This window comes from Mirounga angustirostris, unplaced genomic scaffold, assembly GCF_029215605.1.
Source record: "Mirounga angustirostris isolate CCGP_5_RB_7025 unplaced genomic scaffold, mMirAng1.0.hap1 SCAF_5, whole genome shotgun sequence".
Classification (NCBI taxonomy): Eukaryota; Metazoa; Chordata; class Mammalia; order Carnivora; family Phocidae; genus Mirounga; species Mirounga angustirostris.
In genome coordinates this window covers 173,604,815-173,676,671 of record NW_026991713.1, presented here as the reverse complement: position 1 = coordinate 173,676,671, position 71,857 = coordinate 173,604,815, and the positions used below count along the sequence as shown (strand labels likewise).

General features: G+C 42.4%; 3 protein-coding genes across 3 annotated transcripts; all 3 read right to left on the bottom strand.

Annotated features, from left to right (window-relative positions):
- Positions 1 to 29,183: 29,183 nt before the first annotated feature.
- LOC123844835 (olfactory receptor 2AE1) lies at positions 29,184 to 30,191 on the bottom strand. The gene is given in 3 exon segments (XM_045875737.2): positions 29,184 to 29,701; positions 29,704 to 29,864; positions 29,867 to 30,191. Coding segments are annotated over 3 exon segments (624 nt in total). The 3' UTR covers positions 29,184 to 29,563.
- A 9,882-nt stretch (positions 30,192 to 40,073) lies between these two features.
- Positions 40,074 to 61,481, bottom strand: TRIM4 (tripartite motif containing 4). Its single transcript, XM_045875734.3, has 6 exons — positions 60,044 to 61,481; positions 53,598 to 53,693; positions 52,734 to 52,964; positions 48,569 to 48,591; positions 48,238 to 48,335; positions 40,074 to 44,835 (listed from the first exon to the last, which is right to left on the bottom strand). The coding sequence occupies exons 1-6, from the start codon at positions 60,434 to 60,436 to the stop codon at positions 44,252 to 44,254; spliced, it is 1,425 nt and encodes a 474-aa protein (XP_045731690.1). The 5' UTR covers positions 60,437 to 61,481; the 3' UTR covers positions 40,074 to 44,251.
- A 2,072-nt stretch (positions 61,482 to 63,553) lies between these two features.
- On the bottom strand, positions 63,554 to 71,593 carry GJC3 (gap junction protein gamma 3). Its single transcript, XM_045875735.3, has 3 exons — positions 71,525 to 71,593; positions 65,362 to 66,140; positions 63,554 to 65,075 (listed from the first exon to the last, which is right to left on the bottom strand). The coding sequence occupies exons 2-3, from the start codon at positions 66,137 to 66,139 to the stop codon at positions 65,068 to 65,070; spliced, it is 786 nt and encodes a 261-aa protein (XP_045731691.1). The 5' UTR covers position 66,140; positions 71,525 to 71,593; the 3' UTR covers positions 63,554 to 65,067.
- Between the last annotated feature and the right edge of the window lie 264 nt (positions 71,594 to 71,857).

Below are 71,857 nucleotides of genomic sequence, written 5' to 3'. Positions count from 1 at the left end.
TTTTGGTGAGAATTTTTGCATCCATGTTCATCAGGGATATTGGTCTATAATTCTCCTTTTTGATGGGGTCTTTGTCTGGTTTTGGGATCAAGGTAATGCTGGCCTCATAAAATGAGTTTGGAAGTTTTCCTTCCATTTCTATTTTTTGGAACAGTTTCAGAAGAATAGGTATTAATTCTTCTTTAAATGTTTGGTAGAATTCCCCTGGGAAGCCATCTGGCCCTGGGCTTTTGTTTTTTGGGAGATTTTTGATGACTGCTTCAATTTCCTTAGTGGTTATAGGTCTGTTCAGGTTTTCTGTTTCATCCTGGTTCAGTTTTGGTAGTTGATATATCTCTAGGAATGCATCCATTTCTTCCAGGTTATCTAATTTGCTGGCATAGAGTTGCTCATAATATGTTCTTATAATTGTTTGTATTTCTTTGGTGTTGGTTGTGATCTCTCCCCTTTCGTTCATGATTTTGTTGATTTGGGTCATTTCTCTTCTCTTTTTGATAAGTCTGGCCAGGGGTTTATCAATCTTGTTAATTCTTTCAAAGAACCAGCTCCTAGTTTCGTTGATCTGTTCTACTGTTCTTTTAGTTTCTATTTCATTGATTTCTGCTCTGATCTTTATGATTTCTCTTCTCCTGCTGGGTTTAGGCTTTATTTGCTGTTCTTTCTCCAGCTCCTTTAGGTGTAGGGTTAGGTTGTGTACTTGAGACCTTTCTTGCTTCTTGAGAAAGGCTTGTATTGCTATATACTTTCCTCTTAGGACTGCCTTTGCTGCATCCCAAAGATTTTGAATAGTTGTGTTTTCATTTTCATTGGTTTCCATGTATTTTTTTAATTCTTCTTTAATTTCCTGGTTGACCCATTCATTCTTCAGTAGGATGCTCTTTAGCCTCCATGTATTTGAGTTCTTTCTGACTTTCCTCTTGTGATTGAGTTCTAGTTTCAAAGCATTGTGGTCTGAAAATAGGCAGGGAATGATCCCAATCTTTTGGTACCGGTTGAGACCTGATTTATGACCTAGGATGTGATCTATTCTGGAGAATGTTCCATGGGCACTAGAGAAGAATGTGTATTCCATTGCTTTGGGGTGGAATGTTCTGAATATGTCTGTAAAGTCCATTTGGTCCAGTGTGTCATTTAAAGTCTTTATTTCCTTGTTGATCTTTTGCTTAGACGATCTGTCCATTTCAGTGAGGGGGGTGTTAAAGTCCCCCACTATTATTGTATTGTTGTCGATGTGTTTCTTTGCTTTTGTTATTAATTGCCTTATATAATTGGCTGCTCCCATGTTAGGGGCATAGATATTTACAATTGTTAGATCTTCTTGTTGGATAGATCCTTTAAGTATGATATAGTGTCCTTCCTCATCTCTTATTACAGTCTTTGGTTTAAAATCTAATTTGTCTGATATAAGGATTGCCACCTCAGCTTTCTTTTGGTGTCCATTAGCATGGTAAATGGTTTTCCACCCCCTCACTTTCAATCTGGGGGTGTCTTTGGTTCTAAAATGAGTCTCTTGCAGACAGCATATCGATGGGTCTTGTTTTTTAATCCAGTCTGATACCCTGTGTCTTTTGATTGGGACATTTGGCCCATTTACATTCAGGGTAACTATTGAAAGATAGGAATTTAGTGCCATTGTATTGCCTGTAAGGTGAGTGTTACCGTATATTGTCTGTGTTCCTTTCTGGTCTATGTTGCTTTTAGGCTCTCTCTTTGCTTAGAGGACCCCTTTCAAGATATCCTGTAGGGCTGGTTTTGTGTTTGCAAATTCCTTTAGTTTTTGTTTGTCCTGGAAGCTTTTTATCTCTCCTTCAATTTTCAACGACAGCCTAGCTGGATATAGTATTCTTGGCTGCATATTTTTCTCGTTTAGTGCTCTGAATATATCCTGCCAGTCCTTTCTGGCCTGCCAGGTCTCTGTGGATAGGTCTGTTGCCAATCTAATGTTTCTACCCTTGTAGGTTACATATCTCTTCTCCGGAGCTGCTTTCAGGATTTTCTCTTTTTCTATGAGACTCGTAAGTTTTACTATTAGATGTCGGGGTGTTGACCTATTTTTATTGATTTTGAGAGGGGTTCTCTGTGCTTCCTGGATTTTCATGCCTGTTTCCTTCCCCAAATTAGGGAAGTTCTCTGCTATAATTTGCTCCATTATACCTTCTGCCCCTCTCTCTCTTTCTTCTTCTTCTGGGATCCCAATTATTCTAATGTTGTTTTGTCTTATGGTATCGCTTATCTCTCGAATTCTGTAGTTGTGATCCAGTAGTTGTTTATCTCTCTTTTTCTCAGCTTCTTTATTTTCCATCATTTCATCTTCTATATTACTGATTCTCTCTTCTGCCTCATTTATCCTAGCAGTTAGCGCCCCCATTTTTGATTGCACCTCATTAATAGCCTTTTTGATTTCTACTTGGTTGGATTTTAGCTCTTTTACTTCTCCAGAAAGGGTTTCTCTAATAACTTCCATATTTTTTTCAAGCCCAGCTAGTATCTTTAAAGTGATGATTCTGAACTCTAGATCTGACATCGTACTAATGTCCGTATTGAGTAGGTCCCTGGCAGTCGGTACTACCTCTTGTTCTTTTTGTTGAGGTGATTTTTTCCATCTTGTCATTTTGTGCAGAGGAGAATAGATTAATGAGAGAACAAAATGCTAGCAGAGTAACAACGTCCCCAGAAAATATACTCTAAACAAATCAGAAAAGACCTGAAGCAGTGGGAATAGAAAGGGAAAGAGAGAAAAAAGAAAAAGAAAAAAAAGAAAAAGATAAAGATAAAGATAAAAACAAAAACAAACAAAACAAAACAACAACAACAACAACAAAAAAAAAACAGAATGTGATCAAATATGATCAGGCTGGTATATAGATCAGTGCCACACACTAGATTTGGGGTGTATTTTGGTCTTTTAGAAGAAAGTGCCTCCCAAAATTTTAAAGAAAGAAAAACTTATATATGTACAAAAATAAGGGTTGATATGATGAAGGGATGGAATTATGACTGTAAAGATGGAAATTATAAAAAATTTTATAAAAGGAATTGATAAGAAGTTGTTTGAAAAAAGAAAGAAGAGGATTTAAAAAAAGAAAAAGAGAAAAAAAAGGGAGAGGATGTGATCAGGCAGGGGAATAGAAAACACCATATACTAGAGATTTAGGGTATATTTTAATCTGTTAGAAGAAACTATCTCAAAATTTTAAAGAGAGAACAACTTATATATATAAGCCAAAAATATGGGTAACTACTATGAAGGGATAGAATATGACTCTAAAAATGAAAAATAAAAATGTTTTTTTTTTTTTTTAAAAAAAGGGATTGATAAGATGTTGGTTGAAAAGGGGAAAAAGAAAAATTCAAGGAGAGAAAAAAAGACAGTTAAAAAAATTAACTTTGAAAGACTAAAGAATCATGGTAAAAAAGCCATGAATTCTTTTTTTTTTTTTTTTTTTAAGATTTTATTTATTTATTTGAGAGAGAGAATGAGAGACAGAGAGCATGAGAGGGAGGAGGGTCAGAGGGAGAAGCAGACTCCCCGCCGAGCAGGGAGCCTGATGCGGGACTCGATCCAGGGACTCCAGGACCATGACCTGAGCCGAAGGCAGTCGCTTAACCAACTGAGCCACCCAGGCGCCCCAAAAAGCCATGAATTCTATGTGCAGTATTCCCCTAGCGCTGGAGTTCTGCCGTTCCCGTTGATCGGTAAACTTGGTCCTGGCTGGCTGTTCTCGCTGATCTTCTGGGGAGGGGCCTGTTGCCGTGGTTCCCAAATGTCTCTGCCGGAGGCGGAAGTGCCCCGCCCTTGCCGGGTCCAGGCTAAGTCACCTGCTCGGGGTTGCTCTCGGGGCTTTTGTTCCCTGCGAGCTTCCCGTACAGCTTTGGAGGCGGAGAGTGAAAATGGCGGCCTCCCAGTCTCTGCCCCGGAGGAGCCGAGAACTCGGGGTCCTGCTCCTCAGTGAGCCCCCAGAGAAAAGCCGTCAGTCACTCCCGTCTCCCCGGTCTCCGGCCACACTCCGTGCCCACCCAGCCTGTGACTGCGCGTTTCTATCTCTGGCACCCAACCCTGGGTGGAGTCTCCAAACCCAGCAGATCCCTGCGGTGCACTCCCGCGCGGCTCCTCCCGGAGGAAGAAGGTGAGTCTCCCCGGATCTGCCGCTTGTTGGGTCCCTGCCGGAGGAGCAGTGGCCCGACTGTGCCCCGGATCACGGTTTATGGCCACCCCGAGCTGAGAGCCCGCGCCTCGGCTCCGCCTCTGCAGCCGCCTTCCCTGCTCCGTTACCTGGGAGCTCTGCCACACTCAGGCACCCCTGGTCTTCCTGTGACCCCGAGGGTCCTGAGACCCCACTGTCCCGGAGGGTTCCACCCCCCGCTTAGCCACCAGGGTGACGTCCCTCAGCGGAGCAGACTCTAAAAGTTCCGATTTTGTGCTCCGTGGCTCTATCACTTGCCAGAAGCGGCGGACGGAGGCCCCTCCCCCGCCATCTATCCTCCCGAATATCGCCTTGGATTCACTTCTCCTCACGTCCTACCTTCCAGAAAGTGGTCGCTTTTCTGATGAGAGAGTTGTTGCTATTCTTTTCTTTGATCTCCTGTTGAGTTTGTAGGTGTTCAGAATGGTTTGATCCCTCTCCAGCTGAATTCCTGAGAGGAGACGGAATCCAGGTCTCCTACTCCTCCGCCATCTTGCTCCGCCCCCTGCACATATTTCATTAAATTTAATCTTTGTTATTTGAAGCTTTGGGTGCTATAATTAAAGGCACAATTCATAAAGTTTTATTTTCTATTTGTTTATTATTTCCGTTTTTTATATTGTCCTTGTAAAGTTTTATTTTTATTTTTTTTAAAGATTTTATTTATTTATTTGACAGAGAGGGAGACAGCAAGAGAGGGAACACAAGCAGGGGGAGTGGGAGAGGGAGAAGCAGGCCTCCCGCCGAGCGGGGAGCCCAATGTGGGGCTTGATCCCAGGACCCAAGGATCATGACCTGAGCCGAAGGCAGACGTTTAACAACTGAGCCACCCAGGTGCCCCATGTCCTTGGAAAGTTTTAATATCAAGATTTTGTAGGCCTGGGGCGCCTCGTTGTGTTCCCTCTCTCGCTGTGTTGTGTCTCTCTCTGTCAAATAAATAAATAAAATCTTCAAAAAAAAAAAAAGATTTTGTAGGTCTTATAAAGCAGTTGAGAAGTTTTCCCTCTTCTTTTTTTTTAAGATTTTATTTATTTGAGAGAGAGCGAGCACAAGTGAAGGTGGGGAGGGACTGAGCCACCCAGGCATCCTGAAGTTTTCCCTCTTATTTAGTTTTCTGGATATATTTATTTAAGATTCGTGTTAAATATGGGAGTTTTGATCTAGATTATAATTCTAAATTTTTGTGTCTTACTTACAGAAAATGATTTGTCATTTGTATTTTTTCCTAACCATGCCAACGAAATTATTTCAGCATTAAATCTAAGTTTTATTCCTTTCTATGTGAAAAATTGTTTCTTTGAAGTCATGACTTTCTCATATGTCATATGTGTTCTTCATTTTGGCTCAAGCAAGAGTACTATTTTCAGTGATTGTTTTTAGGAAGAATATACTGTTTTTAGAAAGTATATACTACTTCTTTCTTTTATTTTTATATTCTTTTGATTTTTTTCCACAACTCTTGCCTACCAGTTTTGTCCACAGAATTTGCTGCTATAACATAGGGAAATTTATGGGACTTCTGCTGGAGGAATCCTTTTATCTACCACTCAATGTCATTTTTTCCTTGAGTATTAGATACTGGTGGATACACCAACATTTATTATACTTCAGCTAGTCGAAGCAGTCATTAAGAAATTGATGGGTACTTTCATCTAGAAATGCTGTATCACAAGTTGGGTTTCCAGAGAAACAGATTCTGAGATGGAGTTTAGCATGTAGGATGTTTGTTAGGAGGGAGAAATAGGAAGCAGGAGTGGAAAGAGGGAGGAGTGGAAGCCAGGCTGCAATGCAGACTGAATGGCAGCCTCAGCTGACCCCTTTGATGCCTGGAAGCTAGAATGGCCCTTTAGCATCATGTTGAGTTGGGCCAAAATGGCCAGGCCTTTGTTCTCCTTCATCAGTCAGTCCTTGAATTGGGCTCCCATGGTAAAAGGTGTGATCTTGGGCAAGGCAGCCACAGACTACCTTCCTAAACTAGCAGGCATTTATGTCACCTTGTATATGGTTTGAAGCTGAATCCCAGATGTGGAATATGTTGCTGATAAAACAGAAAGAGCCTTACTTGGCACTGTACTTTCTTATTTATTGTGGGAGATGTAAGATGTAATGATTTATCTTTTACTTTGGATGTGATGTCGCAACATGATCCGAACAAGTAGACATAAATAACTTTATTGAAAATCAAACAGGCCCCTGAAACTTAGTAGGGTTTATCTGCCATCCTTTGGAGTCATGTGTTTTACCAAGGTCCCCAATGTGTATTGTTCTGTGTTCTTTTATGTTATCATTAGTCAGGTGCTACCAGAAGTGGAGATACCAGAAAGGTTCAGGAAAACAAAGTTTATTATATTCACAGGTCCTAGAGACAGGAGAGACAGCACACTGCCCAGAGACACATGACAAAGCACTGGTGGATTACAGGAGGCAGAAGGGTCATGAACAAAGGGAGAGACTAAGCCATGGCCTTTATTGGAGTTTCCTAGGAAAAGGCAAGGCAGGGCAGGGTAAAAAATTTATGATTGGCTAGTTTGAATAATTTTAGGGGGCTCTAAATGATAAGGGTGGTCCCCAGCTGCCTGGTACCTGGCCCTGGGATGCTTAAAAGAGAGGAATGTTGCTTCCTGGGGTGTACCAGCAGATAGAGGAGGTATGGCTCTGGATGGGGTATGCTCCTCGCTGAACTCTTTGCTATCTCCTGGTTGTCTGCAGGAGATTAGAGTATCACTGTATACTACCTTGTAGACGACCTTTTCCTTTCATACTTATTTTACAATTGCCAACTAACCACTCTCACCTTTTCATTATTTTTTTTCCACACCATCAATCTAGTTACCAATTCCATTGTACTCATAGTTACTATTTCTCATATGTTTCTCAAATGCCTAATACTTCCCATAAGCATGAGAATCCCCTTCCATCATTTTACCATCATACTTCATCACTGTTTGAAGGTTTAACAGTTGGATCTCCATCTTGTGCCAGAGATTATCTGTGTTCACCACTAATGATGGGGTCTTCTTTGCCATCTGACCAGAAAGTAGAGAATGATTCCATTTTGAAACCCCGTATTAATGGCTGTTTTCATTTTTTGGTTTGTTTTTGTTCGGGGGTTTTGTTTCGTTTTTGGATTACCCCCTAATGCCAAACATTACATATTGAGTTTCGTGGAAAGCAAACTCCAAGACAGGGTTTATCATGCAGGATGTTTACTTAAAGAAGTACATGTAGAAGTGAAGAGGAAAAACCAAGAGTGGACAGAGGAATAAGTTGAGCTGTAATGCACAACTAATGACAGTTTGGACCAACACCACAGGGAGCTCTGGAGCTGGGATGTCCCTTCAGAAATGTCATGTTGGGCTGATGTGGCCAAGCTTTTATATTCTTACTTCAGTCTTTTAATGAACATGGACTACCCCAGGAAGGGGCACAACCTTGAATAAGGAGGGCACATGATGTAATGAGCACTGGGTATTATGTAAGACTGATGAGTCACTCACCTCTACCTCTGAAACCAATAATACATTATATGTTAATTAATTGAATTTAAGTTTTAAAAAGGAAGAATGTTAAAGCTTAAAGCATGCCCAAGGAGAACTTACCACAAAGCCCTCTGACCTCTGTGTTCATTGGAATATAAACTCCTGACCACACTTAGTAACAGATCATCAGAGTGTGGTTAGCCCACCCACCAGAACACCTCACTGTGGGTTTGTTCTGATAGATTTTAATTGTCTTTTCTGACCTGCTAATTAGCTGTCCTCGCTCATTGGGATGTGGCAGCTCCTCATTTTTAATTAGAATTAGCAGAGTTGGGTTGGCTTTACATGGCTCACTTGCTCCTAAGACTCTTCAAAAACATCCTCTCCAGAAACTCCAGAGTGGAGATGTTCAAACCTAAGAATTTGACTTAAAAATCTGGATTAAAGAAGTTCCACTAGAATAAAAATAAAATAAAATAAAATAATAAAACTTGCTGATTTTCCTTGAAGTGCTCTGGTTACACAGGACTAGATCATATTTGCAGATTTTAACAAGACTTCCCTCTGATTTCTTCAGCCTACTCACTCTGTGTACAGTAAGCGAGAGGTGTTGCCATGGATCCAGGCAAATTCCACAATGGGAAAAGGCTGCCTACTGCTTTGACTGGGAAGGAGATTTCCAATGACATAGATATAGACCTGGAAGGATTTCTCCTTCTCGTCGTTTCATTTATATCCCCACTTGTCCCCCCAAATTCGAAGGATCTAGAATAGGACTGGAATCTCAAAGTTGGTCTTTTTCATTTATTCAGTAATTCACTCTTGAAGTTAGTAATCCTTCCTATGAAAAGATACTTTTCTATTTGACCTGATTTATTCCTACTCATCTTTTTGACCGTTAGCCTTACCTACTCAAGGAGATATTTTTATGGGCCATCCCAGAATCTTCTGTTAGTTTCTTCCATGGAACTTGATACATGGTATTGTGGGTATCTTGGTTTAATCATATGTGTTTCTTTCAACCAAACCCTGACCATATTGAAGTTTGCATAAGCTTGATTTCCCAAGTGCCTAGCACCATTGATGACACAAAGTAAGTGTTCAGAAATAAGTTTCATGATTAAAAGTATCCTCTAATACTGCTCTGAGCCAGCCACTGTGCACTGTGCATGTTCTACCATGTCTGTGCTCCAGTTCAGAGGCAGGGAGAGGAGATGAGCGTGATGAGTCATCATAAGGAGCATGTGCAGTAAGGACAAAGACGTGGGGAGTAGGGGGTAATCTAACCTTACTTTGGAACGTCAGGGAATTTTCCACAAAGGATGCAGTTTTGTTTTGTTTTGTTTTGTTTTGTTTTGTTTGAGTTCTAAAAGATGAATAGGATTATATTGGCTGAATAAAGGGAGAAAAAAATTTCTTGTCAGAGATAATTAAAATGGCACATTTCCATTCCCCCCTCCCCCCACTATTCAGGGACCGGCAAAAAAAAAAAAAAAGTCTAGAAAAAGTGTCTAGAAAACAGCAAGTCTAGGATGGGATGGTGAGACCCCATGATGAGAAGTGACAATAGACTGGCTGGTAAGACTTTTCACACCATAGCTAACATTTGGGATTGCCAACAGACAACGGAAAACTGGAAACACCCTCCAGCAATTAAATTTGTAGACAAGACAAAATGTCCACTTTCATTCCTATTATTTAACGTTGCTCTGAAGTTTTGAGCAGTACAGCAATTCATGAAACAAACAGGGTCATATTAATGGAAAAGGAAGACACAAGAGATTAAAATATATCATTTTATACCAAAAATGCTCCAAAAAATCAACTGAAACAGTATAAATTGTGAAGTAAAACATAGGGGAAGGGAAGAAAAAATAAGATAAAAACAGAGAGGGAGACAAACCATAAGAGACTCTTAACTCTAGCAAACAAACTGAGGTTTGCTGGAGGGAAGGAGGGTGGGAGGTTGGGGTAACTGGGTGATGGGCATTGAGGAGGGCACATGATGGAATGAGCACAGGGTGTTATATGCAACTGATGAATATCCCCCTGAAACGAATAATCCACCATATGTTAACTAAATTAAATTTAAATAATTTTTTTTTTTTAAATAAAGTAAGGGTCACCTGGGTGGCTCAGTCGTTAAGCGTCTGCCTTCGACTCAGGTCATGATCCCAGGGTCCTGCATCGGGCTCCCCGCTCGGCAGGAAGCCTGCTTCTCCCTCTCCCACTTCCTCTGCTTGTGTTCCCTCTCTTGCTGTCTCTCTCTGTCAAATAAATAAATAAAATCTTTAAAAAATAAAATAAAAGCAGCAGGTGGCCTAGCTTCCTCCATTCTGGCAGATTTATGCAGAATTCCTCATTGTCCCAGTCCATGCACCTTGGAGTTAGTTTGCAGGCCATGATGACAGTATAAAATAGAGAATGCCCATGGGTGTGATTTATTATTAGGGTAGCTGACTGTTACAGGGTCTCTCAGGAGCATACAAGGCTTTTAAGTTCATCCTCTAGGTAAACTCAAATTTTTCCTTCCCTTATCCCTGTCACCATAAAACCATTGCAAAGCTGGCTGCTGAATAGCTCATTTTGAATTAGTGTTGGCTTTAGGTGCATGTTTTTTCTCATTGGGATCTCCTTGTCATCAGTTGGGGTCTCATTGCCAGGCAGCTTGCAGTATATCATGTGCCCTGAGAGTGAACCTTTATTTTTCTTGATCGTCTGTTTTTGCTGTTCTTGGCCTCCCATCTTTGGCATCAAAGGTGCACAGACCTCTGCAAAGTTCCACCAGGTTTCTCTCTGTATGCACGAATCTGACTCTGAAGTATAATATCTCCTGAATTCACTAATTAAGTCCTCTTATTTCTATCTGCTATATTCGATGAACTTCCTTTTTCCTATATAATAGATTCCTCCAATTGTCCATATGATATATGCTTATTTTACAGAATAAGAATTGGGGATATTGTAAACATCTTAATCTACTCAGAATTAATTGGTAGTCTTAAAGAAATTATAAATAACAATGCCAGAACCCGTATTTTGAAACCAGGCAAAATTATCCTAAATTTCAATCTATAAGAAAAGTCAATTCAAAGAAAATAATTATATAGGAAAGTAATTACGGAGAAAACCCCATTTAAGATATTAACGATTATCAAAAAGGTAAACTTTTTTCAGTGTGGTTCTAGCACTCTTATTTAAAAACAAGAACAAGACAAAAATGACCATTTTTGCCATAATTTGGTAAGAAGGTCAGTCTCCAAATACGTACACAATACAGTAGCTTTTCTATGCACAGGTAATAACCATATTAAATATATAGCATAAAAATATTCCAATAATGTAACAACACGTTTAAAATATTTATGAATAAACCACAAGAAGTGTGCAAATCTAATATAAAGAAAAATTCAAAAATTTGATTATGAATATAAAGCAGTTTTTGAATAAACAAAGGGCTCACATTATCAATAGGAAAACTCAATTGGAAAGATATCAAAACTAAATTAATTTGCAAGTTGAATACATTTCATATTGAAATTTCATTGAAAATGCAGACCTTTGCATAATATATTATAATGTTGAAATAGACAATAATTTGGAAAAAATATTGGAAGAGAATTTTGACAGATGGGAGACTTTTATTGCCAGATATTAAAACGTGTTTTAAAACTCTAACAATAAAGGGGTGCCTGGGTGGCTCAGTCAGTTAAGTGTCTGCCTTTGGCTCAGGTCATGATCCCAGGGTCCTGGGATCTAGTCCTGTGTCGGGCTCCCTGCTCAGCAGGGAGTCTGCTTCTCTCTCCCCCTCTGCCTTCTACCGCTCCCCACCACCACCGCTGATGCTCTGTCTCTCGCTTTCTCTCTCAAATAAATAAATAAATAATGAAACTCTAATAATAGAGAAATGAGATACCACACAAAAATACACATTTAATATGGAATGGGCCATATAGTTGAGAATTATGTCTAATAATAAATCTATAGGCAAGTGACTAATAATATCAAACATTTTTATCATAATTATTAGGTGGTAGGCATAGTTCCAAATGCTTTTCATATATTAAATCACTTAACAACAATCTTATAAAGTAGGTACTGGTAACATCCCCATTTATTTTTTCTTTCATTATGTTCAGTTAGCCAACATACAGAAAAGTAAGTTTTTGTTGTAGTGTTCAACGATTCATTAGTTGCATATAACACCCAGTGCTCATCCCAATAACATCCCCATTTACTTATTTATTTATTTTAAGATTTTATTTATTTGACAGAGAAAGACAGCCAGAGTGGGAACACAAGCAGGGGGAGTGGGAGAGGGAGAAGCAGGCTTCCCGCTGAGCAGGGAGCCCGACGCGGGGCTCGATCCCAGGGCCCTGGGACCATGACCTGAGCCGAAGGCAGATGCTTAACGACTGAGCCACCCAGGCGCCCCAGAACATCCCCATTTAAAGATGAGAATACACTGGCATAGAAACTCACCCAAAGTCACACTGCTAGTAACTGTGAAACCAAAGTGTAAACCTGATCATCTGGCTCCACCATCCATGCATTTAGCCAATGCAGTATGCTGTCTCCTTGACTAATTAAATCTTATGAGACCAAACTTCAACAACACTATCAACTACATTTTTCTGTTTTTTTCTTCCATAGCCCAATTTTCATTTTTTTCTGGGGCACCTGGGTGGCTCAGTTGGTTAAGCATCCAACTCTTGGTCTCGGATCAGGTCATGATCTCAGGGTTGTTAGATCAAGCCCCGCATGGGTGTGGAGTCTGCTTGGGATTCTCTTTCTTCCCCTCCCTTCCTGCTCTCTCTCTCTCTCTCTCTCAAAAAGAAAAAAAATATATCTCAAGGAACAGGATTACATAAGAGGTTAGTGGAAACAAAAAATGAAACACAATAGATTTTCCTGAGCTTTCTCATGCTCAGAATGAGCATAACCCTTAGTGCTTCCTTAGCAGACTTCCACCTCTGGGAAGATGGAATAAACATACTTTTCCCTATATCTCCCCTAAGTACAACTAAACAGCAGGGCATATGTATACAACCAACCTAAGACGACTCAGAAAGGTGGGGAGAAGAAAGCAGACTTGTAGAACAACATAATGGGGTGGGTTTCCTGGGTTTTCTTTTGCTTCGTATGTCCTAGACTTGAACCTGAAGGAACCAACAACCAGAGAGGCCGGTGGGCATTTACAGCATTAAAAAGCCCCAACAAAAGCCTGCTCTGTCTAGCCAAAGGACCAGGAAAAGGACACCCTGGCAAGACAGAAATCTTTAAGACAGTAACTACTCTACTCTAGCGACACATCACAGAAAAAATACTATGGCCCATCCCCACCAGGAAGGGCCAAGTGAGGAGTCTACATTTGCACCCTCTTTGGGTTACAAGGCACCCCACCCTCCACCCCCCATCTCTAGCCAGAGTGGTATCAGAGAAGGTCAAGTGGGGAGGCAGGATATTCAACATCACTGAGCAGTAACCAGGCCCCCTCCTGCAAAGTACAGTGCCCAGACTTCCATCCCCACTTGGCCGTGATGAGGTGCCCCTCCTGTTCCCTACTAGTCTTAAAGGAGGCCAGGTGGTGAATCGGGGCTTTCATCATGGCCCATGGTTACAGGACGCCACCCCTTCCCCCACAGTATGCTGGGGGCCTCATGGGAAGAAGTAAGGAGGCACTCCTACTCCTTCCAATGAAGAGGATTCAGTGGAGGCCTTGTGGGGAGTCAGAACACCTACCCCCACCCAGCAGTGAGGAGATCTCCCCTCATCATATGTCAGCGGAGGCTAAGTGTAAAACTTGGACTTCTGCCCACCCTGGCAGTAAAAAGACCATCTCCCCCAGCCTTTCCCAGCCACAGTAATGTCAGAGGAAGCCAGATAAAACAGAAGGTTGAAATAAAATCCAGAGCCTCATATCACAATACCCGAAATGTTCTGGTTTCCATCAAAAATTATTCATCATAACAAGCACCAGGAAGATCCCAAACTGAATGAATAAAGAACACCAACAGAGAGTTAATTTGTGAAATCACAGAGATGTCAGAACTATCATAAAAATGCTCCAGTGAGCAATTATGAACACGCTTGAGACAAACAAAAAAATAGAAAGCCTTAGCAAAGAAATAGAAAGCTTCAGCAATGAATGAATATTAATATCAATATTCTGGTTGTGATATTGTACTATGGTTTTGTGCAATGTTACCATTGGAGGAAGCTAGCTAAAGGGCATCCAAAATCTCCCTGTATTATTTCTCACAACTGCATGTGAATCTACAGTTCTCTCAAAATTTAAAAATTAAAAAACTACACAGCTCAGATTTAGGAAGGCTGATGGAAATAGCGTTTTTAGTGTCAATTAACACCTAGAAATTTGTGCTTATTGAAGATGGATGCACTGCTGTTTTGTCTCATGTCATTGTTGATAATCCAGTCATCCACTCAACAAATAACTGTATTTGTATTCAACAATACATGGATTCAACAAATATATATTGAGTGCCTATTAGGTGTGATAGACCTATACAATATACATATATAATATAAAGTATACCTATATAAGAGGAAGTAGTGTTAACTACAAATACCATTTATTGAAAGACTGTTACAGGTACATACAGACATACTCTTTTTTTTTTTTTTTTTTCATAAAAACCTATGGGGGTTGGTGTTATCATCATTACCATTTTACTACGAGTGAGTTTACTGTGAGTATAAGTTTTTAAAAGTTAAGCCCATGACTTTCAAAAATAGAGAGTAAACATGTATCAAAGATTTTATTCAGCTGTTAAGTAATATGGAGATCAATAAGAGAAAACTGCTTCCAAGGGCTTTTGTAAAACAAAGGTTTATAAGAGTTCATCAGTAAAGGCATTTTGACAACACATCAACAAAGAATGTGAGAATAAGATTTCTAGGTCAGATAGAAAAATGGATAATGTCCTACAGGGCAATAAAACCATAATCTTCGGGTTTGTCTTTCTCCCAGACAGAAATCAGGCTAACAGGTGATTGCACAATGGCTCTAGTCAAATAGTAAATCACAAAGTCAAACAGGTACTTTCTACTAGATAAATAAATAAGCCATGGGTTGGCTTGTTAAGAAATGCTGCAGTATGCCATTAAAAAAGTGTATTCAGCCATCCTCTTAGGTTATTTCCAAGTTTTGAATAGTTTTTTATTAACAAAATTGATTAGTAAGATCAGACCCCTAGTAAATAGACAAGCCCAAATTTGAATACTGTTTTAACTACTAAACTGTTTCTCTTCCACATAAGCCACACTGCCATTGAACATCTCCAGTTTAGTGATATAAGCAAGGAAGAAATGAAAAAGTGCAATAGAGTGTAAAAAGTAATTCTAGAAATATAAATAGGAAGGGCTGTCTGACTGGCTCAGCTGGAGGAGCATGCGGCGCTTGATCTCATGAGTTCAAGCCCCACGATGGGTATAGAGATTATTGAAATAAATAAATAAACTTTTTTAAAAAAAGAAAATGCCATAAATAAGATGTGTTTGGGGGAAATAAGGAGTTAATAATCCTTAAATGGGCAAGGCATGCTTCCCAGGTGAAATAATTCAAGCTCAGTTAGAGACAGGTGTTTATAGTTAGTTAGTCTGGTACACAAGGGAAGAAATGGTGTCCCAGGAAGAAGAGAAAGCATGGTTATATGCACAGATAAGAGGATACTGGAGCATTTTGAGATTTATTTTTTTTAATTTAAGTAATTTTTTGAAAATTTTATTTATTTATTTGACAAAGAGAGAGAGCACGAGCAGGGGGAGGGGCAGAGGGAGAAGCAGGCTCCCTGCCGAGCAGGGAGCCAGATGCAGGACTCGATCCCAGGACCCTGGGATCATGACCTGAGCCAAAGGCAGATGCTTAACTGACCGAGCCACCCAGGCGTCCCAGAGCGTTTTGAGATTTAAAGATAGATTTCTTCTAAGATTTTGATATAGCACTGAAAGACACAGACTCTTAACTATAGAGAACAAACTGATGGTTCCCAGAGGGGAGGAGATGGGGAGATGGGGGAAATAGGTGATGAGGATTAAGGAGTGCACTTGTTGTGATGAGCACTGGGTGATGAATGGAAGTGTTGAATCACTACATTGTACACCTGAAACTAATATAACACTGCATGTTAACTATACTAAAACTTAAGAAAGATATTGAGGGGCTACCCACCCCAAAATGCGCTAGGTCCAGACATGTTCACATGGGAATTCCATCAAACCTCCAGGAAACGTAATTTTCACTCAATTTGAATGATATTCCAAAATTGAAAGAAAGCTTCAGGAATTTTATTGTTTTTGTTTATTATAATTCAATATAAAACTGATGCTGGGGCGCCTGGCTGGCTCAGTAGAGCATGTGATTCTTGATCTTGGGGTCGTGAGTTCGAGCCCCACCTTGTGTGTAGCGATTACTAAAAAGAATAATAAAAAAAACCCTGTTTTAAAAATAAAAAATAAAATTGATGCCAATATTTGAACTACTTTGAACTCCTGCCTGGCTCTGAGTTAAATGTTCTTTCAAGTTCTGGCATTTAAAAACATTTAAAAAGCCCCAGTTGGCTGTGGTGGGCTATTTCTTTAATGTACTTGATGAGATTTTTCTAATATTTAAAATTAATTTATAGCATTTTATAAATGAGATTGGCCTGCAGTTTTCCTTTTAATGATAAATCTATGAAATTAAATCTTGAGAAATTCCTCTTGAGAAAAAAAAATGCAGAGACTTCTCTAAGCCCTCTAAGAAAATCACAGCTTTTTAAGAGAAAGCATTGTGAATATTAAAGTTAACAAAAGGTGTGCAATGGAAAAATGGCAGCCTTTGGAGTCAGATAGTCCTGAATAGGGCCAGGACTAGGGTAAGGTGAGGTGCCTGGGATACAAAATTTAAGGAGGCACTCACTCTCTGGGTCCCACAAGGCCACAGGTAGCGCCTGAAAGTGAGTGCTTCCTTAAATTTTGCCCCCTTGTGTCTCATTTGCTTCACCCTAGTCTAGCCCCCTGGTCTTGAGTCTGCCTGGATCTTAGCCCTGACTTCACTACCTCCAAGATCTTAGGTGAGTTACTTGAGCTCTTCAAGCCTCAATTATTTCTGCAAAATGGATTGATACAGTCTACCTGCCTCACAAGATTGTAGAAGTGAGATATAAGACATATCAAGCAGAGTGTCTGGAATATCGCAGGTGTACATTCAATTTAGTTTCTTTGTCCTCTCTACCTTACCACCTCAAAAAACGCGCTGCAGGGGAAGTAGGCAGAACCTGGATAATAATGAACCTTGTGTGCATTGCTAGCAGTTGAGACTCTGTCTAGAACAGTGGCTCTCAAACTTGTACCAACAGCATCAGCATTACTTGGGAATTTATTAGAAATGTAAATTTCGGGGCGCCTGGGTGGCTCAGTCAGTTTAGCGTCTGCCTTCGGCTCAGGTCATGATCCCAGGGTCCTGGGATCCAGCCCCACATCAGGCTCCCTGCTCAGCGGGGAGCCTGCTTCTCTCTTTCCCTCTGCCCTCCCCCTGCTCATGCTCTCTCTTTCTCTCTCTCTCGCTTTCTCTCTCTCAGATAAATAAAATCTTTACTAGGAAAAAGAAATGTGAATTTCAAGTTTCTGAATCAGGAACTCTGGTGGTAAGTTCTAGCAAACTGCTTTAACGAGTCCTCCAGATGATTCTAATGCTCACTTAATGTTTGAGAATCGCTGCTCTAGCCGAGCAGGAATGATTGTGGGATTTTAAGCAAAAAAAGTAATATGAAAGACATATTAATAGGTGTGATTGAATGGGTGAGAGATGAGACATATACAAGACAGAAGACAGGGAGATTCATTAGGGACTTATTTTGTTAAAATAGAAGTTATTCAAATCTGAACAAATTAGTGGAAATGATGAATAGGAGATAGGTTTGCAATTACTTGGATAGCAGAAATAATATAAATTTGAAGCTTCTTAAGTGAGAGTTTTTGTCTTGTCATCTCTATCTGCAGAACTTAGGATATTATCTGTCACTGCAGGTTATCAATAAATGCTTGCTTTTAAGTGACTGAATCCAGGATATGTCCTACTCTACGTATATTTAAGTGATATGGTTGGGTGTAATTTTTGCTTATAGGAAAAAAAACTTATTTCCTTGCCTATGGAGGTTGAACAAAAGAGGTGATTATGGCTGCTTGGCCCTTGATATGCCAAGAAAAAATAGACATCATTAACTTGAATTTTTTCTCTCTGTAACATTCCTTTATTTGGTGTCTAATTATAGCAATTTGGCCAAATGTGAGTATTTGGGGAGTTCATGAGATTCACTGAATCCAAGATAATGGCCCTTTGTTTTTATTGCCAGATACAAAGCCCAATGTATGAAGTGTCCAGACAATCAATACGCAAATAGTGATTAAGATCATTGCCTCTTAAAGGTTGTGACTTTCTTGGGCTATGAAGATCTTTGGGGATGGTGCTTGCCTTTGCAGCCCTTGGTCTGTCTGTCCTTACAGCTGTGGTTCTTGAGATTTTTGTGAAATATAGGGAAACTCCCATGTCAAAGCTAATAACTGAGCTCTCAGCTACATCCTGTTCATCTCCCCTATCCTGTGCTTCCTTTGCTCCTTACTCTTCATTGGCCATCCCAACACTGCCACCTGCATCCTCCAACAAATGACATTTGGAGTCATATTCACTGTGGCTGTTTCCACCATTTTGGCAAAAAACTATCACTGTAGTTCTGGCTTTCAAAATCACAACACCAGGGAGAAAGGTGAGGCAGTGGTTACTACTAGGGGCACCTAATTCTGTCATCCCCATCTGCTCACTGATTCAGGTGACTTTCTGTGTAGTCTGGTTGGGATCTTCTCCTCCTTTAGTCGACCTAGATGCACATTCAAGCGTGTCTTCCTTATCACTGTGTGCAGTAAGAGCTCTGTCATTACGTTCTATCTTTCCTTAGGATATTTGGGTTCCTTGGCTTTTGCAAGCTTCACCTTGGCTTTCTTGGCCTGCCTGACACTTTGACTGAAGCCAAGCTCCTGACATTCAGCATGTTGGTGTTCTCTAGTGCCTGGATCACATTCCTCCCTGTGTATAATAGCACCTAAGGGAAGGTCATGGCAGCTGTAGAGATCTTTTCCATCTTGGCTTCCAGTGCTGGGTTACTAGGATCCATCTTTGCCTCAAAGTGCTGGAATAGTCTCCCAAAGCCAGATAAGAATACCTTGCCAGGATTAAGTGGTAAAACAAACTCTAGGGTAGGGGCACCTGGGTGGTTCAGTCAGTTAATCAGCTGACTCTTGATTTTGGCTGAAGTAGGGGCTCTGTGCTCAGCATGAAGTCTACTTGAGATTCTTCCTCTCCTGCCCCTCCCCCAACTTGCACTCACGCTCTAAAATAAGTAAATAAAATCTTTTTTAAAAAAACTCTAGAGGAATGTAAATATGCTAAGGCTGTACTTAAGGGTTTCGTAAAATATTTAGAAAGGCTGAAAATTAAGCAATACTTGGGCATTCTCTCCCCACACGTTGCCAATGGATACATAAATGTTCTAACATTATTTTCCCCAAATTGAAATGTCATGGTTATTATAAACTGAATTCCTATATATAAATTTGCGTTCTGGATTCACTGTTCTTTCATTGATTCTTTCCCTGAATGAAAACTGCACTACGTTAATTTCCTGGATTACATAGCATGTTCCGACAGCTGATAGCACCTGCTCTTCGTTGTTGCTCCTTTTTCAGTTATTTTGTGCTTATTCTTACAGATTTTCTCTTTGATTTGACTTTTTGAATTGTCTTGGCAAATTCCATAATACATACTAAGAGATTTGGATTACAATCATTTTAAATTTAAAGATTAAGTTGTGGAAGAACTGACCCCTTTGCAATGAAGTTTCCCACTTGGGAATACACTTTATCTCCATTTTCATTTTCATTTTACTTATTAATGTTTTGTTATATTTTCTGATCAGTTATTTGGGTTGTTAAGTAATGTATTGTTTCTTGTACATTTCTTGAGCTTACTCGTTGGTTCCAATTAATTGTAAGTTGATTCTCTCGGACATGTAAGGTACAAAAATTAATATAATAAAATGTTTCTGCTTAAGTTTTATCCTTCAAATTGTATTGACAAGATTATATAATGCTTAATAGTAGTAGTATAGTAGTAGTAATTGTGGGCTTTGTATTGTTCTTGGCTTTAGGAGGAATGTTTCTGGTATTTTTTTCCATTAAAATTTATGTTTTGGTAGGTTTGGGGAGCATACCTTTTTTAAATCCAAACGAATAGTTCACTAATGATGAAAGTGCTCTGTATTCAACCCAACCTAATTTTTTTACATAATTTTTTAAAATTATGAAATACACATAACAAAATTTACTATCTTAACTATTTTTAAGTGTTCAGTAGTGTTAAAGATCTTCACCCTGTGGGCAACCAATCTCTATAATGAATAGACATAATGATCTCCAGGTCCATCTGTGTTGCTGCAAATGGCAGGATTTCCTTCTTTTTATGGCTGAATGATACTCCTGTGTGTGTGTGTGTGTGTGTGTACATTTTCTTTATCCATTAATCCATCCATAGATGAACATTTAGGTCGTTTCCATGTCTTGACAATTATAAATAATGCTGCAATGAACGTGGGGTGTAGATATCTTTTTGTGATATGATTTCACTTCCTTTGGATATATACCCAGAACTGGAATTGCTGGATCATATTGTAGTTCTATTTTTAATTTTTTGAGAAACCTCCATACTGTTTTCAGTAGTAGCTGTACCACTTTACACTCCCACCAACAGTGCACAAGGGTTCCCTTTGCTCCTTTTCTCCACATCCTTGCCAGCATTTATCTCTTGTCTTTTTGGTAACAGCCATTCAAACAGATGTGAGGGAGTATCTCATTGTGGTTTTGATTTGCATTTCCCTGATGCTTAAGGATGTTGAGCACCTTTTCATATACCTGTTGGCCATTTGCATGTCTTCTTTGGAAACTGTTTAGTTCCTCTGCCCATTTTTAAATCAGATTGGTTTTTTGCTAATGAGTTAGATGAGTTCCTTATACATTTTGGATATTAACCCCTTATCAGATATATGATTTCCAAGTAATTTCTCCCATTCTGTAGGTTGCCTTTTCATTTGGTTGATAATTTTCTTTGTGCAGAAGCTTTATGATTTGATATAGTCCCACTTGTTTGTCTTTGCTTTTACTGCCTTGGCTTTTAGTATCCAAATCCAAAAACTCATTGCCAAGACTGATGTCAAGGAGAACACCCTACGGTTTCTTCTAGTAGTTTTATGGTTTCAGGTCTTACTTTCAGGTCTTTAATCCAATGTTGATTTTTTCCTAATCATATCCCTAATGATTAGTGATCATGAGCATCTTTTCATGTGCTTGTTGGCCATTTGTATAACTTGTTTGGAGAAATGTCTATTCGAGCCCTTTGCTTATTTTTAAATCTGGTTATTTTATTGTTATTATTGTGTTGTAGTCATTCTTTATATGCCCTGGATATTAACCCCTTATCAGATAGGGTTGATAAATACTTTCTCTCATTCCATAGGTTGCCTTTTCACTGTGTTGATTGTGTCCTTTGATGAATAGACGTTTTAAATTTTGGGACACCTTGGTGGCTCAGTCAGTTAAGCGTCTGCCTTCGGCTCAGGTCATGATCCCAGGATCCTAGGTTAGAGCCCTGCATCAGGCTCCCTGCTCAGTGGGGAGTCTGCCTCCCCCTCGGCCCCTCCCCACCGCTTGTACTCTCTCTCTCCCTCTCTCAAATAAATATATTTTTGAAGTCTTAAAAAAGGAAGTTTTAAATTTTGATGTAGCCCACTTACATATGTTTACTTTTGTTGACTGTGCTTTTTGTGTCATATCCAAAATATCATTGGCAAATCCAATGCCATGAAGCTTTCTTCCTATGTTTATTCTAAGAGTTTTATAGTTTTAACTCTCATGTTAGGTTTTTGATACATTTTTAGCTAACTTTTGCATATGGTGTAACTTAAGGCTCCAACTTCATTCTGTTTACAATAGTAATCAAAAAGAATACCTAGGAATTAAACAAGAAAATGAAAGATTTATATACTGAAAACTACAAAACACTGCTGAAAGACATTAAAGAGACATAAATAAATGAAAAGATAGCTTGTGTTCATGGATTGGAAGGCAATATTTGAAGACATCCATATGACCCAAAGTGATCTACAGAGTCAATGCAATCCCTATCAAAATTCCAATGGCATTTTTTTTCAGAAATAGAAAAACTTATCCTAAAATTCATATGAAATCAAGAGACTCCAAATAGCCAAAACAATCTTGAAAAGGAATAAAACTGGAGGAATCAGACTTCCTGATTTCAAAAGTTTATTATAAAGTTACAGTAATCAAAATAGTGTGGTACTGGCATAAAGACAGACATATAGGCCAATGGGACAGAATACAGAGCCCAGAAAGAAACCCTCACATATATGGTCAAATGATTTTCAATAAGGGTACCAAGATCATTTAATGGGGAAAGGATAGTCTTCAATAAGTGATGCTGGGAAAACTGGATATCCACCTGCAAAAGAATGAAGTTGGACCCTTACCTTACCCCATATACAAAATTTAACTGAAAATGTATCAAAAACCTTATGTAAGAATTAAAACTATAAACATAAGGGGAAATCCTCATGATGTTGGATTTGCCAATTATTTCTCGGATATGATGCAAAAAGCACACGCAACAAAAGTAAAAATAGGTAAGTTGGGCTACATCAAAATTTAAAACTTCTATTCATCAAGGGGCACCTGGGTGGCTCAGTCCATTGAGTGACTGACCCTTGATTTCAGCTCAGGTCATTGGCTTGGGCTCCATGCTCAGCAAGGGAGTCTGCTTCAGGATTCTCTCTCCTTCTGCCCCACCCCCCTCAAATAAATAAATAAATCTTAAAAAATACTTGTATTCATCAAAGGACACAATCAACAAAGTGAAAAGGCAACATATGGAATGAGAGAAAATATTTATAAACCATATATCTGATAAGGGATTAATATCTAGAATATATAAAGAATGATTATAATTAGTGTTATATCTCTTTTCAGGGGGAGCTCATATAACACTATATTATTTTTTTTTTTTGGCAGATGCTAGCATTATATGAATAACCATCCATAAATTTGGCTTAGACTGTTTCATTCTCAAATAATCTTAAAGCATTCCTGACAAGGCCATAGTTGTATGTATAGAAAGAGGGTTAGCAGAAGAACCATCTCTATCTATTTTGGACTGTGAGCTCGCTGTTTGTGCAAAGCCCTTGCGCCTTTGGAAACAACCCAGGCACAGTTTCTATAAAAATCAATTCTACTTGATATTGGAGTGTTACATGGTAAATCTACCTTAGGGCTACATGGGTAAGATGGCACCCAACTGGTGGCTCATCTTATAGAACGCCAAAAAGCTATTTCTCAAAAGGGAAATACTTTCTTGTGAAAAGGGGCATAACTTGGCTCTCAAACTAATAGTCCTATTCTTCTGAAGATGGTCCCAGGGCTTCATGATTTTTTTTTTAACTAATAGGGAAGCAAGATACAGAAATTTGTCCTCACTTTGGAATCCCTCAGACCATTAGACCCCAGAAAAGTTCACTGAGATGTTGGGCCTCTCTGCATTTGCATGGGATTAACATCTGGCTGTCTTGAGACCAAGGATGTCTGCCAAGGCATTTACTATATTATTCATTTTTCTAATCTCTTCCCCTTTCTGAGTTAAATATCATTAATGTCATGTGGCATTGTTAAAACAATCTAGGTTCCTTTCATTTATTGATCTATGCAACAAATAGCTGCTGAGTACTTATTTCATGTCAGGCTCTTGGCTCTCATGAGATAATAGTAAACAAAGTAAAGTCTTTGCCCTCGGTAGCTCACATTCTAGTGAGACAGACATAATATAACATAATATAATATAATATAATATAATATAATATGCAACATCATGCAAAGTAGTATTATAAAACAGAAGCAGGGGACAGAAGATGCAGAGTGCAGTTTTATTTTTTATTTTATTTTATTATGTTAGTCACCATACAATACATCATTAGTTTTTTATGTAGTGATCCACGATTCATTGTTTTCATATAACACCCAGTGCTCCATGCAGTACATGCCCTCCTTAATATCCATCACCGGGCTAACCCATCCCCCCATCCCCCTCCCCTCTAAAACCCTCAGTTTGTTTCTTGGAGTCAATAGTCTCTCATGGTTCGTCTCTCCCTCCGATTCCCCCCCCCTTCCTTTTTCCCTTCCTTCTCCTAATGTCCTCCATGCTATTCCATATGTTCCACATATAAGTGAAACCATGTGATAAGTGACTTTCTCTGCTTGACTTATTTCACTTAGCATAATCTCCTCAGTCCCATCCATGTTGATGGAAAAGTTGGGTATTCATCCTTTCTGATGGCTGAGTAATATTCCATTGTATATATGGACCACATCTTCTTTATCCATTCATCTGTTGAAGGGCATCTCGGCTCTTTCCACAGTTTGGCTATTGCAGACATTGCTGCTATGAACATTGGGGTGCATATGGCCCTTCTTTTCACTACATCTGTGTCTTTGGGGTAAATACCCAGTAGTGCAATTGCTGGGTCATAGGGTAGCTCTATTTTTAATTTTTTGAGGAACCTCCACACTGTTTTCCAAAGTGGCTGTACCAACTTCCATTCCCACCAACAGTGTAAGAGGGTTCCCCTTTCTCCACAAACTCTCCAACATTTGTTGTTTCTTGCCTTGTCAATTTTTGCCATTCTCTCTGGTGTAAGGTGGTATCTCAACGTGGTTTTGATTTGAATTTCCCTGATGGCTAATGATGATGAACATTTTTTCATGTGTCTGTTAGCCATTTGTATGTCTTCTTTGGAGAAGTGTCTGTTCATGTCTTCTGCCCATTTTTTGACTTATTTGTTTTTTGGGTGTTGAGTTTGAGAAGTTCTTTATAGATCTTGGATACCAGCCCTTTATCTGTAGTGTCATTTGCAAATATCTTCTCCCATTCTGTGGGTTGCCTCTTCATTTTGTTGACTGTTTCCTTTGCTGTGCAGAAGCTTTTTATCTTGATCAAGTCCCAAAAGTTCATTTTTGCTTTTGTTTCACTAGCCTTTGGAGATGAATCTTGAAAGAAGTTGCTGTGGCCGATGCCAAAGAGGTTACTGTCTATGTTCTTCTCTAGGATTTTGATGGATTCCTGTCTCACATTGAGGTCTTTCATCCATTTTGAGTTTATCTTTGTGTATACTGTTAAAGAATGGTCGAGTTTCATTTTTCTGTATATAGCTGTCCAATTTTCCCAGCACCATTTATTGAAGAGACTGTCTCTTTTCCATTGCATATTTTTTCCTGCTTTGTTGAAGATTATTTGACCATAGAGTTGAGGGTCCATATCTGGGCTCTCTAGTCTGTTCCATTGGTTTATATGTCTGTTTTTGTGCCAGTACCATGCTGTCTTGGTGATCACAGCTTTGTAGTATAGCTTGAAATCAGGCAGCGTGATGCCCCCAGCTTTGTTTTTCTTTTTCAACATTTCCTTGGTGATTCGGGGTCTTTTCTGATTCCATACAAATTTTAGGATTGTTTGTTCCAGCTCTTTGAAAAATGCCATTGGTATTTTGATCGGGATGGTGTTGAAGGTATAGATTGCTCTGGGTAACATAGACATTTTAACAATGTTTAATCTTCCGATCCGTGAGCATGGGATGTTTTTCCATCTTTTTGTGTCTTCTTCAATTTCTTTCATGAGTGTTCTGTAGTTCCTAGAGTATAGATCCTTTACCTCTTTGGTTAGGTTTATTCCGAGGTATCTTAATAGACAAGAAGGAAAAAGAGGAGGCCAAGGAAAAACAACTCAAAATACATGAAAATAGAACCAGAGAAATAAGTGACACCATGAAACGTTCCAATGTCAGAATTATTGGGATCTCTGAGGGGGTGGAGAGAGAGAGAAGACGAAGATATATTTGAGCAAATCGTAGCTGAGAACTGCCCTAATCTGGGGAATGAAACAAACATTCATGTCCTAGAGGCAGAAAGGACCCCTCCCAAGATCAAGGAAAACAGGCCAACGCCCCGGCATGTAATAGTAAAACTCGCAATTCTTAGAACCAAGAAAACCATCTTAAGGGCAGTTAGAGGGAAGAGATTCCTTATGTACAGAGGGAGGAACAACAGAATAACGTCAGACCTATCCACAGAGACCTGGCAAGCCAGAAAGGGCTGGCAAGACATATTCAGAGTACTAAACAAGAAGAACATGCAGCCAAGAATACTTTATCTGGCAAGGCTTTCATCTAGAATGGATGGAGAGATGTAGAGTTTCCAAGACCAGCAGAAACTGAAAGAATATGTGACCACTAAGCCAGCCCTGCAAGAAATATTAAGGGGGCTTCTATAAAAAGAGAAAGACCCCAAGAGTGATATAGAACAGAAATTTACAGGGACAATCTATAAAAACAAGGTCTTCACAGGCAGCATGATGACAATAAATTCATATCTTTCAATAATCACTCTCAATGTGAACGGCCTAAATGCTCCCATAAAACAGCAAGGGTTGCAGATTGGATAAAAAGACAGGACCCTTCCATATGCTGTCTACAAGAGACTAATTTTGAGCCTAAAGATACATCCAGACTGAAAGTGAAGGGAGGGAGATCCATCTTCCATGCCAACGGACCTCAAAAGAAAGCTGGGGTAGCAATTCTTATATCAGACAAATTAGATTTTAAACTAAAGACTGTAGTTAGAAACGCAGAAGGACACTATATCATTCTTAAAGGGTCTCTCCAACAAGAAGATCTAACAATTGTAAATATCGATGCCCCCAACATGGGAGCAGCCATCTACATAAGCCAACTGTTAACCAAAATAGTCATATTGATAACAATACATTAATTGTAGGAGACCTCAATACTCTACTCTCAGCAATAGACAGATCATCTAAGCGGAAAATCAACAAAGAAAACAGAGCTTTGAATGACACACTGGACCAGATGGGCCTCATAGATATATACAGAACATTCCACCCTAAAACAACAGAATTCTCATTCTTCTCAAGTTTACATGGAACTTTCTCCAGAATAGACCACATACTGGGTCACAAATGAGGTCTCAACTGATACCAAAAGATTGAGATTATTCCCTGCATATTCTCAGACCATAATGCTTTAAAACTGGAACTCAATCACAAGAAAAAATTTGGAAGAAATTCAAACACTTGGAAGCTAAAGACCACTCTGCTCAAGAATGTTTGGGTCAGGGTGCCTGGGTGGCTCAGTCGTTAAGCATCTGCCTTTGGCTCAGGTCATGATCCCAGGGTCCTGGGATCGAGCCCTGCATCAGGCTCCCTGCTCCGTGGGAAGCCTGCTTCTCCCTCTCCCACTCCCCCTGCTTGTGTTCCCTCTCTCGCTGTGTCTCTCTCTGCCAAATAAATAAAATCTTTAAAAAAAAAAAAAAAAGAATGTTTGGGTCAACCAGGAAATCAAAGAAGAACTTAAACAATTCATGGAAACCAATGAGAATGAAAACATATCGGTTCAAAACCTATAGGATACTGCAAAGGTGGTCCTAAGGGGGAAATACATAGCCATCCAAGCCTCACTCAAAAAAGTAGAAAAAGGGCGCCTGGGTGGCTCAGTTGGTTAAGCGACTGCCTTCGGCTCAGGTCATGATCCTGGAGTCCCTGGATCGAGTCCCACATCAGGCTCCCTGCTAGGCAGGGAGTCTGCTTTGCCCTCTGACCCTATCCCCTCTCATGTGTTCTCTCTCATTCTCTCTCTCTCAAATAAATAAATAAATAAATCTTTAAAAAAAAAAGGGTAGAAAAATCCTGAATTCACCAACTAACTACACCTTAAAGAACTAGAGAAAAAGCAACAAATGATACCTAAGTCACACATTAGAAGAGAAATAATTAAGATTAGAGCAGAGATCAATGAATTAGAAACCAGAAACAGAGTAGATCAGAGCAACGAAACTAGAAGCTGGTTCTTTGAAAGAATTAATAAGATCAATAAACCAAAATTTTAAAAAAAAGATCAATAAACCACTGGCCAGACTTATCCAAAAGAAAAGAGAAAGGACCCAAATTAATAAAATTATGAATGAAAAGAGAGAGATCACGACTAACACCAAGGAAATAGAAACAATTATTAGAAATTATTATCAACAACTATATGCCAATAAATTGAGCAACCTGGATGAAATGGATGCCTTCCTGGAAACCTATAAACTACCAAGACTGAAACGGGAAGAAATTGACAACCTGAATAGGCCAATAACCAGTAATGAGATTGAAGCAGTGATCAAAAGCCTCCCAAAAAACAAGAGTCCAGGGCCTAACGGATTCCCTGGGGAATTCTACCAAACATTCAAGAAGAAATAATACCTATTCTTCTGAAGCTGTTTCAAAAAATATAAACAGGAGGAAAGCTTCCAGACTCATTCTATGAGGCCAGCATTACCTTAATCTCCAAACCAGGCAAAGTCCCCATCAAAAAGGAGAATTTCAGATCGATATCCCTGATAAATATGGTTTCCAAAATTCTCAACGAAATCCTAGCTAATAGGATCCAACTGTACATTAAAAGGCTCATCCATCACCACCAAGTGGGATTTATCCCCAGGATGCAAGGGTGGTTCAACATTTGCAAATCAATCAATGTGATAGAACACATAAGAGGAGAGAGAAGAACCATATGGTCCTCTCAACTGATGCGGAAAAAGCATTTGACAAAATACAGCATCCTTTCCTGATTAAAACTCTTTAGAGTATAGGGATAGAGGGAACATTCCTCAAGTTCATAAAATCCATCTATGAAAAACCCACAGCAAATATCATTCTCAATGGAGAAAAGCTGAGAGCTTTTCCCTTAAGATCAGGAACACGACAAGGATGCCCACTCTCGCCACTATTGTTCAACATAGTACTAGAAGTCCTAGCAACAGCAATCAGACAACAAAAAGAAATAAAAGGTATTCAAATTGGCAAAGAAGAAGTCACACTCTCTCTCTATACAGATGACATGATACTTTATGTGAAAATCCAAAAGACTCCACCCCCAAATTACTAGAACTCATATAGCAATTCAGTAATGTGGCAGGATACAAAATCAATGCACAGAAATCAGTTACTTTCTTATACACTAACAATGCAACTGTAGAAAGAGAAATTAGAGAAATGATTCCATTTTTTTTTCTTTTTTCAAATTTTTATTTAAATTCTAGTTAGTATACAGTGCAATATTAGTTTCAGGAGTAGAATTCAGTGATTCATCACTTACATACAACACCTGGTGCTCATTACAACAAGTGCCTCCTTAATGCTCATCACCCATCTAGCCCATCCCCACCCACTACCCTCCATCAACCCTGAGTTTGTTCTCTATCGTTAAGTCTCTTATGATTTGCTTCCTTCTATTTATTTCCCCCCTCCCATATGTTCATCTGTTTTGTTTCTTAAATTCCACATATGAGTGAAATCATATGGTATTTGTCTTTCTCTACCTGACTTATTTCACTTAGGGAAGCATGTTTTGGCAGGGTTACATTTTTAAAGAAATCAAAAGGAAATGAGAGAGTGTCTAGCAATTTCAAGGATTGGTCTTGGACTTTTCAGCCTCCAGAACTGTGAGAAAATAAAATGTTTGTTGTTTAAGCCACCTAGTCCATGGTATTTTTGTTATAGCAGCCCAAATGGACTAAGATAATATTCTACAGTACTCAGGTGCCTGAGAGCAAGTTAGAATACTGGCATTGTGTGTTAACTACTTCATTTTTGCAGTAGTCATCAGGGATCTGGACCCTTGAAAAGTCAGAGGTTTATGCTGATCAACTTAAGGAGCTTATCCCATTCCACTCTTATATTCAGGGCAACAGCAATTGCTGAGTGAGAAGATCTCTCCCCAGCACTCTTCTCAGAGCCTTAACTACATCCTTATTCCGTAGAGTATAAATCAAAGGATTCAGCGTGGGTGTAATGATGCTATAGAACACAGAACCAACAAGTGCATCAAGATCATTGTGTGAATTAGAGAGTTTGTGGATGCTCCCAACCACATGACGGCCATCATCAGTCCCACCTTTCTGTTCATGAGAACAGTATAACGAAGTGGATGACAAATGGCAACATAGCAGTCGTAGGACATGAGAGCTAAGAGAAGACAGCACCACCCAGAGACAAATAGAGGAAGTGCTGGGTGGCACAGCCCACAAAGGAGATGGTCTTCTTGCCAGATAGGTAGTTAGTAGCCATCTTCGGGATGGTTGTGGAGACATGCATCAGATCCATGAGGGAGAGCTGGCTGAGCAGGAAGTACATGGGTGTATGAAGCTAGGCATCAGCACAGATGAGGAGAATAGTGAGCATGTTGCCACTCACTGCAATAAGGAAGACCACTCTGGTTAAGGAGAAAAGGAAAAGGTGGATGAGAGAGTCATCAAAGAGGCCTTCAAGGATGAAGTCTGCCAGAGAAGTCTGATTCCTCTGCCACATCTCCCCTTTCTCAGTGTCTGGGGAAAGAGGAAGTAGAGATGAAGTGTGATTTCAGAAAAAACGGAGTTTGGCACACCTGACAGTAAGTACCTTTTGATCTACCAAAGAATTTGTGAAGAGAGTTTTTTTCTATTTCTGATTCTTCAACAGTGCTAATTATTGAAATAACTTAAAAAAAAAAGATCTTCAAATCTCTCTGCACAAACATAACTCTGAAATTCCAGATTATCTAGATTCTATTAAGTGCCAAACTTCAAAACAAGAAACAAGAGTCTCTCTCATTAAGGAAGAAATATATATATAAATACACTAAATTTTATATATATTAGATATATACTACTGTATAAGTATATATGTGTATAATTTTATAAGTACAAATGTATATACCATATACACTTAATGGATTGTTCAGAAATTTGGCCTTACACAATTGTGAAGGCTGGTTAAGCAGTCTATATAAGGCTCTCACCTTTGTGTCTGATAGTGGAACTTGAAGTCCATAGGGCAAGTGGTAAGGAAGGGAAAATGGATATAAAGTGCGTTAGGTCATGGGCAGGCTGGAACCCACAAGCATGAGCTATAATAACCCCACAAAGGCAGACTGAAACCCATGTTAGTTCTTGTTGACTCTGGAATTGGTGGTATGGTTATTTTGCAGAAACTGGGGTCCTTCCTAGTGAAGCTAACCACGCACACCTGACCCAGAAGTCAGAGAAGCTAAAGGAGGATCCAGGGGGGAGGTAGAGCAACCACAGGCCCAGTTGCTACTTCACACCAATGAGATAAGTCAGCAGATCAGCAACAACATATGTAAACTACAGAATGGCTGCTTCCCTTCTGCCCTCTTAATCTCCCTTGGAATCTCTCCTATGGCCTACTTTCTCCAAAAATGCACAAAAATGGAAATTCTGAGAAATGTAGTTCACTCTAGCCAAGCTGACACATTACAAGACCACCAGAGCCCATCCCCTGTTGGTTTGACATTCATACACATCTCCTTAAGCCAACAAACACAAAAGTGTCATCCTTCTGCCTAACATAACTATCCTGCATACAACCAAAAATGTGCGAAATATTCATATAATATTCATATAAAATATAATCGTATACATATTTGTATAAAATATAATATTCATATAAAACAATACCCATTACACAAAGTAAGTCATCCTATCTAAGTGCCAACCCATCCTGTGGACATCAGTTAGCACTCTTTCAGTCACTCCTGTTCATGCCAATGGACTCACAAGCAAAGTGGCCAGAGCAGCAGGGATGGAGGCTACACATGAGCTCAGCAACATGGACCTCCACTCAACAAGACCAGTCTAGCTACAGCCACTACTGGGTGCTCAAGTCAGCCAACAACAGAGACCAACACAGAGTCCCTGATATGGCAGCATTCACCAGGGGAATCAGCCAACTACTTGGTGGCAGACTGGTTTTGATGGACTGCTTCCATTGTGGGAGAGACATTACTTTGTTCTTACTGGAATAGACACTTACTCTGGATATGGTTTTGCTTTCCTTTCCTGCAGTGCCACTGCCACAGCTTACAGGATGCTTTATTCGGCATAATGGTATTCCAAGAAGCATTGCTTCTGACTAGAACTTACTTCACAATACATGAAGTGTGGGATTGGGCCCATGCTCATGGAATCTAATAGTCTGACCACATTCTCCATCATCCTGAAACAACTGGCTTGATAGAATGGTAGAACAGCCTTTTGAAGACTCAGTTACAGCAACAGCTGGTTGACAATACCTCCCATTGCTGGAGCAATGTCTTCCAGAATGTGCTATATGCTCTAAATCTGTAGCTATGGTGCTGTTTCTCCCATCACAAGGGTTCACAGGACCAGGAATCAAGAGGTGGAAATGGGAGTGAGTCCTCTCACTATAATGTCTATAACTATGATCCACCAGCAAAATTTTTGCTTCCTGTCCCTGCACTTTTAGCCTTTGCTGGTTTAGAGGTCTTAGGCCCAAAGGGAGTTCTTCCACCAGGTAACACGACAATGATTCCATTTACTGAGAGTTGCGACTGCCACCCTGCCACTTTGGGCTCCTCATATCACTGAATCAACAAGAAAAGGAGGTCGTTCTACTGGTTTGGTGTGATTGATCCTGACTGGTAAGGAGAAACTGAGTTTCTACTATACCATGGGGATAAGGATGAGCATGTCAGGAATGCAGGATATTTTCTAGGGTACCTCTCTGGACTCAAATGTCCTGTGATAAAAGTCAGCAGAAAGCTACAACAACCCAATTCAGACAGGACTGCTAATGGCCCAGATTCTTCAGGAATGAAGGTTTGGGTCACTCCACAGTCAAGGAACCAGGACCAACTGTGGACAAAGGGAATATGGGATGAAAAGTAAAAGAAGACAGTTATAAACACCTGCCACGACCATGAGAGCAGCTGCAGAAACAAAAAGTGTAATAGTTATAGGCATTTCTTCCTTATTTTGATATGAACATTTTGTATATGTTATATTACCCATATGTTTTGGTTTTCTTCCCCTTGGTCATCCCTTTTTCTAACATCAGATATATTAATAGAGTTAACTTCAATCTCAGTATTTAAATTATAGGATATAAAAGGAGTAGTATAAATGAGATAGAATGAATTTCATATAAAGGTAAAAATGGAATTTTGTGTCCTCTTATGGGGAAATGCTTGGTGTGTTTTATATCCTCTTCTTAGGAAAAAGTTAATATGTTTTTGGTTGTACATGGGTTAGGTGTATCATGTTAGGTGGAAGAGTAACTTGGTATTGCCTTTATTTGGAGATTAAATATGATTTAAAGAGTTGTGTAAACGTGCCAAGTGGACACGTAACAAAGCCACCATATTTATATACCTGAACACAAATAAGAGATACTTCCTGCGTAGACTTGAGAGCCTTCAAATCAGAATGATAAAACTAGGATTATAACATTTAATCCGCCAGATTTTCCAGTCAGCCCTTTATCTAATTCTTATGTGAATACTGATCATAATGATAGCTTGGTCTCCATGGTGAAGCCCAACTCAATAATAGTCCAAATTGATCCCTAGAATATCCACACTATCCCTCTTTGTGTTTTTCCTCCTGAACATTTCCCTAGATTTTCATGCATTCCAGATTATCTACTTAAATTTTAAAGCAGATAACTCAGAACTCAGTGTGTTCTTCAGAGTATAATTTGACCAGTAAGAAAGAGGTCCCATTTATTATTCTCTCTCTCCATATTAATGCAGCCTAGGATTATCTTTTTGGCCACCACCTCCTATTGCTATTGCAAACTTAGCCTCTTGTGGACTAAGAGCCCAACTTTCTCCATGCTCCCTCCAATCATTCCAACCCAGTCAAAACACCCATATTTTGCTTTTACTTAGGTGTCCATACTCTCCCCTATCCATCTCCTTCCTCCTCAGTTTCCAGCTTTCTCTGTAAGGCTCCATAGTGTAAGCTTTTCCATCACCTGATTCATGTCTCTCTTCCTCTCTTAGGCAAATTTCCTGATAATTTCCCATTCTGATTTGTAGCCCTCTCGTGACTTTTTCTTCTGCCTTCTCTGGCAACTTTCTTCATGGACTGACTGAATATCACCCCGTGACTAAAGAGATGAGGAAATAAGCTGACAATGCCAGAGGATGCCCTAGTTTCTAATAAAGGTTTCCTAGACACCTCAAGCCCCAGTATTAGCTTACCTGGCGTTCCCTCTGCAGAGACTTGTGGGCAGAACAAGTATAGAAGTGGAATGGAGAGGGCTGAATAGGTCCACACTGACTCACACACAGGCCACTGATCATTCAGACAGGTCTTTCCTGAGGTGCTCATCAGACTTCCTTCTCTGATTCTGAAAATCTCCATTTACTGGTGGAATGGCATAGAAGATACTTTCTTACACAGTCACCATTGTTGACACTAATTATCCTAGTGACTGAGTATCACCAGGAGCAATAGTAACTGTAATTCTGTAATGCTTTTGCAATCTGTGCTCAGATTTTGAACTCCAGTAGTACACATCAGGACAGATTAAGTAATTAAACTTCTTTAACCTCTACCAGTGGGCCTTTGAATCATGCATATGCTTCCTCTGCCTCTAAACATATATCTGAGCCACTGCTCATCCCAAAATGGCAATGCAAGCTTGGGCAATAAGAATTTGCATTAATGTGACCTGATTAAGAAGCTACATTAAGGGCTCCTGGGTGGCTCAGTTGTTAAGCGGCTCCCTTCGGCTCAGGTCATGATCCCAGAGTCCTGGGATCGAGTCCCACATTGGGCTCCCTGCTCAGTGGGAAGCTTGCTTCTCCCTCTCCCACTCCCCCTGCTTGTGTTCCTGCTCTCGCTGTCTCTGTCAAATAAATAAATAAAATCTTTAAAAAAAAAAAAAAAAGCTACATTAAATACTAGTTTAATCATCAATGAGTCCAGAGTTGAAATAAAATCTGCTTTGGATTTTCTCCTATTTTTAATCACTTAAGGCACGCTCTTCTTAGCTTTATACCTTCTTTCCTGATTAATAAAATAAGAACTTTTTCTAGCACTGGCATTTTTAGAATAAGCCCCTTCTTAACTGCATGAATGATTCTTCAGCAGGAATCATAGGGGTTAGAATAAGGATAAACTTGACCTGGGGCGCCTGGGTGGCTCAGTTGGTTAAGCGACTGCCTTCGGCTCAGGTCATGATCCCGGAGTCCCTGGATCGAGTCCCACATCGGGCTCCCTGCTCAGCAGGGAGTCTGCTTCTCCCTCTGACCCTCCTCCCTCTCATGCTCTCTGTCTCTCATTCTCTCTGTCTCAAATAAATAAATAAAATCTTTAAAAAAAAAAAAAAAAAGGATAAACTTGACCTGACATGGACCAATCTTGAGGACAGAGGAGCACCATCTGTGAGAAATAGAACATCCCCCTAACCCAGGGGACCTATGATGTCAGCTGAGGCAAACTGAGGACACTAAATATATGGCATCAGGGATCCCAACCCAGAAGACACATCGTGAATCTCTTCTGGAAACCATTACTCAAGATGCCAATTAGACTTGTTATATGCATCGAGATTAGCATTCCCAAAGGGCTTTGCTTGAAGTTTGCGTGAAGGGGTCAGGGAAATGAGCTCTTTTGAGGAGTGTTAGTCTGAAGATAACATGGGAATATCTTCTCCAAGGGCCAATTAACCATGGAGTCAAATAATCCTTAGAGTCCTGGCTTGTTTTTCATCTTAGAACCCGGATCTCTCTAGCCCCTTTCCATCCAACCCTTTTGAGAGCAGAGTCTGGGAAAGGTCCAGTCCCTATTTGCCCACAACACACTTTAGAAGGTTTCCCCATGTGCCGTATCATAGAAAAGAAGTCAAGGAATGGAGGCAGGCAGTTACCGCTAGTCTTGTCCACCCTGACTATCGGCCAAACTCCAATTTTACAGACTACATTAATATGTGAAGAGATTTCAGATGCAGAAGTTAAAAAAGAAAGTGACATATCTGTACATCTTCTTTTTCATTTACTACCATCTCACTCTCATACCCTGCTCTTCCTCTCCATTACAGGGATATGTTGAGCTATTCTTTGTTTCTCTATCTCAACTCAGACACTAACATGTCTTACTTCACTGAGCTTAGCTTGTTGTTTATTCTTTGAGTAGATTCAGTATATCATTACTTTCTTCAAAACATACTGTCGGGGAACCTGGCTGGCTCAGTCACTAGAACATGTGACTCTTGACCTCAGGGTTGTAAGTTTGAGCCCGACATTGGGTGTAGAGATTACTTAAAAATAATTAAAAAAACAAAAACAAAAAAACGGGGCGCCTGGGTGGCTCAGTTGGTTAAGCGACTGCCTTCGGCTCAGGTCATGATCCTGGAGTCCCTGGATCGAGTCCCGCATCGGGCTCCCTACTCAGCAGGGAACCTGCTTCTCCCTCTGACCCTCCCCCCTCTCATGTGCTCTCTCTCTCTCGTTCTGTCTCAAATAAATAAATAAAATCTTTTTAAAAAAAAAAAACAACCTACTGTCCAATACTTTTACCTGGTACTCTCACTCACCAGAACGTAATCTCTCTCTAAGTAAAGCAGCTATACCATTTATATACTTCATAATTTATTTGAAGAATATTTGATGAGCATCTGCTCTGTCCCAAGCACTGTACTGGGAAGCATGTGTACAGTGATTAACATGCAAGCATAGTCCCTTTCCCCATGGGACTTACAGATAAAGCAAATAAATAAATATATCATGTTGGACTAAGAGTTTGCACTAATCAATACTCTTGTGACAATACTCAAGTGACATAAAACAAAACTTATACTATCTTAAGGGAAGGGTATGGAATCATAGCAATGAATGGGATAGAACTGATCTCAGAATCAGCTAGATTCAGGAACATGAATACTGTGAGTGTCTTCTTTCCCCATCTTTCATCTTGGCTTGGCTCTCCGTGTTGATATTCTCTCAGGCATTTGTATATAGAGGGTATACATACAGCTGGAAGCCCTGATGCCATCCTTACAGCTTCACATCCAATGCCCCACTACCTCCAAGTCAGAAAACTCCAGGGAAAAATCTGTTCAACGGTTTAGCCTGGTGGCCACCCCTGGGAGCAATCACTGTGTGCCAGAGCCTGAAGTAAAATAATGGACTTGCCTGGGACAGGTGCCCACCTCTTGCAGGGGTTGGAGAAGTAGGGCGGTAATGAAACCACCAGAATCACATGGATCTGGCGCAAAGTGGTATCACAAAGAAACTGTGGTTGTGAAGGTGTGACTTTAACAGAAGTAGGGAAAGAGGCCATAAAGGACAAAACAGTGCATGCCCCCTACTGAAGTGTGATAAAGAAGAATTCACTATGCTAGAGTAAAGCAGGGAGGCCACTATATCAGACTGGGTCATAAGGGAAAGCCTCTTTAAAGAAGTGGCATCAGGGCAGCTTGGGTGGCTCAGTCAGTTAAGCATCCAACTTGTGATTTCGACTCTGGTTGTGATCTCATGGCTCATAAGATCCAGCCCCATGTGGGGCTCCGCACTCAGCGGGGAGTCTGCTTGAGATTCTCTCTCTCCCTCTGCCCCTCCCCCCACGCATGCACACTCACTCTGTGTCTCTTTCTCAAATACATAAATCTTTAAAAAAAAAAAAAAAAAGTGGCCCCTAAGCTAAGATCTCTGAATCAGGGTAAGGGTTACCCAGGTAATCAAAAGCAAAAAGAGGTCCAGATAAAGGCAAAGACATGCAAAATCCATGAGTTGAGACAATTCATGGTGTACCTGAAGAGCTGAAAGGAAGCCAAAGTGACAGGAGCTACAGTGAGGAGAGAGGTAGGAAATGACATCAGGGAAGTAAACATGAGTCCAAAAAGAGAAAAAGCAAGACCTAGAAGATTTTATTCAGAGTTTTCAGAAAGCTTCTTAACAAGATAAAACTTACCTGTTTTAAAGGTGGACATATACCAGTGGATAAAGACAGAGGCAGGGTGGCCATTTATGAGGCTCTTGCTCTATTCCAAGGAGAAGCAATAGTGCTTTGGACTAAGATTTTAGCAGGGAATAATTTCAAGATATTTTAGGAGGATGCCATTAACATAAGCTGATGATTTGTTTAATGTGGGAGTTGAGCATAAGGGACTCCCATGACGGAAGACTAATAAAACTGCTTTTTAAAACAGGTTTAAGGATATCATGTGAAATTATTAATGAGAGAAACTATTAGGACAAAAATATACAACTTTTGGGGCGCCTGGGTGGCTCAGTTGTTAAGCGTCTGCCTTCGGCTCAGGTCATGATCCCAGGGTCCTGGGATCGAGCCCCGCATCGGGCTCCCTGCTCCGCGGGAAGCCTGCTTCTCCCTCTCCCACTCCCCCTACTTGTGTTCCCTCTCTCACTGTGTCTCTCTCTGTCAAATAAATAAAATCTTTAAAATATATATATACATATATACACAACTTTCTTAAATTTCAGATTTAAAAAGTAGATAGATGTATAAAGATTTAAAAAATAAGAGCAGAAAACATATGAATACAATGTGACAGAATTCAGAACAAAGATAGCTGGGCTATTAATAAATGTAAACAGACTTCCCCAGTTATTCACAGAAGAGGATTTTTCAAATTAGGTCATAAAGCAAAATTGAACTCTATGCAATATATTTATTTTTTACTGTAACTCTAAAAAAAGCAGTTCATAAAGCTAAAAATAAAAGGAGGGCAGAGCTAAATGAAAATTTTAAAAACTAAGGATTCTGATCTTACCATCTGAAAAACTGGAATTCAATTCCAAAGGCATGAAAAGACAAAACACTGTAATGTTAAAGGGTATTCTCTGAAGTGTATATAACATCAAAATTTTAATCTGTAAGAGACTGTAAAAGTGGGTGCAATCTATAATGAAAATATGAGCAGTTATGAAATGTAAGCAACAACACTTAATAAAGCAAATTATAGGAACTAGAATGAGATAGAGAGTCACTGGAGGAAGAAAACTTTAATCCACCTCTCAGTCTAAGATTAGGGGGACAAAGACATAAGTCAAGACTAGAGAAAAGAAAGATACTTAACCAACATAAGAAGATAGCTCGAACCTGGGTGGTGCAGTGATTAAGCAGAGGATTATAGGGTCATGGACCCTGAGTTCAAATCCCAATTCTACTACTTACTGGCTGTGTGGTCTCAGGCAAGTTACTTCAACAACTGTGCTTATTTCCTCTTGAAAAATGATGGTAAAAATAATACATACTTCACAGAATTTTATGAGAATTCCATAAGTTAGTATGTCTAAAACATACAGAATGGTGTCATGGTGCCTGTTACATAATAAGTGCTATGTGATTGTGAGCTATTATATCCACGAGAATAATGAATGTAAGCTCTATGAGGACAGTGATTTGTCTGTTTCCTTCATTGATGTATTCTCAGTACCTAAAACAGAATTTGAGTTTTATGACCACACATAATTTTATATAACCACATTACCAAGAGTGGTTAGGAAAAAAGCCAAAATTTAACTATCTGTTTGAATTTCTCTGCTCATACAACCACGTTACTTTATGATAATGTATATTACACATTTAAGTTACACAATTTAGAATATGACAAGTTTTAAGGTACTCAAGAATTCCAATTAAGTAAAATCTGTTGTCTAGTGAAAATAGAATCAGAACAAGAGGGAAAGAGGGTTCAAGCATGAGAAAAATCCTTTTCTAATTGCTTAAAACATACTTGTAGGGACATCTGCTTCTGAAGATGGAGTAACATGCGTGAGATTTTCCCTTCTGCCTGAAGTAACAAAAAAACCCCACAAAATGTATGAAACCACAATTTAAGACATTGGACATCAGATTTTTTAAAAAAGGACAGTGATCCCTGCCTTAAGAGTTTCAGGCTTCAGTGCTGGAAGAAACCAGGTGGAACCAAACCAACTCCCTGATTTGAGGAGATGAGTAGATAGTCTGAAAATTCCAAGCTTACTGGAATTTGTAGAGCAGAGTATGCTAGAGAGGAAAACTGCATAGAGCGTGAAACCCAGAGATGTGCAGGAGCTTTCCCTTGGGTATTTAGCAGAGTATTGACCAGCATATGTGCTTGATGCAACTACCCAAGACTTGGAACAGTACTTGGACCTGGACCAGGCCAGGAGTAGTGCCTGTTCCCACCACCAAACCAGAAAACCATTTTCAGAGTATGGGTGTAATATGCAGAAGGGTCTTGAGGAACAATTAGACGTAGACTACACCCTGCTAAGGTTCTGCCCAACAAATCCTAAAAAAAGATCCAAAAGGATTCAGTTCCCAATACCCTAATTGCGTTCCAGAACAAAGCTTGAGGGTAGATTCAGATTTTTCAAAAATGTACACTGTAAACCCTATAGCAATGACTAAAAATGTTTTTAAAAGAAGTATAAATAAGTAGAGGAAATAAAATGAATTTTATTTTTTAAATACATAATAAAACTAGAGGCAGAAAAAGGAAGAAACTAATAACTAACAGAACGATATTTTTTATCCAACTATATCAAACAGTAACTTTTTTTTGCAGTTTTATACCTTTATTTGACAATCAGCGGTTAGTTCTCATACACATTATCTGTAGATTTTTGAAAGTGGTGACAAGTACATAGGTAAACAACATAGAGCTTGTTGGTGAATCTTCATCCTGTTTTTTTTGGACAACCACACATGGACATGGTATGGAACATTCCTTATTCCTTTGGTCCAGACAGCTTTGTTGAGCCTGGTGTCAATGGGCACATCTTGAGTTCCCATCTCCTTCATGGAAAATTCCCAGATTTGCGTGCCCAAGGGGCTCGCTTCTCGAAACCCACGCCGTGGATGCTTGTGAATGTTGATGACAGAACAGCCCTTCTTCTCACCACCCTTCTTTGAGAGAGTCATTCTGCCGGGCCCAGGTTGGAAAGAAACAGTAACTTTCTTCTTTTTTCTCATCACAGCAAATGCGCTTTAATACCCATCACCCATCTAGCCCATCCCCCACCCACCCCCTCCATCAACCCTGGATATGTTCTCTATCATTAAGAGTTATTTATGGCTTGTTTCCCTCTCTCCTCTTTTTCCTTACCCCCTTCCCAAATGTTCATCTGTTTTCTTTCTTAAATTCCTCATATGAGTGAGATCAAATGGTGTCTGTCTTTCTCTGACTTATTTCTCTTAGCATTATACTCTCTAGTTCCATCCATATTGTTGCAACTGGCATGATCTCATTCTTTTTGATGGCTGAATATTCGTAATACAGATATATAGATACATACACACACACAACACCACATCTTTATCCATTCATCAGATGATGGACATTTGGGCTCTCTCCATAGTTTGCCTATTGTTGATAATGCTACTATAAAGATCAGGGTGCATGTACCCCAAAAACGGTAACTTTAAAGGTGAATAGTTCAACAGTTAAGAACGGAAAGACTAGATGATTTAAAGGGAAAAAAAAAAAAAAAGCAAGTGGGTCTCCAGAAAAATAGAACCAATAGGATGGATCAGTGGCCATTGGCTCACGTGACCATGGAGGCCAAAAAGTTCCATGGTGCTGTCTGCAAGCTGGAGATCCAGGGAAGCTGGTGTGTATGTAATTCAGTCTGAGTCCAAAGACCTGAAAACTAGAGGAACTAATGGTGTAAGTTCCAGTTCGGGTCCAAAGGCTCAAAAATCGGGTGGCAATGGTCTAAGTCCCAGTCCAAGTCTGAAGGTCCAAGAACCAGGGGTACCAATGTCCCAGGGCAGAAGATGGATGTCCCAGCTCAAGCAGAGGAGAAACTCCCCCTTCTGCTGCCTCTTTTTCTATTTAGGCTCACAGTTGTTTGGATGATGTCTACCCACTTTGGTGAAAATGATCTTTTTTACTCAGTCTATCAGTTCAAATGCTAATCTCTCCTGGAAACACTTTCACAGACATACCCAGAAATGTTTTACCGGCTGTCTAGGCACCCCTTAGTGAAGTGGACACAACCATTACAGAGGTCTACAAGAAGCCTATTCTGATAGACTTGCAGCTTCAGCTCCTACATGTAAAGATTTTGGAAGTCATAACTCATATCCTTACAAGAAAAAGATGAGAAAACTGAAAACCAATGGCTTTTCTTGGACCTGTGGGAGAACTAAGGTTGCATGACAAATTGCCACCCCAAGATCTGGATAGACAGGCAAATCCAGAGAGTCAAAGCTGAGATCTCCTTCCCTGAAGCAAAATCCACCGGAGCCATAAACTTGTAGGAATACTTAAATAGTAATTTTGATGAATTACTGGAGGTTGACTGTGGGCTAGCTTAAGGGTGAGAAACTTCTGGGAGCTGCAGTGTTGGAGGGGTGGAGAGCATATATTCGTAACAAGAGCCTAGTCTCCAGGGGAGATTTTAGCAGAGCCTTATCCATGGTCACACAGTGTACCCACCAACTTTATATAGTGCAAGTATAGGCTGAAATCAGAGATAGTCAAGATCATCTGGAGAAAGTGTAGGATAAACAGTCGTTGCCAAACTGTCTTCTGGGAAGTCTTAGTTGCTGCTTCCTGAGCTAGTTTCTGTGGTGAAATAAGCTTGAGAAGTCCTGTGTAATAAATACCTCTCCAAGTAAGTCATAATGTATTAACATAGTAAAGACTCAGAGAAATCCCTAAGGAACATTGAAAACTATTACAAGTTCATTTTCAATTCTGTTTGTATATCAGAGGCATCATAAGAGTTTATTTCATTTTTAGTAAATATACCTGTGTCCCATCCCCTACTTGAGAGGGGCCAATATCAAGACTTAAAAGAGGCAAAAAAAATGTTAATAGAGCAAGAGAATAATATTTTTCTCAGTAAAAGATGCAAGTTCTTTAATAATGATGAAGGAAACCACAATGTGTGAGCCCAAAATAGGTCTCTTTGGCACAAAAATCATTTTGAGCTGAAGGCAATTAAGAGCAGCAAACCCAGAAAAAGCTCCCCTTTCCTGCCAAATGGAAGGATATAAATTCCCCTTTTACTGGAGACCGCACCAACAAGGAATCTGCAAAAAACGTTTACTCCATTAGTTTCCTCACATGCATTTACCTTCCCACGGTCTGCCACTCTTTGCAGGTTGACTGTTTTTCCTGCCATTTCTCCACAAATGTATTGTTCTTTTAAAGATACTATGTAAGCCACAATTCTAAGCCTCCACTTTGAGTTACTCTTCATTTTAGGTTTTTCCTGCTTGGTGCATGCTGCATGTGTTAATAAACTGTTTTTCTCTTATTAATCCGACCTCTTGCTAGATCCCAGCTGAAAACCTAAGACTGGTAGAGGTAAAGTTTGCCTTCCCCACAGTATGCAGGTGGGCTCATGAAGCCTTGAGAAAGGAGGAAATGGTTTGGAATCACTGCCACCAGAGATGTAAAAGGAAGTCAAGGGATGAAAAAATGAAGTTGTTCACCAAGCAGCTCAAAGAACCCACCTGAAGTCAGAGAGCAAGACTCTGTAATAGAACCAGTCAACCTGGCTCAACAGCCCCAGAGGAGGATGGAGGAAAGACAGTGATGAGTTTCCCAAGGACTGGAAATGAATAAGGCAGATACTGGAGGAAGTCCTGATGGGCAAGTGTACTGGTTTCCTAAGACTCCATAACAAACCACAAACTGGGTGGCTTGACATAACAGAAGTTTATTGTCTCACAGTTTATTGTCTTCCTTGTAGAAAGAGGATTTTGATTTCCCTCTCCCACACCAACCTTCTGCAGGAGTCAAAGAGCGTTACCAAAAGGCCAGCAGCACAGTCTGAATACTTAGCAAGTGTGTCCCAACGTTTTAGGTGTGATGTTAACAGCCTGCATAAACAACGTAAGAATCGGACAGATGGGTAACAAAATGCACACTGGAGGGCACAGACCTGGTCAGGTGAAGAAGAGTCACAGTGCAGAGTAAGGGAAGATTTCCTTAACTTTCTGATCCAGAAAAGTGAGAGGTCTCAGTACTTCCTGGAGAGAAGAGGAATTACATGACTGCACAGAAACAGTCTACAAAGCGGTCCAATTTCAGGGAAAGTGAGGCAATCCTATACCCAAAGGCAACCTGAACTGCCTTATACAATAAGGGAGCGGTCATCTCCTATAATAAGGAATGTCAGATTAAGGAAATTCCAAGAGCCCAGCGATGCCAGTGAAGACCATGTTTCTTCTTCCTGTGCCCTGTCACTGTGCTCCCCTCAGCTGCTGACATCAGAAGAGGGGCTGTGTCTCCTCAAACACCTCTTTCTTAAAGCTACAGAATCTTTCCCCAGAAGCGCCTTAGAAAATGTCTCCTCCCAGCTCACTGGCCAGCACTGCCTCACGTGGGGCTGCTTCTCCTGAAGCCCAAGGATGGTGCTCCCCCGACAGTTCCGTCAGAAGAACCAGAAGAGGAGGAGGGAAATGCAGCAAGTGGCTGCCGGAAAGGCAACCAATGGGTCCGCCATCCCTGTGTGCGCACGGCACACGCAGGGAGCTGAGCGAATGGACGGTACAGACGTGCCGCCTGGACCAGTATGTATGAAGAGAGAAGAGGGCCGAGGGATGCACGTCCCTGCGCCGGGGTACAGGGAGAGGTTCTCGGGCAGGGGAGGAACAGCCTCATTTCCCACCAGTCACTGCCGGGATGACTAAAGATGCTAATGGACTCAACCAAAAAAATGGGCGGAGGTGGGAGACAGGACAAGAGAAGGTGTGTAGATGCGTGCCATCCACAGCGCTATAGAAGGAGATGTTCCCAGCCCCAGAATCGAGGAAAACTCCCACCCGGTTAAGAGCAGGCTCTTGCTTGGTAGGACTTACAGAAGAGCTTTTCAGGGGCCGATAGCCAGCGGAACCCCAACAGATAGCCCAGATGCCCACACGGGGGCCCATTTCTGAAGCATTAGCAAGCCCCATGACGTCCTCCCGACACACCCCGACAGCAATCTCCAGGTTATCCCGGGTCTCAACTTCCCAGTAATGTTTCCCTGAAGTGAAAACATTTTTTCCCAAAACACAGGGTAAGTGCTGAAATCTTCCCACAAACTGTGCGATCTTCCGAGGGTTCCTCCATCCGCTGATGTAGCTCCATGCTGAAGAAAACAACGGCCAAGAACTGGCCGATGCTCCATTTTTCACGTATCTCCCATCCTGGGAGAAGACAAGCTTGGGATGAGCCGTGTCTTCAGCTACACTTACAGCCACTGCAGAGAAAATGAGAGTGGCGATTTATAATGTGACAGCTTACCACCAACCCTCCTCCAGAAACGCCCCTCTTTTCCAGCTTTAGTTCCGTGTGTCTCCTAATAAGAACTGTCAGGGATGAGACTCCCCACTGCCTCTCGACTGACCCTCGGCTGGGCCTGGCAGGCCATACTGCGGCCTCAAGCACAGTGCAATCTTCATTTCCCTTCTGCTCTAAACGACTAAGACCTAAAAACAGGGAGCTCATTGTTTCATGGCCCCAAGTCTTCACAATCAGCATCAAATTGGAAGAAACATTACCAGATTCTGACTTGTTCAATCAGGACCAGACCAGGACGGCGGACAGGATGGTGCTTTGCACTGGGACACGGAGGTAACACTGTTAACAAGTTTTCTCTTCACTGGTTCCAGTTGTTCACTGGGCATCTCCACAGGCCCCTGACAGATCACTCAAAATTCAACTCACTATCCTAAGTCCCCTTGCATCCTCTTGGGACTCCTACCCCTTCCCATGCAGACGTCTTCTTGTCTTCTGCGTTCTCTGATCTGTAAGAGCATTAACTCCACCTGAACATGCACACCTTGACATCTTAAGGTTACCTGACTCCTCTTTCCCTCTGACCCTGGATGGGTTATTTGTCACCAAGTCCTGTCAATCCCACCTCTGAAATACCACTCAGGTTCTCTGCCTCTTCTCCGTCCCACTGCCACCATCTTCACTCAGACCTCTGGCATCCCCCACTTTAACTGTCTGACTTCCTCCGCGGCCTCCCTGCCTCCCAATCCTCTTCCTCCCAGACTCTCCATGTCTCTCTAGTTTGTTGAGCCCTATTTTTTTAATTGGGAATGGATGTTAGGTGCCGACGAATGCTTTTTCTGCATCTACTGAAGTGATCATATAGTTTTCCTTTTTTTAGTTTGCTAATGTGAATTACACTGATTTTTCAAATGTTAAACCAACCCTGCTTTTCTAGAATAAAACCCATTTGGCTGTGACGCATTATCTATAAATATGTTTGGTTCAATTTGCTAAAATTATCTTCAGAATTCTTCTGTGTCCATGAAGGACATGGTCTATAGCCCTTTTCTCTTGTAATGTCTTTGTCTGATTTGGGTATCATGATAATGCAGGCTGCGTTAGACTGAATTGGGCATTGTTCCCTCTTTAGTTTTTTGTTAAGAGTTCATGTAGAATGGAGATTTATTTCTGAAAAGTTTGGTAAATTCAGAGAAACGGGACATCATCTTTTTTTTCCATCTTAAGTAATATGTCCTTTGTCTCTTCTTGCATCAAAAATGTCCTCTTTACACTGGTGTTTGGTGTAGTTCCTCTCATATTTCTTGTGCTTAGGGCTTGTCAAGCTTATTGGATCTGTGGACTAATGGTCTTCACCAAATGTGGAAAATTTGGGGACATTCTTTTTTTTATTTTTTTTAAGATTTTATTTATTTGAAAGAGAGAGAAAAAAAAATGAGCGGGGGAGGGAAAAGCAGACTTCCTGCTGAGGAGGGAGCCCAACACAGGGCTTGAACCCAGGACCGGCCCTGAGATGAAGACCTGAGCCGAAGGCAGACGCTTAACCCAATGAGCCACCCTTGCGCCCTGGGGCCATTATTCCTTCAGATGTTTTTCCTGTCTCATCCGCACCCTACTCATCTCCTCAGGGATCCCACATACCACACATAAGACTGCATGAGATTGTCCCCCAGCTCACCAAGGCTCTTTTCATGGTTTAAGGTTTTTTCCTGTGTGTTTCATTTTTGTAGTTTCCGCTGCTGCATCTTCAAATTCGATAATCTTTTTTCCTGCAACATCTAATCATCTATTAATCCCAACCAGTGTATTCCTCTCAATCACTGTAGTTTTATCTCCAGAGGTTTGACCTGGGACTTTTTTTAGATCTTCCATGTCTCCAAATACTTCTTTATAGGATAGTTGTATTAAAGTCCTTCTGTGCTTATTCTAACATCTGGTCAATCCTGGGTCAGTACCAATCAATTATTCTCATTATGGGTCATGCTTTCCTACCTCTTTGCATGCCTAGTTATCTTTGACTGGTGCCAGACATTGTGAATTTACATGGTTAGGTACTCATTTTTTAAAATCTTAAGCTTTGCCCTGGGATGCAGTTACTTGGAAATAATTTGATCCTTTTGGATCTGGTGTTCATGATTTATAAGGTGGGTCCAAAGCAGTGCTCAGTGTAGGGTTAATTATTCCCCACTAATGAGGCAAGATTTTCCCAGGAATTGAGAGTTTTCTAGTCTGGCTGCTAGGAACAGGCATTGTTTGGGCCCTGTGGGAGCACCAGGAACTGTTCTTTCTAATCATTTTGGAAACGCCCTTCCTCAGTCTAAGGTAGTTTTTCACAAGCATTTGCTGGTCAGTACTCTGCTAAATACTCAGGGGGCACCTCTGTAGATCATTGCCCTCTGGATGGCTCTCTCCTCGCCAGTACTCTGCAAGCTCTCACTGCTTAGTCCTCCCTGGACTCCGCTCCATTCCTCAACCTGGCTCCACCTCCACTACCCTCCCCACCCCCCACGATGGCCTGGAAGCTCTTTTCAGGCTGGAGGCTGGAGCCATCATAGAGCTCACCTCATTGTTTCACATTTCCTTGTCCTGTACTGCCTGATATCCAGGGTTGGGAAAACAGTTATTTCATGTACCGTGTCCGTTTTATTTTAGTTTTTTTAGTTAGCTAAGTTTCAGGCTGAAGAGTAAATCCAGTCCCCAATACTTCATCCACCACATGGTTCTTCATCAGGTGTGTGCACGAGAGAATTGCCTGTGTAGCATTTACAACACCTACATGCCTTGGCAATTCCCTGGAGATCCAGTAAATTTATCTTCAGACCTTCCTATATTCACCATCTCAACCTCAGCTCCTGTCTTTCCCACAAAGTACCTTATGGTTTAGTTACATTGGATACCTACTCCTCCATTTTCTCCACAGCTTAGCTCATGCTGCTCCTTCTGCTTACACGAGTACACCTCCATTTTCCACTTGGCAAACTCCTATTCATCCATCAAATCCCAGAACAATGTCACCTCTGTGTGGAAACTTCCCCACTTCACCCCCAACAGAGCTCTTTCTCTGACATTCCATAATATTTTACTCATACATTGATAAACAGTAGATCCCACTATGTTACAGTAAGTGATCGGAGTCTGTCTCTCCAGTTTACTTGAATTCTTAGAAATAGGTCTTTTTCTTTCTGTATAACTAGCACCTTATACACACAGTGTGTGTTAAGTAAATGCTTCTTGAATAAAGCATATATCCATGTATTCTAGTTATCACCATTTTTCCTGACCCTCCCACTAGCTGCATGTTCTGTTTCCTCTTTCCTTTCTAAAGTTTTCTCAGTGCTTATTCTCTTAAAGATTTCTTGCTTACCTTGGAATCGCTTCAGCATTTCCTTCATCATTGGTATCTGGCACACAGTCTTCACCGGTAGAACTTCAAGGGAATAGCTCACATCCTGGTTCTCACTCCTAAGGAAAGTACAGAAGGCTGCTCTTAGGAGACAACTCAGGCAGCCAAGGCCCCCAACTCCCACTGAAGGTTCCAAGCCCAAAGCCCAGACCACCGCTTGCCCATTCCCCCTTGCGAAAGTGAGCGGTGGAATTCCTTCCCCACTGACTCTCAGGTGTGCCCAGACTGTTCTCTGGAGCCCAGGCCTGTTTCCCCTCCACTCAGGCCCCCATGAAAAAGCAGCAGCTCATACCTGGTCAACACATCTTTTGGATTCTGTGAAGAGAAGAAAAACATAAGCGAGTTACGTCCCCTCCTCCCGAGATCTGGTACTCAACTTTGTGAGCAGGTATTTCTCTGTCGATCGCTTTTGTTAATGTCACGTATGATCTCATGCTGCCAAAGCCAATGGATTGAACACACGGTGTCTTTTTCTCCACATGACCCCTCTGCACTGTTTGACAATGGTAACCAATCCCTTTCTTGAAACCCTACTCTTTCTCCTTTGGCACTCTGACATAACTCTCTCCTGGCTTTTTGCCTACTTCTCCATCTGTTGTCTTTCACCCACAGACAATAACAAGTGTTGGTGAGGATGTGGTGGGAATACAAAATGGTTCGGCCACTTTGGAAAACAGTTTGGCAGTTTCTAAAAAAACTAAATACAAATATACGATAAAGCCCAGCAATTCTGCTCCTACTATCTACCCGAGAGAAATGAAAGTGTATGTCCAGACAAAGAATGGCAGGCGAATGTTCGCATCAGCATCATCATTCATAAGAGCCAAAAGGTGGAGATAACCCAAATGTCCATCAGTTGGTGAACTGATAAACAAAATGTGACATATTCTATAATAAAATACTCTTTAGGAATAAAAAAAGGAATATAAATACAATACTAATGAATGCTACAACATGAATGAGCCTCAGAAACATCATAAATGAAAGATTCCATGCACAAAAGATCACGTACTCTATGACTCTGTTTATAGATATATTTAGAAAAGGAAATCTATGGAGTCAGAAAGTAGGTTGTCTGGGGCTGGAAGCAGCAACAGAGATTAACTATATAAACAAGCACCAAGTGATCTTACTGGGGTGATGGAAATACTCTAAAACTGGACTTTGGTAAGGTTTCCGCAACTTGGTAAAATCGCTTATTTAGTTATAAAAAAAGTACCCTTAAAATGGGTGAATTATAAGATATGTGCATTATACCTCAAGAAAGCTTAAAAAAAAAAATATCAAAATGGTTCATTGCCACATGAAACAGTACTCAACCTCATTAGTCATTAGGGAAAGAATCCACCTTTTGGGAGGAGGGCAGGGGTGCCGACTGAGGGCCTGAGAGAACATTCCATACCATCCGGGACGGCTGCAGCCACAGAACTGACCATGAGTATGACTGAGCATACAGAGCGACTGGATCTCTCACACACTGCAAGTAACAGCGGCAACTGATGCAACCACTTTGGAAAATAGTTTGGAATCTTCTACTAAAGCTGACCCAACGTACACCCTGTGACTAGGAAATGCTTTTGCAGATACACAACTGACAGAAAGGTGGACATAAGTGCACCAAAAAAGACATGTTCATAACTGCTTTTTTTGTAACAGTAAAAAGTAGAAACAACCCACATTTTGCTACCAGTAGAGTAAATAGTATGTTTTGGTAATAGTAATACAGTGGAATACTCTACATTGGGGTTTTTCAACCTCGGCTATATTAACATTTCGGGCTGGATAGGTCTTTGCTGGGAGCTGGAGGTGAGGTGTGTCTGCGCATTATAGGATGTTTAGCAGCGTCCACGGCCTCCACCCACTAGATGCTGGTAGAAGCCACCCCCAAGTTGTGACAACCAAAAAGGTCTCCAACACTGCCCCCTGGGGGAGCAAAATCGCTCCAGGTTGGGACGTGCTACTCAGTGATTGGAACAAACTGCCATCTACGACATGGGCTAATCTCACAACATAATGTTGAGCAAAAGCAGCACATACTGCAAGACTCTTACTCAAAAACAGGCAAGATGGAACTGTGTGAAAAGTCTGGAGGGAGAGCAGCCTCGCAGAAAAGGGAAGGGGTGTTGACTGGGCCACGCGGAGGGTGTCTGGCAGGCTACACATGTTCTATTACTTGACTTGGCCGGTGGTTTCATGGATGGGTCCCTTGGGGATAATCTGTCAGGTTTATGATTTATACATTTTTCTCTATGGACGTTACACTTAAAATGTTTTTAAACATGTTTATTGTATTATGACAATAAAAGTGATGCTGTCTGAATCCGTGGACACAAATAATATTTAAAGGAGAAAGTATAGCTTAAAAACATTTACCAGCAAAAAAAAAGGGTCAATGTAGACGAGCTAAGCATGCCAGCTCCAGAGGCCGAGAAAGAGCGAGAGCTACAGAGCAAACCCACGAGCTAATAAAAAAATAACAGTAATAAAAACAAGAAGAGCAAATATCAATGATGTCACTGCAGCACTACTTCTAGTGGTAATGGTATTAGGGCAACCTGGATTTCCATCACTGGAAGAAGGAACTGGCAAAACGTTGTGGATGGACACATGGGTCCAACATATATGGCAACAGGAATGGATCTTAAAAACACAGTGAGTGCCTAAGGAAAAAGGCGAGAGACGGAATGCAACATGATGAAATCACTACATAAATTAAAAATACATAAACCAAAGCAATACTTTGTATTGTGCAAGAACACATTCAAATAAAAAGATAAAAATTAGGAATAACAGTATTTTTTTTATGTTCCTTTTTTTTTTTTTTGGATGTGTCTATAGTTCCAAGAATGGAAGTGACTTACAGACTAAAAATGAAGGCATAAAGGAAAAAATAGATGAACAGGGGAACAGATCAGTAAAATAAGTTCTCTTAGACCCTGAGACTCTATGATCCAGTTCTATCTTCTTTAAACATTTACCTACCTTTGCCCTTATATTGGCTGATAGACTTTTTTGTAAGCATTCTGCTAGTTCATGTGTCTCCTTGAAGTTTGAAATTCTAAGCAGATATTAAACCTATATTGAACAAAACTGTTTAAATGTGTTATTTCAAAGATTCTGCAAGAGTTTACATTTGGATATGTAACTGGAACTTCATGGCTCAAGCAAGTTGTGAAAGTTCTAGACAATTCTTGGAAATCATTACACTTCAATGGCATGTAACACCCTGCTAGAAATTTCCTGCTGAAAATAACTGGTGAGTGGGTTCCTGTGTCTCTCTTCCTTAAAGGTAGAAGAGAATATTGTCTCCTGATAAGGAAAAAAAAAAAAAAAATCATAGATTGAAGGGCCCCTTCAATGGTTCTTTCCTCTCCAGTCAAATCATATGGAAGAAAGAGAGGTTCTGAGGAATCTAAGACCAAAGGGATTATCTCAGCAGAAAAAAAAGAAGATGGTCACAAATGTTGGATTCTATCCAAAAACTGAAATAGCTATAAAGACACTTACCTGCTGAGCATATAAAGGTAAAGATTAACTCCAAGGAAGGATAATAAATTGGCTTAAAAGCCCCAAATCTAAGTGCTAATGAATTACTTTTTTTTTTTTTTTTTTTTTTTAGTAGGCTCCACGCCCAATGTGAGGCTTGAACTCTCAACCCTAAGATCAAGAGTCACATGCTCTACTGAATGAGTCAGCCAGACACTCCTAAGTGCTAATGAATTAGAATTACAACCTTTTAAAGGCTGCTGGATATTAGAAATTATTTAAATGAATATACCAATCAAAATCTGGGGCTAAGAGCAAAGTTATTATCAAGGTATGATTGCAATGATTAAAAATTAGTAAGAGGGCGCCTGGGTGGCTCAGTCAGTTAAGCGTCTGCCTTCAGCTCAGATCATGATCCCGGAGTCCTGGGATCGAGTCCCATGTCGGGCTCCCTGCTCACCATGAGTCTGCTTCTCCCTCTGCCTCTGTACCTCTCCCTGCTCATCTTCTCTCTGTCTCTCTCTCTCAAATAAATCAAATCTTTAATAAAATAAAGTAAAATCTTTAAAAAATAATAAATAAATTAGTAAGACAGATAAATTTATCTTAAAAACTACTGATACACTTATCTACTTTGTGATTTTAGGTTGCTTTGTGTTACTATTTTAACAAATTATAAATGTACAAATAAGATGAACGGAAAAGTCTCAGATGTGCTTCGGATCCTACGCAAACGACTAGCCCAAGTGAACCGAGGTATCTCCTAATACCTGAGCTCAGCATACCTAACTTTCCCATTAATTTCCTTTGAAAGGTGGATCTTTGATTCTTTAATGACAGTAGTGTCATAATTATCAACAGAGAGAAAACATTTCTTCTCTGAAACCCCCTCACCAGGAAGGACGTGCAGCTCTAAGGGCACGCGGAGTTTAGTGAGCGGTGCTAAGCCACCCCTCCCCAGCTTGTCTCACCTGAAGCAGCTCCAGGGTGGAGCTCTCGCTCTTCTCCTTGACCTCTACGATGAGCCGCTTCAAGGACGTGACTTTCTGATGGAGCTTTAACGTGTTCTCATTCTGTTTCTTCTTCGTCTCTTCTTCCTCTTTGCTCAGTCTCTGAAGAAACAGCTGCTCTTCTTCCGCCAAGAAGTGGTGCAGCTTTGCAAACTCTGCGCTGATCGTCATTCGCTGATTCTTCATCTTCTCCTAGAGCCACAGGAGATTTGCTCAGCCTTCGTTCTGCCTTGTTCTTGCTCCTCAGTGCTGTGCACGAGACTCCCCAGCAACCCATGGGGCTTCCACCCTAATCCCCTCCCCCAGAAAGGTCCTGCCTACCCTCCCCAGATTTCTGCTCATCTCTTTGTATCAGCCTGTATAGTATTAGTTCATTCTTTGTAACGTTTCAGTCTCTACTACTGACGGCAATGCCTCGTTTGTATGTTTTTTAAACTAAAATACACTTTCACATTTATTATTTAGTTTAGCCTCCAGAACACCTACAGTTTAGTTTCGTTAAACCTTTAGATGTGCACGCGTGCGCATCGTGCCTCCCAACTAAACTCGTCTCTCTGAAAGCAAAGCCCATTTACTTTCCACAATGCCGTGGACCCAAACCAACAACAATGTAGGGAGTATATTTAGGAAAAAGTAAGAAGGAGATGGGCACTACCTTACAGACATGGGGATAAAGTATGTGAAACTCCCATCCCCCAAAACCACAGGTCTCTTAAAAGAGACACTTCCTGTTCTATCACCTTATCTGCAAGGAGCCTGACAACTATTCCCAACAACACCAAAGGGTCCCAGGGGCAAGAAATGCCCAACGGCTTCTGCTGTTACCTTCCACTTGGTAGCATTCTTCATTTCCATGTCCTGAAAATATATGGCTTTCTTCATCTTGTCCTTCAGACTAGACTGAGCCTTAAGAAGCTTTTCCTGCCGGGAGAAATACATATCAGAGAAACCCTCTTCCCCAGCATCCTACTTGTTCAAGAGCTAAGTCACCTAATCCAAACAGGGAACAAGATTGAGAAAATGTTGAAAACAGTTACAGACCTAGGCATAAAAAGTATTCTGGTCTGAAATTTCATAACACTATATAGAGTCTGCCTATTAAGTTGGCAAAAAATGAAAACTGTTAAAGGAGTAATAAATACCTAATATTGGCAAGGGAGGCCTCTGACGCAACAGTAAGAGATTTTTGTAAAGAGGTGCCATCTTCAGTTAGGCAACATATAGTACATTAGTAATAAAAAAAATAATAAATTAAATAAATAAATTCTCATACAAGAAAAAGACAAGAAACAAAAGAAAGGTGCCATCTTTCTGAAGGGCAACTGAAAGGATTTAGAACCATTTAAAATGTACATAATCCTACTTCCAATAATCTGTGCAAAGAAACACTGGCAAAAATAATATGTATAGTAATGGTCACTGCAGCATGATTCACTATCCATCAATGGGGAATTATGAAATAAATTATGGTGTATTGCCACTCTATACCAATCTCAGGTAGCTCTCAATATACTGACATGTTATATTAAGTAAAAAAACTAAGCTGTTAGACAATAATATTGCATAATTCTGTTTTGAAAAGAATAAATACATACGTACTTGTGTGTGTTTGTATTTTTTTTAAGGTTTATTTATTTTAGAGAGAAAGAGAGAGAGAGAGTGGGCACACGTGAGCAGGGAGAGGAGCAGAGGGAAAGAAGAGCGAGCAGACACCCCGCTGAGCGCACAGCCCTCCACCAGGCTCAATCCCTCCACCCCAAGACCATGACTTGAAATGAAATCAAGAGCCGGACGCTCAACCAACTGAGCCACCCAGGTGCCCCTGGGTATGTGTTTGTATTTAAATCGAAAAATCTGGAAGAATATATACCTAAATAGTATTAACACTGGTTATTTCTGGGGAATAGAAATGTCTTAGAAGTTGGGGCAGGAGGGACTAAAAATTTTATAAATTTCTGTTTTGTTTGATTTTCTACAAGAGGCATATATACCATTGTGTAATTTAAAAACCTGAATGGGTGGCGCCTGGGTGACTCAGTCGTTAAGCATCTGCCTTCGGCTCAGGTCATGATCCCAGGGTCCTGGGATCGAGCCCCGCATCAGGCTCCCTGCTCCGCCGGAAGCCTGCTTCTCCCTCTCCCACTCCCCCTGCTTGTGTTCCCCTCTCGCTGTGTCTCTGTCAAATAAATAAACAAAATCTTTAAAAAATAAAATTAAAAAAATAAAATAAAAACCTGAATGATGGGGCGCCTGGGTGGCTCAGTCAGGTAAGCATCTGCCTTCGGCTCAGGTCATGATCCCAGGTTCCTGGGATCGAGCCCCACATCGGGCTCCCTGCTCACTGGGGAGCCTGCTTCGCCCTCTCCCACTCCCCCTGCTTGTGCTCTCTCTCGCTCTCTCTGACAAATAAATAAAATCTTTATAAATATATACATACATACCTGAATGAGCTATTAAATAATAAAAGGAGTCAATCAGCGTTAACAACGTGGGCTGTGGAGGGGCAGCACCTGGTAGCAGAAGGTCAGACGTGACCTCAGACGTATCAGGCAGGTTAGAGGCACACACACAAGAGGAAAACCAGCAGGTGGGGCGCCTGGGTGGCTCAGTGGGTTTGGCGTCTGCCTTCAGCTCAGGTCATGATCCCGGAGTCCCGGGATGGAGCCCTGCGCATTGGGCTCCCTGCTCAGTGGGGAGTCTGCTTCTCCCTCTGCTGCCCAACCCCCACCCTGATCATGCTCTCACTCTCTCTCTCAAATAAATAAATAAAATCTTAAAAAAAAAAAAAAAAAAAGGAAAACGAGCAGGAACTGGTAACCAAATGGCTGCAGGAGGAAGGAGTCCAGATTTAGCCCCTGGGTTCTGGCTTGACAACTAGAAGGACTGTGGGCTATTTACCAAGTTAGGAAATACAGGGAAATGAGCGGTATGGAAATGGAAGGTGGGAAATTATATTCGACTTGAATAAATTAAGTTTGAGCTGTGTTGGGGACATCCCAATGGGTACAGTTAGCAGTTAAGGGTCAAGAAAGAGATCTAAGGGGCGCCTGGGTGGCTCAGTTGGTGAAGCGTCTGCCTTTGGCTCAGGTCATGATCTCAAGGTCCTGAGACTGAGCCCACGTCAGGCTCCCTGCTCAGCGGGGGAGTCTGCTTCTCCCTCTCCCTCTGCCTCTCCCCCCACCCTCATGTGCGCTCTCTCTCTCTCTCAAATAAAATCTTAAAAAAAAAAAAGAAAGAAAGAAAGAAAGAAAGAGATCTGAGCTGCAGAAGCAGACTGGAGGGTTAGAGCACCGGCAGCAAGTGAAGCCAGGGTAGGAGTAAAATCCCCCAGTAAGAGTCTATCAAGAAGGGGATCCAGGCTGGAACTGGGAACAACTGCATTTAAGGGGGGTGCAGAGGATGAACATCCTGCCAAGAAGCTAAGATGAGTAGTGGCTGGTGAAAAACCGAGAAAGGATGGTTTCTTCTACACCAAAGCAAGAGAAAATTTAAATAAAAACTGGGGAAGGGCGCCTGGGTGGCTCAGTTGGTTAAGCGACTGCCTTCGGCTCAGGTCATGATCCTGGAGTCCCTGGATCGAGTCCCTGCTCGGCGGGGAGTCTGCTTCTCCCTCTGACCCTCCCCCCTCTCATGTGCTCTCTCTCAAATAAATAAATAAAAAATCTTTAAAAAAAAAAAAAAAAACTGGTGAAGACTGTCAAATGCTGCAGAGTGGCCGAGGGCAGCTTTCTGAAGTATGAATGTATGTCAAAATAAAAAGCTGAAAGACAGACAGAAATGAACAGAACTAAGAAATAAGCATGACTTTTTTTTTTAATTCTTCCCTAGGAGAATAATGAACACTAGTAGGTATCATTTTTCTTCTGATCGTTTACAAATGACAGTGGCTAAAACAAAGCGAGATCACCGAAAAGAGTGAAAGCTCCAAAGCTGGCGAGGGTGTGCAGCAGTAGGGCTCGAATACGATGCCGGTGGCTGTGTGAGGGGCAACCACCACTCTGGGTAAAGGTCTGGCATCAAACTAAACCTACGTCAATCCCAGCCCCAGTGGTTCTACGCCCAGATGTGCATCCACAAAAAGACCTGTATGAGAAGACATCAGTTTTGTTCCTAAGAGCCAAAAACTGGACACAGCCCAGGTACACAGTGATGGAAAGAGGGATAAACTGTGGTACAGTCATAGAATGGAATATGACACAGCAGCGAAAAGCAACAGACTACTGATACGCATCAAAAAATGGGTCAATCTCAAAATATGCTGAGCAAAAGGAACCTGTATAGACGAGTACAGACTAAATGATTCCATTTATATGAAGTTCCAGAACAGGCAAAACTAATCTTCAGTGGAAAAAAATTAGAACAGTGGTCGGGTGCGGGGAGGGAGCAGAGATTAACTGAGAAAAAGAGGGTGGAGGAACTTTCTGGGGTGATGATAATTTTTTTTTTTTTTTTTTTTTTAAGATTTTAAGTAATCTCCACACCCAATGTGGGGCTTGAACTTGCAACTCCGAGATCAAGAGTCACGTGCTCCACCGACTGAGCCAGTCAGGCACCCAGGTAATGTTGTTTATCTTGAGAAGGACTTAGGGCGCCCAGGTGTATGCATTTGCTAAAGCTCAGCAAATGTACACTAAAGATGTGTATATTTAATTGTATTAAATGTTACTTCAGAAAATATCACAAATGTTAAGTGTGATTGATGGTGTGCATGCTAAAGTATAGGAGGAAGTCTGCAATTAACTTTCAATGCCTCAAAAGGAAGTAAGAATTGATGAGAAAAGGCACATAGGTAGGTGATAAATAGAGTAAAATGCAAATGGCAGAATCTAGATGAGGGTCTACTGGTGTTAATAAAATTCTTCCAATTTTCATGTTTGCTTGGAAGCTGCATATTAAAATGTTGGGCGGGGGGATGAAATTAGGTTGTACATCACAAAACCCCCGTGCTATTTTCTTTCTAATACAATGTTGTCTAACATTATGTAATCTACTTATTACCCCTAATTGTTAACTTAAATAGGTATATAATCCTGCTACTTGGGAAGCTATTTCAAGTAATTTTATTCCTTTATCACTGATATAACTGCTACTTTGTGATCACTGTCAAATTTGACGTATATGGGAGGCCTGTAATCAGATAGCTGTTTTGAACGTGACCAAGATTTCTTTTAAAGTTTTCACTTTTACTTAATAATGAAAAGATAACCGGAGCACCTGGGTGGCTCAGTCCGTTAAGCGGCTGCCTTCGGCTCAGGTCATGATCCTGGGGTCTTGGGATTGAGCCCCACATCCAGCTCCCTGCTCAGCGGAGAGCCTGCTTCTCCCTCTCCATCTGCCTGCCACTCTGCCTACTTGTGCTCTCTCTCTCTGTCAAATAAATAAATAAAATCTTTAAAAATAATAATAATAATGAAAAGATAATAATCTTTTAAATAGAATTTTTCAATTTTTTAAAAGCCCTTAACTGGGGCGCCTGGGTGGCTCAGTCGTTGGGCATCTATCTGCCTTCGGCTCAGGTCATGGTCCCAGGGTCCTGGGATCGAGCCCCGCATCGGGCTCCCTGCTCCGCGGGAAGCCTGATTCTCTCTCTCCCGCTCCCCCTTCTTGTGTTCCCTCTCTCACTGTGTCTCTCTCTGTCAGATAAATAAATGAAATCTTCAAAAAAAAAAAAAAGCCCTTAACAATTCCAGTATGGAAAAAAAAAATTCCAGTATGCATGAAATATCCTGTATTGACTCTACCTAAGACTTCTAGAATCCTGCCACAATTGGAATCTGAATAGGACCCCGAATAAAAATGGGAATTCTGGGGACATTAGAAAACTCATTCCCTGCAATAACAGAAACTGCCACGAGATGGCAGGAGGGCAACACCAAGCAGTTCTTCAACCCTAATTCCCATGCTCTTCCTCCCTCTACACTCCGGAAGTATTGAGCAACTTCCAGTCCTCTAACATTTATCACATGTCATTCCAAGCCACCACACTGCAGAATGTGCTGTTCCCTTGACCCGAATATCCTCTCCCTACCTATTGCACTCACCCTTCAAGAGTGAGTTCACATTCAACTCTGTGAAACCATTTCTCACTCCTCACAGATCAACCTCAGACCTGCTATGTACTCCATACAAACTTGGATAATTCACTCACACACTGAAATTTTTGGCCTACATGCTTATGTCTCCTACAAGATAAGACCTATGTCTTTCTTATCCGTTTACGTCCAGACCCTAGAACAATGCCTGGCAGACAGTAGTGAGTTACTGAGGGGATGTATACTTTGTAGTGCCACTTTGCATATCTCCTGTTTGTGATCAATTGATAAAACTGTACAGCATTTTATAGTTTACAAAACACTTTAACTTGTATCATTAAACTCGTATATTCAACCAGTACTTACTAGAAACCAATTCTGTCGGAAGCCACTGGAGTTACACCATAGAAGGGGGTAGGACTACTCTGGAAAGGATGATCAAGGAAGGTCTTCAAGCTAAAAGCCAAAAAGATGTAAAGGATGGAAGGTGGGGATAGAGAAAGAAAACAGGCTTGAAACAAAAGCAAGAAAGCAGTGTGCCTGGAGCAGAGTAAGATAAACTGATTTATTCAACTGAAACTCCTTAACCCATAAAATAGGCAGGACAGATAATCTCCAAATTCAAACATTAAGTGGTTTTTCCCAACTGCTGAAGGAAGCTGGTAACAAACCCCAGCCTCGTCACTCCAAGCCCGGCTTTTCCCAAATCCTCAGTTGTCTGTTACACCTGTAGGTATGTACCTGCGCTGTCCAATACAGCACCATTAGCCAGGTGAGCACCTAAAATGTGGATGGTCCCACCTGACACGTGCTGTAAACGTAAACACAGATTTCAAAGGCCCATTATGAAAAACAAGAGGAAAATATCTCACTGATAACTTTTCATGGGGATTTACTGTTGAATGATCACAGTTTGGATAACTGGGTTCAGTAAAATACAGTATTAAAGGTAGCATCACCCGTTTCTTTTTACCACTAGGAAAGTTTTATTATATACGTGGTTCGCATCCTGTTTCTAGTGGACAGCACTGGGACAGACGCTCTCGGTTTGACGGTCTTAAACTAGGAGCTCCCAGGGCCAGTACCATGAAAATTCTATGCAGACCCTCCCCATCCCAGTTTTAAGCCCAGCCCTGAGATGTGCGTGACGCTTAACTTCTTTGCTGGGTACTTCCATGAGAATGAGGTAAACAGTACACGTTCCCGGGAACAGCGGCAGCCCCGCTACGGCCCGCTCACCCGGTAGCTGCAGAAGGCCTCGTCGATGGGCGCCATCGTGTGCGCCTGGTGCTCCCGGGACTCCCTGCACACCAAGCACACGGGCCGCTGGTCCTCCTCGCAGAAGAGCCGCAGCGCTTCCCGGTGGCGGCCGCACTGGCCGGGGGGCACGGGGCCCTGGGGCCGGCGCCGCGTCCTCTCCGTCAGCCGGGCCAGGGCCCAGTTGGGCCGCAGCGCGGCGGGCAGCGAAGGCTGCCGGCACTCGGGGCAGGGGAACGAGCCGCCGCCCGGCCCCCAGCTGCGCTGCAGGCAGCCGCGGCAGAAGTTGTGGCCGCACTCGATGGACACCGGGTCCTCGAAATAGTCCAGGCAGATGGAGCAGGTCAGGTCCTCCTGCAGGTCCTCGGCTTCCATGCCGCTTCTCTGCCCCGGGTTCGGGTCCGACGCGGGCGCTGGCGCGGCCGGCGGCCGGGAGGGGAAAGTGCGGCCCCTCCCTCGGGGGCTCGGGACCCCGTCTGGGCGCGCGCCGGCGGAGCAGCGACCCCCGCTCGTGCGCGCGCTGCGGGGCCTGAGCGCGAGCCCGGCGGCCGCAGGACTTCCGCGACGCGAGGGCGACGCGGGGGCGGGGCGAGGCGGCCCGGGCCTGGCCGCGGGGCACGATGGGACGTGGGCTGCCCCTCGGGCCGACAATAGAGATGCGGAAGCTGCTCCGGAACGCCTAGAGAGGACGCGAGGAGCCCTCGCGTGCGGCCGCTGGAGGAGCAAAGCGGGGAGGCGCTAACGAGTCTGGCCTGTCCTTCCCGCGGAGGAGGTGAGGTCCGCGTTCGCTCGCAGCAGCTCGGGGCGACTTCTGTTCTGGCGTCCTCGGCGAGCTGCCCCCCGGGCGGGCGTTCTGGGCGTGCTGCAGCCCCAGGGCCTGGAGGGCCACGAAGACCAGAGGGATCTGTGCAGCAGGGCCAAAGTGGGTGCCAAAGAAGGCGCTGGGCCCGTTAAGCTCGCTCTCCCTGAAGTCCGTTCTTTTCATTCAGCCTTCGTTCTCGGTCTCCAACCCCAAGGGCTAGTTGAGTTCTTGGAAAGGCTGGATTTTCTCCTGCCCCCGCGAAGCCCACCTATTCTCCTTGTGTTGGAGGAGTCGGGTGAACTGAAGAGCCAGTGTTCAGAGAGGCGAGCAGGAAAAGGGAGTGGTTAGCCCGCACGAGCTAGAGGGGGATGGCTGTTCACCCTGCCACCTTGATTTCCCGCTCTTTCTTTCCAAGCACAGGAGACAAACCCCAGGTAAGAGAAGCTCATTCTTAGAGCATGGGACACACTCACCCAGCGCAGATAGGGCTTTCTAGCAATTAAGTCAGGGTAAAGAGTCTAGGGTTAGATGATCTTACCGGGATAGGAGACTTCCCACCCGTGTCTTAGGTGGTTCAGCTCGCGGGAGGTCTGTGGGTATGGGATGCTCCAAGCCAGCTTGGGGTGATCTAAGATGCTAGAAAGGAGCAGATCCTGTAGCTGCAGCCGCAGCTGCTGGAGCAGTTCCCGACCCTCCTACCTGAAGCGGTCCAGACCAGAGTGCCAGAACAAAGCCTGGAAGTGGAGCTGTAACTGTCAGAAGGAGCACATTATGAATAATCTGATGGGACCAGAGAGTGGGTGGAAAGGAAATCAATTTTTTTAAGTGGGAGTGGTTAAGATTCGGAAGTGTGGATACATCCTTTTTCGGTACCCAACTTGAACAGCAACCATTTTGCTATCTCAAGAAACATCCATTGAGACTTTCAACAAACAGTATGCTTGCCTATTTCAGGGAATTGTCTGTTTCCCTTCATTGGGTTTTTTATTTTATTCTTCTCACTCTGTTCCTTTGCTTACGAATGAAAATTTTAAATTCTTCTTGTGCCCCAATATCAGATACTGCCTTTCCTATAATATGCTCAGTACGTAGTTACTGAATGTCCGATTAAATGACTTGAAAGGGGGGGTTCCTGTGAACTCTGTGTTGGGGTTTTTGACAGAAGTCCGACAGAATATCTACTTTTTTAGATGTTTATACAACTAACAAATGCACTTTCTTTGAAACTTGGAATGCTGTATTGAGAAGGAATCTGAGTCTTAATATGGACCAAGCAGGAAGAAGTGCTCTCCTCAGTTACTGATTTTTGCCATGAATGTGATGTAAGCGTGTATGTGTCTATATGTCTGCCTATGTATTGAGTGGCAAACATAAGGTCCCATGACACCTTAAGGTCCTTATGGCTTCTATCCTGCCATACTCCTGAGATGAACTTCCTTCTTTACTGAAAATATCGAGGACTGCTAAGTCACAATTTTACTCATATGGAGTTTCAAGAGACCCCAAATAGCTGAACAACCTTGAGAAAGAAGAACAAAGTCAAAGGATTCACACTTCTCAATTTCAAACCTTAGTACAAAGCTACAGCAATCAAAACATGTGGTACCGGGATAGGGATAAACATATAGATCAATGGAATAGAATTGAGAGTCCAGAAATAGTGCTATACATTGACAAGCAATGGATCTGCAACAAGGATGCCGAAAATCATTATATGGAAGAAAAATGGGCTTTTCAGCAAATGGTGTTGGGACTAGATATCCACATGCAAAAGAATGAAGTTGAACCCTTATACCATATATAAAAATTAATTCAAAATCAATCAGACCTAAATGTAAAGCTGAAACTGTAAAACTCCTGGAAGGAAACTTAGGTGTCAGTCTTCACTGCCATGGATTAGGCATCCATTTCTTAAATATAACACCAAACTCACAAGCAGCAAAAGAAAAATTGATTAATTGAATTTCCTCAAAATTAAAAACTTGCACATCAAAGGACATGATCAGTGAAGTGAAAGACAACCCACTGAATGGGTGAAAATATTTGGAAATCTTATATTGGATAAGGACCTAGTATCCAGAATATATAAAGAACTCAACAACAGAGGTACAAACAACCCAATTAAAAAATGGGCAAAGGATCTGAGTAGACATTTCTCCAAAGAAAATATACTAATAGTCAATAAGCACACGAAAAGATACTCAACATCATTAGGGAAATGTGAATCATTCCATGAGATACCACTTCACACCCCTAGGATGGCTACAATTTAAAAAAAAAAAAAAAGGAAGAGAAGAAAGAAGGAAGGGAGGAAGGAAAGAAAAGAGAAAAGAAGGAAGGTAGGAAGGAGATAACCAAGTGTTGGCGAGGATGTGGATACATTTGGAACCCATTTATACATTGCTGCTGGGCATGTAAATAGTACAGCTGCTGTGGAAAACAGTTAAAAAAGAGTTAGCATATGCCCCAGCAATTCCACTCCTAGGTATTTACCCAAGAGAGTTGAAGACATACATCCACACAAAAACTAGTACATGAGTGTTCATAGCACCATTATTCATAATAGCCAACAAGTAGAAACAGTTCAAATGTCCATCAACTGAAAAATGGACCAAAATGTGTAGTAAGCCATACAATGAAATCATTAAACCATAAACAGGAATGAAGTACTGATACGTGCTATAACATAGATAGACTTCAAAAACACGCTAAGTGAAAGAAGTCAGTCGCAAAGACCACATATTGTATGATTGATTCCATTTGTATGAAAGGTCCAGAATAGAAAAATCTATAAGAGAGAAATACATATATGTAGAGAGAGAGAGAGAAAGTATATCAGTGGCTGCTTATGTTTGGAGAGGGGCATGGAGGTTTGGGGGTAAAAACTAAGTGTTGGGTTTCTTTTTGAGTTGATGAAAATGTCCTAAAATTGTATTAATAAATGCACAACTCTGTGATTATACTAAAAGCCATTGAATTGTATGCTTTCAGTGGGTGAATTATGTGATATGTGAACTCTAGCTCAATAAAGCTGTTTAAAAAGGATTATCAAGAGGGAATTCCGAATGATGACATTTCCTTTTTTTTCCATTCTTGGTCACTTGGCTGGACTCTGGTTACAGTAGATGAGAGATTCTTTATAAAAACACTTGCATAGCAGAAAGAAAAATTATTAATTTTCTAGTTGTTGGTCCCTTGGGGGACCAAATGTCTTCCCTTAGGAGTGAGCTTTCCTGACTTACCCTGGTATAATTTGGGATTCAGAAGGAGAAAACAAAACCAGGTAGTTGCTCTTTGTTGAGAATTTGAGGGCAAGGAAGAACTGAGGGGGGAAGATGTTTCTGCAGGAAGGTGGGGGGCTGGAATACCCTCAGGCAGATGGGATGGAGAGACTCAGAAAAGAGAAGCTTGATATTTAGCTTTAAATTACCTGCCGAATCATACTGTGATGTAATCATACTCCCTTCCTGTTACCCCTGAATGAGCAGCAAAACTCTCCTGTCTTTTCTGGGTGGAAACGAGGGGTATGGGTTTAAAAAGGAGGAATTTGGCCCTTCGTGTGAGTTGCTGCTGGGCTGGAGACGAGGGGACAGCTGCTGTGCACCAAGTGGAAAACAAGAATGAGCAGAAGTTGGAGCTGGCAGTGGCCCCAGGTCCGTAAGCCTCCGAGCTGCCAGTAATCGGCCCTACAGGATGTGGCTGGGTGTTTGACTAAACCAAATCTGAATGTTGAAGGACACTGGGTTATAGATGCATGGAGGGCCAGTCTGAATATGACCGACACCGCGGGGCTGGGGACATCCAGAGGTTACGGGACTTTGAAGCTGGGGGGAGCAGAGACCGTGGAACCACAGAGGAGAGGTAAGTAGAGTCACCGTGGCAGGAAGATTGCATTCAGCAACAGGAATGCCAACAGCAGCAGCATTTATTGCGCAGGACAGGGGAGAAGCACAGTTTTATGGAGGCTTCTGCCGGCTGACTCTGGAACCAAGCCCGTGAAAATGGTGCCTCTGATACCAGGCGATTCTGGAGGGAAGGCTCGAGCAGGAGTTCTCCCGGGAAATGCCTCGGGCAGCGTGGCCCGCCATGGCCCTGGGAGATGCTTCAACAGCCTCTAATCTGTCACGGAAGTAAATCCCCACTCACTGGATGCGCGGAAGAAGATCCAGTCATAGGGTTCCCTTCAGAGGTGAGGCAGGTGGCTTCATAACTCTGCAAAGTAGAGAATCAAGCGGGAGCTGAGACTTTTTCTAAGTAGGAAGAGGCCTAAGTGGAAAGGCAGGAGGTACTGACTGAGCGCCCTGGTCCTGGTTCACTGGAAGGAATCGTCAAAGTCATGGGGATGGGGTTGGGGGGGTGGCTGGGAGCAGGGGTCAGAAGACATCTGCCTAGAACCTGGTTTTCTGTTTTGTAACACATGGGAGGGACCTGCCGTGGGAGAGCATGAGGACAGAGACATCAGAAGCATGAAGAAGGAGGGACATCAGTGCCTTCTCACCTGCTTCTCGGAACTGCTCTTTGGCTTCCACCGCTGGGAAGCTATCAGTCGGTTCCTTGTGTTTTTTGGTGCTCTCTGCAGCTGGGGAGTAGTTAGGAGGAGGAGATTTGTGCTTCCAGGTCCTCCACCATCTCACCAGGCCCAGGAGTACAAGCTCCAAAAGAGTAAACAGGAGACAGAGCCCACTGACCCCAAACATGGTCTTCAGGAAGATGGTCTTCTCAGAAGGGCGGGACAGGTAACAGGTTATACTACCGAGGCAAGGCTCCCGACGACATGCAAAGGAGCTAGGCATCTTGAAGCCGTACAGATGGTACTGCACCCCCAAGGCGGCCCCCTCAAGGACCAGCCGCACCCCCAGCTGTGCCACATAGGCCCAGAGCAGCCTGGGGCTCCCCGGCCCTGAGCCATCTCTGCTGTTCTCCCCTTGGTGGAGCAGAGTCTCCTCCGTCACCTTTCCTGATTCTTCCCGGTGCCAGATCAGATGATACAGAGTAAAACCCATGTAGAGGGCACTGGGCACAGCCACCAAGATGACCTGGAAGGCCCAGAAGCGCAGGGGGGAGAAGGGATGGAAGGTATCGTAGCAGGCGGCCTTGCAGCCCGCCTGCTGAGTGTGACACACGAATTCACTCTGCTCATCGCCATAGATCCCGGTCCCACTGGCAGCCAGCAGCACGAGGCGGAATCCCAGGAGCACGGGGAGCAGGAGGTGCCCCACGAAGGTGGAATGCCTGCTCTCTTCAGCCAACAGCTGCCTCACGAACCTGCCGCACATCCTGCTAGGGAGCAGAGGACAGGAATGAGGGTGGGTGTGTTGCTCCCTGTCCTTCGGGAGGAGGGCAAGGCCACCCCTTCACTGTGAATCCAAAGATGGATAAAGCAAACCTTCTTGCTCCTCTCCAGGGTTCTGGTTGATTTATTACCAAGGCTGATGGCTCCTAATTCTAGGTAATGGAGTCATCTCTGTAAATTAGTGAGTGGATGTGGGAATGGCTCTCTGTTCTGCCCCGTTCTGTACTGTGTGGTAGAAGACCAGGCCCTGTCTGTGTCTCTCTCTTTCCCTCCCTCCCTCTGTCCCTTTCCCAAAGGCTAGTCAGAGTCCAGAGCCCTCTGAAAGCGGTTTCTTCCCCAGTTGATGGCCACCAGGCCTGGGGCTACCCCCAGGGGCACCTGAACACAATCAGGGCTGACCCTGGGGGAAACATGCATTCTCGTGCCCTCTGCTTTTCTCTGGTGCCAACCCTCAGCTGCTCACAGGTGTGAGGGTCTGGCCTCCGCTCCCAGTGCGGTGGTAAGATTGAGATGTGGTTAGGGTAGGGGGCTTGCTGTGGATCAAGTGAACAGAGTGTCAAGGCCCTCTTGAGTCTGGTGTTCTTTAGGCCCAACCAGCTTTGGAAAAGGAGAACATTTTAAAGAAAACCCAGCAGAATCTACTAAGTGAATGTAATAAGGTGTGGGGCCAAAGCCAGAGCTGACTGGATAAAAATTCGAAATTCCACCCTGCTTTGTACATTGTTCCTTGGGCTCATCTCTCCTGCGTGGCGAGAGGTCACCATGGTCAGGAGCAGACTTCAGAAATCCCTTACTCCTCCGGACAGAAGAGCATCCTGCTGCAAGCCCATGCACCATCTTTATCTTTGTCACAACACGGAGCGCTCCTCAATGCCCAGCCGCTGTGTCTCACCATCCCTGTTCAGCCCAAACTTTATTCCACAGGGAAAATAGAGACTCTTTGACAGGGAACCAGGCGGCTCCCCTCTTGTGCGGCTCCCTTCTGTAGCATCGTAGAGAAGTAGCTCTGCACTTGCCCAAGGCCACTGTCCCTCCCAGACCTGCGTCCTTGGGCCCCTCCAGTTGCATCAAGGACTTATCCACCCTTGTTTCCTCTCTGCACTTGCTTAGGCGTCGCCCTTTCCTTCTTTTTTTTTTTTTAGATTTTATTTATTCATTAGTCAGAGAGACAGAGCGAGCACAAGCAGGAGGAGAAGCAGGCAGAAGGAGAAGCAGGCTCCCCACTGAGCGAGGAGCCCATTTCGGGACTCGATCCCTGGACCTGGGATCATGGCCTGAGCCAAAGGCAGACGCTTAACCGACTGAGCCACCCAGGTATCCCGAGGCGTCTCCCTTTCAACTCTGGTAATAATAATCTGGATTTCTAACTTTATGACATGGCAGCAAATGAGACATGCCTATCTTGCCTCGTATCAGCTTCCCGATTAAAATACCCAGAAAGACGCACAAGGCCATTCAAATGGGCACTCAAGTTATAAACTGCAGTTGACCCTTGAACAGCATGGGGGTTAGGGGCGCTGACCCCTCCGCAGTCAAAACTCCGCATGTAACTTTTGGCTCCTCCCCAAAACTGAACTACTTATGCCTTCCATTGAGCAAAAGCCTTGCCAACAACATAAATAATCAATTCACACATGTTTTGTATGTCATGGGTACTATATACTGCATTCTTACAGGAAAAGTTAGCCACAGAGAAGAAAATGTTACTGAGAAAATCATAAGGAAGAGAAAATGCGTTCACAGTAGTGTATGTATATTGAAAAAAAAAAACACGTATAGGCAGGAGGGTAGGGCCGGGGGCAGCTGCAGCCCCTGGCCTCGCCCCAGGACAGTGACATTCCACGGCATGGTGGCCTTGGCTCAACAGAGGCAACTGCCAAGTGGCTCCTCAGGCAGGAACAGATGCCCCATCTGCCTGGCGGTGCACCACCAGCCAGTGGCCATCAGCAGATGCGGCCACTCGTGAAGGTGCCCGCCTCCAAGAAGCGGCCTTGAGGAGGGGTCTGTGCCCGGCAGGGAGGAGCCCAAGGCCCACAGCTGCCCTGGCGCAGTCCCAAAACCCAGGTGTCCGACCTGACCAACAACACACGGGACGATCTGCAGCCCTGCCTGTCCCAGGGCCCCCAGGGGGCTGCCAACGTCCTTGGCAGTCCTCCCTGGGGAACTCGGCAGCAGGCTCAACTCCTGCCCCAGTAGCCTTCCATTCAATCCCGTGAAGATGGAATGGGCAGTTGTAAATAAATGCCTTGTGGCTTTTGCTGTCAACTCCTTTAAAAAAAAAAAAAAATCCCCTGGGGCACCTGGCTGGTTAGGTCCGTGGAGCATGCTACTCTTGATCTCAGCGTCATGAGTTTGAGCCCCATATTGGGCGTAGAGATTACTTAAAAAAAAAAAAAAATGGACCAGCAGGGCTCAAATCCATGTTGTTCAAGGGTCACCTATGTAGATAAGAACAGGCCAGTATGCCAGACCTTGGGCAGAGAACCACATCACCATCCACCAACTGTGAGAAACTATATTTGCGGCAAGTAGCAATCAGAGTTTGAACCTCTTCTACCTGCCTCTCAGGCCCTATGTTTCTACCTCCATCATAGACTATGAAGAATCAGAAGTACATCAGGCCACTGAAAATTCTTCTCCATAAAATTGGGTTAAAATTTTTAGAAGAAATCTATTTTCAGTCCTTAGAAAGAGGCAAAATTGGCCTCATGATTAAAGATGGCAGATTGAAGATAGAGGTCAATCCCCTCTCATTCCCAAGACTCCTCGAAAACGAGAGTAGATGGATCTTTAAGTGTTTAAACCCACTACAAATGGAGGAGAAAGATTACCAGTAGCACAACGAAAACCCACTTTGAAGGCAAATCAGATTGTGTACTGGCCAGCACACTGGGTGATTCCAGAATTCAGAGGAAGAAAACAAATCATTGAAAATAAGAAAAGGTAGGGGTGCCTGGGTGGCTCAGCTGTTAAGCGTCTGCCTTTGGCTCAGGTCGTGATCCCAGGGTCCTGGGATCGAGCCCCACATCGGGCTCCCTGCTCGGCAGGAAGCCTGCTTCTCCCTCTCCCACTCCCCCTGCTTGTGTTCCCTCTCTCGCTGTGTCTCTCTCTGTCAAATAAATAAATAAATAAATAAATAAATAAATAAATAAATAAATAAATAAATAAATAAAAAGGAAAAAATAAGAAAAGGTAAATAGATAAGGGAAATCTGTTTCCTAATTTGAAAAATCATGACCACAATAAAGCAAAATCGCTAGCTTATTTATTGGGTGAGAAAACACTTGGTGACGTGCCTGGGAAAAAGAGCAGTTTCTCCATAAATGTTTAACTGAGTTTTGTTTGGAGAGATCCTGAGTTCCAGAGGACCAGAAGGAAGGTCAGCTTCCAGTGTTGGCCCTTGGTCTCAGCCTTGGCACCAGTGATATCTGGGGCCTGATCATTTTGTTGGGGTGAGATGTTTAGCAGCATTCCTGTCCTCGGTCCACTGGATGCCAGAAGCACACTTCTCCCCTCCAACCCCCAGATGTCTCCAGACACTGCTAAATGTCCCCTGGGGTCAGATTCCCCCCTGGTTGAGAACCACCGCCTTAGGAGGACAGCGGCCCATCACCACTCCAGCTCTGTAAAGCAAGACATCTGTACTGGAGCATCTCAGAGGGTTTTTATTTGATGGGACATGATGATCGGCCCTTTTCCAGGCTGCTTGCACATCCTCCCTCCACAAACCCTGTCTGTGAGGAAGCCTGCAGCCCCTCCCTGCCTGATGAGTCTGTGGGGTCCTTGCACTTAGGAGAGGCAGCCCCGGGCTCTGGGGGCTTCTGCCCTGGTTCTCCTGGAGCGTTGCCAGCCTAAAGACTAATTTGGTAAATTCTCAAGTCTGGCTCTCAGCCTCAACCTCATTTCAAAGTGCAGGCCCAGCACGCTCTAAACGCGTTTCCAGCACATTCCCAGTAGGCCTGGGATTTAACACAGCAGGCTTGGCATATTCCAATGTTGGGAATTTGAGTAATTCCTTTTTTTTTTTTTAAGGTTTTATTTATTTGAGAGAGAGAGCACAAGCAGGGGGAGGCAGAGGGGCAGAGGGAGAGGAAGAAGCAGGCCCCCCGCTGAGCAGGGAGCCCAACGTGGGGCTCGATTCCAGGACCCTGGGATCATGACCTGAGCCACCCAGGCACCCCGGGAATTTGAATAATACCTGGAGGCCCTATCTCTGGTTCTTCTCTCTCTCCTGTGCCCACCCCAGACCTGTAGCCAGGCACCTAACGTCCTCTGAGAGACTCTAGGAACTGAACTGGGGTCTCCAGAGCTCACCAGAGAGCTTTAGAGATTTGGGAGGGAGAGAGAGGAAAAAGCAGGACAAAAGGACTTGGTTTGGAGATCCCATATCTAATGCTGAGCACCCATCTGATCCTCTGCCCTGTAGCTGTTACCACCAAAACAACACAAATTCCAGGACCTCCTATAAGGTTCACACAAAATCATGCTCCATCTCCCAAAATCTTCAGACCAAAGGCAATTTCTTAAAAAAAAAAAAAACAGGGCCTAAACACAGGCCTTCCTCCTCCCTCATCCCCTGCTTTCTTGGGAGCCTGTGGTCTCCCCCATCTGTTTCAGCCATCCCCAGTGCTCTTGTTTCATTCTCTGAGACCCACATCCGCCTCCCACAAACATATCTGCAGCTTTGCCCACGGGGCCAGGGCCCCAAGCTCGAGTCGGACCAGGCGAGCTGAGGGCCCAGCATTGTTTTCAAAGCTCAGCTCAAGGGACACCACTCTGTTTCTAGGAGTGGAGAAATAGTTTGAAAATAAATCTTTGGGGAAGGAGATGGCAGGATCTGAACCCCGTTGAGATTTTAGTTGATGAAGCAATACCCGTGAGCTCAAGATTTGGGGGAGGGTAGAAAGCCCAGAGTGTGAGGGGATTTTCAAATATGTAAATAGATTTTTTTTTTTTAATTCCATCATGATTTTGCTAAGAATTTTTCTAAGCATCTCTATTCTTTGGGAGAAAAATTTCAGGATTCCATTGGTGTCAGAAGCCCTCTCAGCCAAGTACTGCATGAGGAAGGGATGTCCCCCAAGGGCCGTGCTGGACCTGGCTCGCTGCTCCCATGTCACCCCATCTGGCCTGGAAAATGTTCTAGATTCTTTTACCCAAAATGTGATCCCTGGATGCACTGGCATCACCAGGAATGCAGAATCCCAGGCAGCATCCCAGGCTTAACAAATCAAATCTAAATTGTAATAATATCCCCCAGGTCCCTGGCATTTGAGTTAGAGAAACCCAGTCTAGCACCCAGGCAGCCCCCACCCCCACTACCCCCAGGGCCCTGCACCAGCCCAGCTGCTCTCTGCCCAGCACTCACCTGGCAGCACCGAGCGGGAGCACCAACGCCGGGGAAAGAGGCAGGGCAGAGTCCTCAGGCTGGAGCCAGCAGGGTCCCAGCTCTCCCCCAGGCCCTGCCTCCCGCCACCACCCACATCCCCCCCCTCCCCTCTTCATTCCTGGCAGCCTTAGTGAAGGGTACGAGAAGGGCAGCTGGAGGAGAGGGCAGCCCTGCTAGTAAAGAATGGGCTCTGGAGAATAACCTTCTGTTGTTGGGGGTGAGGGGGACCTCTTCTAAGTGCACTGAAACAGAGATTTTGGAAATCATCTGAAGGGAGAGCAATGGCATCAGCATGTTGGGGGGTGAGGGGCA

Excerpts from the sequence above, each read along its gene's own strand:
- TRIM4 (XM_045875734.3), bottom strand. The coding sequence starts at position 60,436 with ATGGAAGCCGAGGACCTGCAGGAGGACCTGACCTGCTCCATCTGCCTG. Across the intron at positions 52,965-53,597 it reads AGAATGCTACCAAGTGGAAG|GAGAAGATGAAGAATCAGCG; the intron begins GTAACAGCAGAA and ends CTGTGGCTCTAG. Across the intron at positions 48,592-52,733 it reads CCACCCTGGAGCTGCTTCAG|AATCCAAAAGATGTGTTGAC; the intron begins GTGAGACAAGCT and ends TTCTCTTCACAG.
- GJC3 (XM_045875735.3), bottom strand. The coding sequence starts at position 66,139 with ATGTGCGGCAGGTTCGTGAGGCAGCTGTTGGCTGAAGAGAGCAGGCAT.